Source organism: Gouania willdenowi, chromosome 9 (assembly GCF_900634775.1).
Source record: "Gouania willdenowi chromosome 9, fGouWil2.1, whole genome shotgun sequence".
NCBI classification, from domain to species: Eukaryota; Metazoa; Chordata; class Actinopteri; order Blenniiformes; family Gobiesocidae; genus Gouania; species Gouania willdenowi.
In genome coordinates, this window is record NC_041052.1 from 28111114 (window position 1) to 28183202 (window position 72089).

At 40.9% G+C, this 72089-nt stretch overlaps 2 protein-coding genes across 6 annotated transcripts; one reads left to right on the forward strand and one right to left on the reverse strand.

The window, feature by feature from the left end:
- The first annotated feature begins 5943 nt into the window (after positions 1-5943).
- On the forward strand, positions 5944-45834 carry trmt1l (tRNA methyltransferase 1-like). 5 transcript variants are annotated; one of them, XM_028456790.1, is made up of 16 exons: positions 5944-6054; positions 7982-8080; positions 8163-8228; positions 11832-11945; positions 14895-14959; positions 17467-17623; positions 21436-21556; positions 21629-21708; positions 21891-22155; positions 22703-22915; positions 22984-23174; positions 23857-23923; positions 32610-32767; positions 35506-35571; positions 45114-45240; positions 45464-45834. In XM_028456790.1, exons 1-16 carry the CDS (start codon positions 5994-5996, stop codon positions 45648-45650), a joined length of 2037 nt encoding a protein of 678 aa, XP_028312591.1. In that variant the 5' UTR covers positions 5944-5993; the 3' UTR covers positions 45651-45834. The 5 variants fall into 5 exon arrangements, with proteins under 5 accessions (XP_028312591.1, XP_028312592.1, XP_028312593.1 ...); XM_028456791.1 differs by having other exon boundaries at positions 8166-8228; XM_028456792.1 differs by having other exon boundaries at positions 7985-8080.
- A 4621-nt stretch (positions 45835-50455) lies between these two features.
- LOC114470336 (zinc finger BED domain-containing protein 1-like) lies at positions 50456-51670 on the reverse strand. The gene is made up of 2 exons (XM_028458492.1): positions 51257-51670; positions 50456-51063 (listed from the first exon to the last, which is right to left on the reverse strand). Exons 1-2 carry the CDS (start codon positions 51356-51358, stop codon positions 50644-50646), a joined length of 522 nt encoding a protein of 173 aa, XP_028314293.1. The 5' UTR covers positions 51359-51670; the 3' UTR covers positions 50456-50643.
- Between the last annotated feature and the right edge of the window lie 20419 nt (positions 51671-72089).

Genomic DNA, 72089 nt, shown 5'->3' on the forward strand with positions numbered 1-72089 from the left:
CCTAATTTAGAGAAAACAAATTGTGGAATAAAATTCCAAATCGTAGATGGGTTCTTGATGTGTCAATTTATTTTGAATGTTTGTAAAAGTCTGAAGCATCCTTTACCAAAGGAGACGAGATAATGCTGACCCACAATTCCTTGAGGCGACAACATTTAAAGGGTCACGCACACTGACAAGTAATGGAGATCATGCAATGCAATAATATATCTTGAACAACTTTAAATGATCTAAAACCCAAATCTCATTATATGTAAGACATATCAGATCATAACTGACATAAAGCAGACAGTCTGTGGTTCAAGAATAATTATGTTTTATTTAACATAATTCATATTAGTGAGTGTGAGCAACCAATCTCAATGTGACGTTCTTTAGTTTCACTTTTGTTCCTCCTAGCCTGGTAGCCTCTTTTCCTTTGATTTACATTCAAACCGTGTAATTTTTTTTTTGATTATATCAGCGGAAAGTGTTATAAATGTGCTTTTAGTCCATTTTCGGAAATTTGTAGATTTTCACCACGGCAGATGTCACTAACCTTCGCGGCCGTCAGATTATTACGTCACCGTGTGTGCGTCTGATTGTCAAAGCAAACGTGATGGCCTTTTCCTATGAAGGTAGATATGTTGCAAAATGTGAGAGCTTGTAAAATGTGATGTGAGCTTGTGTATAAAAAATCCACACACGTGAAATAAATTTAATGTCACAAATGTTGGAAAAAAAATGTATAGACTGATGTTTACATAAAATTTCAGCTGCAAACTTGTAATCCAACATTTATTCACGTGTTTTTTAATTACTTGCGTAAATGATCGTTTACAACCACAACTCTCCGGTTACAACTTCTCCAATCTACCGCTACAGATGCACAAACTACTTTTCTCGTGTGAATCTGCGGTGCTTGAGTTTTTCAACACATTTTGCGAGACGTCAGTAGCAAAAGTGATTCATGCTCGTAGAAATGACCCCTCCCACCCTGCTCCCCCATGTGTGGGATTGACCAATCAGAAGCGAGGATTTGGAGACAGTGGGCTGTGTCTTTTTAGCACAGCAGCCAGTGATTTGACTGAAACAAAGTCATTTTTCTTCACTAGTAAACCATTGATCCCTGAGAGGAAATTGACATTAATACAGTTCTCATACATCTTTATATGACATATAAATAATTAAAAAGGAGCACTCAGAATAATCCACGTCACTACAATTTATATCTACCTTTTAATTGTGTTTTACTATTTTTTTGACGTGCATTTTTGTTTAATTATGGTTTTTTTTTTTTTTTTTTTTTTTTTTTTTAATTTATTTTGTTTCCTCACAGGAGTTAAAAACTAATACTTTCTTTAAAAAATGATAAATATTTCTTAAAAAAACGTAATTTAAAAAATGAAAGTGGAAAAAACGGAATTTGGGAAAAAATAAAACGGAATTAGGGGGAAAAAAAATAAAACGGATTTTATAGGGCCCTACTTAAATTGTAGTGTGGAATGTTAGAAAAGGCTTGATCAAGTGATGTTACTCAAACAGAGAACAATAGTCAGCAATAATAGGTTACTTTGTTGGAGTGGGAACCACAGTCATCTATGGATAGAACTGCTGGAGTGGAACATTTTATCGGAGAGCTTGTATTGGTGATTTTAGATGCAGTTCGATAAAATCAAATATTAATTTTTTGGCTGATATTGGACCGATTTCCAATATCAATATCGGATCAGGACACCTCTAATGTTTATAAAGGATATTGCTTTTTTATTAGTAGAATGTTTGGCAGAGATTATATAATTGTTTATTTCGGATAAGAAGACTTTTGTTATGGCATTGACTTTGAGAATTTTGCTTTACGGTATTTTCTGATCAGAATGAACATGTTGGTTAGTATTTCTATTTTTCTATTTTGATGAGTGAAATAAGTGATGATGTTTTCAATTTTTAGCTCTATTATATTGTGATTTTTTTGTGTAAGACATTGCTCTATTGAATTCCAGAATGTGACTTATTTGACATTGAAAAAACAGGTGAGTAATATTTTCAGGATGTATATGACCGAATGTACAGTTTATGTCAATTTCCAAAAATCTTGGGGGCTTGAGGTGCTGTCATTTACTTCCATGAACAATTCATTCAAAATCAAGTGGAATTGGTTGCTGAAGGAAGGAGGTAGCATATGGAACATCTCCCCTAACTATATTATTGATTCTGTGGGTGGAATTAATTTCTTACTAAGATGCAATTACAGTGTGGAAAAAATACCATTGAAATTGGCAGTTTCACAAACAAGCTTTAACCGCCTGGAAGTTCACTTACAAACATAACTTTTTTCCAACAACTTGCACAATATGGAATAACACTTGGATTTTGTATAAAAAGAAGATATTGTTTTTCTCAAGATGAGTGAAGCATGGTATAATATTAGTGAAACAACTGTTAAATGATCAAGGATGTTTGTTAAACTATGAAAAATTCCAAGGTCGGTTTAAGTTTCCGATTCCACTAAAAGAATTTGCTATATTTTAGATGCCATACCAAATGAAGTGCTTCAGCTGCTGAATGGGGGAGGTAATATACATAGACCATTATTCCATAAAAGTGCTGGAATTTTCATTGGCAACATTAATGCAACCACTACAACATCCCTAAGAAATATATCCGGACACTGACCCAAGAAAACCTACCCCCTGCCGCTCAGTCCTTTTTGAACAAGGCATTAACTGGAAAAAAGCCTGGACATTTCAGAATTTTTTGTGTAAGAAATAAAGTTAAAAATTTAAAAATCATTCATAATATTTACCCAAAAAAAAAAAAAAACAAAACTAAAAAAAACACTCCAACGGTTTGGCATTAAAGAAGAACCCAATTGTACATCATTCTGTGACAATGAAATAGAATTGATTACTCATATCAATCAATCAATCAATCAATCTTTTATTTGTATAGCGCCAAATCATAACCAATGGTATCTCAAGACACTTTACAGTAGAGCAGTCTTAAGGACGGACTCTTCATTTTATGGATACACACATATGCATATATACGTAAATACACATACATATGTATCCCACACCCAACATGAATTCATCATGGCGGCAAGGAAAACCTTCTGTTAAGCAGCAGGAACCTTGTGTGGATCCCATTCCTGCTGTGTTGGGTGTGTGCAGAGGAAAGGGTGGAGACAGAGTTGTTGATACTCTGTAACTCCACACTGAGGATCCCACGGACCTGCAAGACAAAAGCCAGAAGGAGTACAGGAGCAAACACACAAGGGAAGAAGCAGACATAGAGGGAGTGTTCGAAAGAGGAATGGGACCCTCTCCGGTCCCTCTCTAACCTATATGACCTCTCTCTTAACGCCCTCTCCAACCTCTCTCCAACCGAGCATGCCAGACCCCCCCGGCAGTCTATGCCTATTGCATCTTAATTATGAGCTATGAGCTGGTTCCTAACTAAAAGCTTTATCAAAGAGGAATGTTTTGAGCCTAACCTTAAAGGTAGAGAGGGTGTCTGCCCCCCGAACCGTGGTTGGTAGATGGTTCCAGAGAAGTGGGGCCTGATAACTGAAAGCTCTTCCTCCTATACTACTTCTAGAGACAAATGGATAAGCGAGTAGGCCAGCATTTTGAGAGCGTAGAGTTCTGGGGGGATTGTATGGCACTACAAGCTCCTTGAGTTAGACTGGTGCCTGTCCATTTAGGGCTTTATAAGTGAGAAGAAGAATCTTGAATTCTATTCTATGTTTTATGGGAAGCCAATGCAGAGAGGCTAATTTAGGAGTAATGTGATCTCTTCTCCTAGTTTTAGTCAGTACACGTGCTGCATCATTTTGAACCAGCTGAAGTGTCTTAAGCGACTTGCTCGGGCAGCCTACTAAAAGAGAATTACAATAATCCAGTCGAGAGGTAACAAAAGCATGGACTAGCTTTCCGGCGTCGCTCTGAGACAGGATAGGTCGGATTTTAGCAATGTTACGGAGATGAAAGAAGGCAGTTCTTGAAGTTTGTTTTATGTGAGAGTTGAAGGATAAATCCTGATCAAATAGAACCCCAAGGTTTTTAACAGTTGTGCTTCGTGCCAGAGTAATGCCATCGAGGGCAGTTAGGCTAGCATAAGTTTCTCTAAGGTGTCGTGGGCCCAGTACAATGACCTCAGTCTTGTCTGAGTTAAGAAGAAGAAAATTTTGGTCCATCCAGGCCCTAATGTCCTTTAGACAGGCCTCAAGTTTAGATAGCTGATTTGTCTCACCTGGCTTCATTGATACATACAGTTGGGTATCATCAGCATAGCAGTGAAAGTTAACAGGGGGATCATATAGATACAGAAGAGGATTGGACCTAGCACAGAGCCCTGAGGAACTGTTTGACTGCTCATTTTTTAACACTTTTTGGAAGGATATTCCAAAAAATATATCAATGAAAATTAATAAATCCATAATTATCCATGGTAAAGATATTTTTTATATGTGGTCCTAGTTTAAAAAAAAAAACACAACAAAAAAAAAAAACATTTATTATTCCGTTAAACATCATTCTGGCCAAATTCCATATTCATTGTATGGACTGAAAAAAACCCAACCTTTAATTGTTTTAAGAATAAACTGCACCGTTACCTAGACACTATAAAATACATCAACAGCAAGAAAGCTGCAAGGATTATTTCTATTTATGAAGAACTGAATATAACCCTCTGAACTTCAACCTTGAAATTATGTTTTTCTTTTTTTTGCAAGTATATGTATATATGTTGTGACGTGTTACAACTGAAAAAAAAAAAAGAAAAAAAGTGTGCTAAAACTGTGGTGGGGAGTATAGCTTAGCATTTCGTGGATGTGAAGAAAGTACCCAGATAGCACACAAAAAGTGAAACAGACGGAGGATTTAAACTACGCTGAAGCCGTAAAAAGGGTGCCAAGACACAATGTAGAAAGTTCAAAGGTGGATATAATCAGTAAAGTTAATACTTGTGAAGGAGTTTTTTTTTTTAAAGACACTTTGATTATGGATTAGAAAAGCTTTGTACTAATTATGGTAGATGTTATAAACTGCTGTGGGCAAACTGTCAAGAAAACAGAAAAGATAAATATAATTGTGAAATTGGGTGAAAAATTCCTGGGGATGACAGGTGTCACGGTCTGAGTTCACATCGGTCTGAGATCGGTTATGAGCATGCACAATACCGGAAAATGAATTTATGCTACTTCCGCTTAGTTTTTTTCTACTTCCGCCGTGCTGAGATTAAAAAATAATAATTTCAAAGCTAAGGTTCAAAGCAAATGTTATTTGACAAGTGCTGAATGGCTCCTTTTCTTGTACAAAAATGTACAACTGCTCAATATACAAGGCAGGAGAGGTTCAAACGCCACAAAGAAATGATAGATAAGTTAATCTTCTTCATGGTGAAGGGCACGCCATCACCAGACACCGACAAGAAGGAGGTCTGGAAAACTCCATACGAAAATAAATAATTCCAAAAACATGATTATAATATACATTGCAGTAAAAAACAGTTAACCTAATGTCACTTTATTTTTTAAAATCAGTATAACCCAGTACGGGTACATCTCAGTACGTAGCAGTCACGTATTGAGATTTTAAGAGGAACTCAGTACGATGTGAACTCAGACTGTGACACCTGTCCTGGGTTGGGAAGAGGTTGGACAGTTGTTACATAAAGAATTTGTGAGTGGCCAGTCTCAGTCAAAGGCTGGAGAACACTCCGGTCGGTCGTAATAGTTTAATAGATTATTATTAATAATAATAATTTTATTTTTCGGTCCGAGGACACTGTGTAGTAGTAACTTTTAGGTATGAGAAAATACAAATGTTGAAGGTCCCATCACAATCACAATCAGTTTTGTATCCAGTGGATGGCGGTAATGCACCTATCATTGAGTGCAAACTGCCACTAAACTCGAAGAAGAAGTAGAAGAAGAAGATTGCACATGCGCAGAACGGATTCTGTTTCTGGAACGTTGTGTGATACTTATCGTCCAGCGACAATCCATAATGGAGGAGCTTAAAGAAGCTTCCGCTACTAAGCTTCACGAAGAGGACGTCGATATTAAACGTAAGTAAAACACAACTGTTTCACTGTTATTCTCTCTCTCTCTTTTTTTTTTTAATACATTATGGCGATTTGTTAATTCTTCATGCAGTTCCTGTCAGCGGTGTACATTAAATTAATGCACAATCCGAGTTTAAAATAGCGGAACTCAACGAGGGCCTCACCGCGGAGCTCCACCATGGGACCTAAACATTCCACAAGCAGAAGTGCAGCAACTAAAGGTGGTGGATGTCTGCACTATATAGACGTTCAGTGCAGCTTTCAGCTCTTTATATGTGAAAGTGCAGTCTGTGGATCAGTGTGGTGAAGCACTTTTTGTGTAACAAGTTCGGAGGGATTTATTCTTGTCTTATCACAAAGTAGCACTACATAAATGCTAAGTGTTTAGTTTAACAACGAAGTCCATATATCTTACCACCTCAACCCCCAGGGAAAGTATTCAAAGATATGTCAAGCTTTTGTCGTTGATGTGGACCTAGAGAATATTGTTCAATGGTTATGTTAATTTCAAGCCTGTGTTAGTCTTTTGTGGATACAATACGACATACTAATGAATACTACTACTTTTTATGATTTATATTGTCATTATTATTTTCATTTACGCCAGTCACACCAGTGGTGGTAAGCTATTTTGTAGCCACAGCTGCCCTGGGGTAGACTGACACTTTTCGCTGAAACAATGTCGCTCACGGGGCTGTTTACACACTTCTTGAAGGGACAACGTCCTGAATGTGATTTACTTTAAAAACTACTTTCAGCAACTCAGAGCTGCCCTCAAATAAGCCACACGACATAATTTAATCACACGTTTCAGCCTTAATGAAGGAACTAGTTAAAAGTGGCACAAAATGTTGATATTGTGCTGTTAGTGATTAATAAAATGGTCTTTGTGGCATTTTTTAAAACTGGTTTTGACCCATTATTGTTTTTCTTGTAAAACTGTAAAGAAAAAAATAAAGGTAAATGGAGTTTATATCGCCTATTGCCATTTTGAGGAAAAACATTTAGTTATGCAGGGTTCTTGCCAGCGCAGTTGAATGTAGGGGCCCTTGTAATTTTGCTCCCCTACGGAGTAATGTCACCCCTACGTTCATTTTTCAGCAACGTTGGGGGAATATTATATTGTTTTTTCCTTTTTTAATCGGTAGCGTCATAATAATTTTTGTACACTTGTACACAAAAGGGACTTCCAGGCGCACAAGGGTTGTTTAAACTCTTTTTAATCTGTATAACCGAGAAATAGTCACACCGTCTATTAAATACAGGTGATTTGCTCAGATGCACCCGAGGACCTCTGCCGCCACTTAGCTGCCCCCGATGTTGCCTGTGTGATCCTCCGCGTGGTAACCATAATTGCTGTCCAATATAAACAGTGCTCTTTAACCAGAAGTAGTGTGTAGTATCACATGAAGCTGCTCGTTATATTTATAATGGATCATTCTACATGCGCGCGCACGGATGTGAATACGGACAGATTCGGGCCATGTTCTCTCGTTTGCCATCAACTGCCGCAACGAGTTGGGTGTGGTTGCCAGTGAAACCCCTTTCTCTCTGCGATGCCCGCGTTATGCGTGCGCCAAGGGTCTTTGAGTTGCGTGAACTTGGTCCGCTCTTGGAGTATTTTCTCTTTGGCGGTGCGCCTCGACAGGCTCCTGGTTGGCCTGGAAGGGCCCGGCGGCTCGGGAGCCACAAGCTTTACAGTGCCACCTTGCTCCGAACTCGTCGCTTCCTGGAGCCGTGGACAGGTTGCAATTCAAATTGCAAACTGTGGGTTTACTTTATTCATAAATTAATGTGAACATGTAGATGTTTTACTCTTACTACATGTGAGACTTCAGGTGAAGGCTATTTTTATACAGGATACTTGTCATGACACAGTACTGTTGATATTTATCACTTCTAGTAGCTGAGGTTACGTTTGTCTGTGCAGCAGCTGTTAGAGTTGAAGATACACCTCCAACTGCAGATGAAAAAACTGAAAGTGAATCTGCCTGCCGCATGGACATCAAACCTTCTACCACATCTGCAGGCAAGTGAATAGATCTGTTGTAGTTTTTTAACCTTAATGGGACTAAAGTATGCCAAAAAGAATTGCTCCCCTTTTGTCTTAGCAGAAAGACACATCTCCATCCAGACCAAACTGGAGGGTCTTGAAACACTTGTTGACCTTGATGGAGGTGAGTGGCTTTTTCCTGATTTTAATAAAATCCTTTGAGGTTTTACTGATACGTTGTTTCCTATCAATTCAACATCAACACATAGGTAATCAAACCAGCAGTTAAAACTAATAAAGGCTTTTTAGTTGGTAAAAGGAGTGTTCATTAAGACACACTATTGCACACCAGAAACCCACCACATCTGCATGGAAACTCAACCGCAACGAGACACAAATGGTGATTACATCAACAAAAGCAAAAAACACACTTAGGCTTCTAGACATACACACTTAAAAAGACACATCATTTCTGAACTGTTACACCAGGGCTATACAGTGTGAAAAAATTCAATTGCATTTGCCCCTAAAAACTGTATCTGCAAATTGTGAAATTAATTTAGTTGCACATAGTTCAGCCGAAGCTTAGTCTGTTTACCAACCTATATCCTCCAACAATGTTTGCTTGATTGACATCCAACTTGCTACATCGCATCTTCAGGCTGTCCTAAACAAACGATCCACTCAGATTTTTGATTTTTCACAAAAACTGAACCTGAGTTTTCCTGCATAATACATTTTTATTGTTAACTGAAAAAACAACTTCGTAGTCATAGTAGATGATGTTAGGAAAATATCAGTTTTTCTGTAAAACAGAATACTTAACTTTCCTGCATTTTGAATTTTTCTCACATGTGAACAATTGGAGTCAATGCTAAAATGACATTTTTAAATATCAGTTTTTGACTTATGGAGCCAATAAACCATTGTTAAAAATATACACATATAGCTGACATTCCATGCTGTCTAGATGCAATACATCTAGATGTATTGGATTTTTGTCTCAATAACTGAATTTTTGACAGCCATTTGAAGTCTGCCTTTTCACGCTTACAGCTGCTGTCTTGTGCCTAAGATTGCCTGGCGCTGACCATTGCTGCACAACAGCTATAACCCTAACAACACCATTTCTAAATGCACTAACACAATCAAGGTAATGAACCAGGATGCGCTGTCATATAGGGACGAGGAACATAGTTGGGTAGTAATTCCAGCAAGTTCATTTAGTCTTTTTTTTTTTTAAATGATATGTTAAGAATTAATTTATGCAGACAATTTTTTTTCAGTAAATTGCCAACTGTCAGTCTTCCTCAGAGGCATCTAGTGATTTGATGTATCCCTACGAGTTCTTTCATAAGGAAAGCTTCAAAGCATCCACTTATCGCTTTTTAATAGGGATGTCCTGATACAACTTTTTCACTTCTGATATGATACTGATATTGCAGCCTTGACTATTGACCGATACCGATATCGAACCGATGCAATATCAGCACGAATCACACACATACTTTTATTACTTATTTTGTAGTGTGGAATGTTCAAGTGATGTTACTCAAACAGAGAACAATAGTCAGCAACAGTAGGTATGAGAAAAACTGACCCATTTATTATGAACCATTTGGTTACATAAATTTCAACCTTCATTGTAATATCTACAGTATTCTACAAATTGATAAATATTATATATATCGGAGATTTTAGATGCAGTCCGATAAAATCCGATGTTCGATTTCTGGCTGATTTTGGACCGATGTTCAATATCAATATCCCCTACTTTTTATGTCCTTATGAGTTCTTTCTGGGCGTGACCAACCTGAATCTCTTAGGGCACCAATGACCATTTAGTACCCACAGCAAACATTACACCTCGAATTTATGGAACACCGAAAATGCATAAAAAGGACTAATTACTCCGCCCCATTGTCGACAGCATAGGATCAGTTGCATACAATTGATCAAAAACACTTGTCAAACATTATCAAACCCACACTCAGACTAACAGATCACCACTGCAAAAATTCCAAACAACTGGCACTGGAAATAAAAAATATGATGAGATGAGATGCTCATTTTCCACGATGTAATATCCCTATTCACAAAAACCCCAGTTAACGTCACAGTACACATCGTACAGGAACGCCTCAGGAATGACAGGTCACTCAAAAACGCACAAACCTCACAGTTAATAATAGGGATGTTGAAAAAAATTGATTCAGCGATATACTGCAATATTGCGTTGCGCGATTCTCGGATCGATTCTAAATGCATCCATATTTATTTTTTTGTTTTTTTGTTTAACCAGGAAAGTCTTTTCCACTGCAGGAGACATTGTAACTACACAAAGAAGTACACTGAAACCTGGGCATGTTGACCAGCTTGTGTTTTTTCAATAAAATCTAAAAAGAAAATACTAACTTTCTGCATTTATTTGTTGTTCGAGGCATATACCTCAGTTAAGTGGCACTAAAATCATGTTGCACTAAAGTCAAAGTTGGTTTAAAAGCCACAGGCAGATTGTTCGTTGTTGGCACATGGCAAAATATGTTTCATACATAATGTTCTCATGAAGGTGTACACGTTTACATATTAGTTGTCATATATATTAAAAAAATTGCAATAATCGATTTATACTTTAATATTGGAATATATCGTATCATATCGTGACCTACGTATCGGGATAGGAATCGTATTGCCAGATGCCAGGCAATACACACCCCTTGTTAATAACATCTCTGAACTCCTCAAATTCATTTCAAAATCCACATACTTGCAATTCAAACAGACAATATTCAGACAAAAAGGATTCGCCATGGGAGACATATTATCAGCGATCATGAGCAATTTTTTCAAGGAGGATCTAGAAACCAAGACCATAATCACAGCACCCACGCAATGTAGACTCACACTTTGGAAAATGTACGTAGATGACATCCTGGAAAAAATCAAACATGAACTCACACAAGAACTCACAGACCACGTAAACACTATAGACGCTATTGGAAACATTCAATTCACCCATGAAGAGGAAATGAACAAGATAATAGCTTTTTTGGAAACGAAAATCCACCACAAAGAGGACGGCAGCATTGAAATAACAGTTTACAAGAAACCTGCACACACTAATCAATATCGACACATACCCCCCTCACTAAATTGGCCATATCTCAAAAAGTATTCATCCGATTCAACTAAAAATGTACAGTGTGCCTATCGAGTAACATTTTTTTAAGACGAAGTGCGTTGGCCATTTGTTGAAATTTCATGAAATGACCCTAAAGACAATTGATCTTTGGTTCGTGTAAACCGTGCATATTGACATTTAAAAGATGCTTTTGTTTAAACTGTAGAGGAGAGTTAAGAGGCCAAAATGTAAACAAAACAAGAGGTACTAAATTGGAGTGACTACTAGGTACTCTTAATTTGTTAGTGTTTTGGGGTACACAAGATGGCAAAGGTTAGGAAACACTGCTCCTCTTTTGGATTAAGGTAATACCTTGTGTATAATGGACTCTGAACTACATTAAAAACTGACGTGGAAATAAGCATCGCTTTCAATGTAATGACTTTTATTATTGTCTTCGTCTGCTGTTGTAAATGTATGTCTGTCCTGGTGGACTGCAAAACTGAATTGCCTTTTGGGATAAATAAAGTTATCTAAATAATGTTCAACTAAATGTGCTATACCTTTACGAGTTTCTTTTATTGAACAATATGATGTTTTGTGATTCACAAACAGATCTATTTTTTGTAGTTTAAGAAGGTTCATTGTTTTTATTTCTTTAACCAGCTGGTCGAAAAATGTGCCCTCTGTGTCCCGAGGAGAAATTTAAAGCCTCTTACAGCCACAAACTGCGCAGACATCTGCAGAACCTCCATTGGAAGGTCTTTGTGGAGTTTGAAGGTATGAAATTAAAAACAATGAAATATTGGCAGTCATTGCAGTGTGTCTATTGGTTGATTGGTGCATCAATCTGTGGCATTTTGTACATAGTAGTAAGGGCTCTACAGTGCGAGCATTTCAGTCGCAGAGTCTCCTAGCTAGCTCACCACAATTATGTAGCATTTATGTCATGATAAGTGGCAGTTATATGCATGGAAAACAGGAAACTATGGATGCAATTGGACTAATTATACCGGAAGAGAAGTTCAGCTCAGGGAGGTGATGGTAAGTAAATAACAAAACAAGTTATGAATTACATATATGATATTTACAGGAAAAAGGAACAACAACAATCAACATAAATAACCCCAACATTTACAACTGCAGTATTAAGTGAACGTGAAAAAAACAGATTGAAACAGAATATTTGTGTTACCATTCAGGTACAAGTCACACTGTCGTGTTTCAAAACAAAATCCAACTTCATTGATTGGGCAGTCGTCTCTAATTGTCAGAGTTTTCAAATAGTGAGTTGATAGCCACATCTTTTTAAGGAGTGTCCAAAGTGGCCAGTAAGTGTGAGTAGCAAAAGGAGAAGGAAGAATGATCTGCAACAGCCTCTTACCAGACCAGTGGAGACGTTGACTAAGATTCACTTCCAGGCAATAATTCTACTGACCATCAGTTTTTACCCTTAACAGGGAAACCCGGCCTGTATAATAATCACAAACATGACCAAATAAGTATACTATTTAGTAGCTAGTTAGTTATTCTTTGTACACAATGCCATAAACACCAATAAATATTAAATAATTACATTATCATTAATAATGTCATAATTGCATAATCATCTCACAAGCATTGTTCATTGATTAAATTAATTAACATTCAACATAATAAAATCAGTCTGTTCCATACAATATGGTTATGGAAAAAATTAATTCTCTTTAGCCAACCCACACAAGTGAATGACAATATGGAGGATAGGTGGGGTGCACCCTGAGCATGGAACCAGTCTATTGAAGGATGACACACACACTGACAATCACTCAAACTCCCAATAACTTCGAGCAATCTCAAAAATTCCAATCAAGCGAACAGTCATGTTTTTTGATTGTGGGAAGAAATCGCAGTTCCCAGAGGAAACCTAGGCAAGCACGAAGAGAACATTCAAACTTTGCACAGAAACAACCTAATTTTTCCACCCCAGGGTTTCAAGGTTGGACTTTGTAGCTGTGATGCAAACGTGCTACGTTCTTCCATTTCTTCTTGTCACTGCACAAACACTCCACATCAGTCCAGTCAAACCTAGCCTCATTCATCATTCTCTTCCAATACAACACCGTTTTCTTGTCCCCTTCTTCTCGCAAACTTACTGTACCAACCTATCACCATCGCTTTCGTCAATTTATCATTCCCCATTCGCATCACATGACCCACTCGTTCTAGCACATGCTTCTCAATCTTCCACTTTATACACTTCACACCATTTGCTTCCTTACATCCCACATGTTCACCCCTCTCTCCTGCATTTGTTTCAATGGCTCACCATTCCTGTTACTCCATACATACCTGTAACATTTTTCCATCCATCCCTGCAACCTATTCATGTCTCTCACATACCTGACTCGCGCCTGACTATCATATAGCAAACTGCTCTCCGTGCACGCCTCCACCACTCTCGCCTGACACCTTTTCGACATTTGTGACTCTTTCAACCATCCTTTCACTCTTTATCACAAACCACCTGCTCGCCTAATCCTTTTACTCACATCCACCACTGAACTCACCCAACTTCCTAATATTCTGATCTCTCCACTCTCATTCTTTTCAAACTCAAGCACCTTATCCTTATCTTCATTATTTCTTTCTTCCCATTTATTCATCACACTCTTCCCAGCTCTCACCACTTCATCTATCTCTCCTTCCAATCCCACAATCGTAGTGTCATCTGCAAACAGAGCCAGAGACACTTTCACACTCACTGCTTCTGAATTGCCTTTCTCTCCCACACACTCGCTTCAACCAACTCTCAATCAAACTTTCCTTCCCTTTCACTCTATACTCAGTCGTCTCGTGCAAATCCATAATCATTTTCAGACACCCCCCTTTCGTTCCATACCTTTCCAACAACTTCCACAGACCAGGCGTACTCACTCTCGGATACGCTTTTCTAAAATTTAGCAACCTAGCAACCGGCTATTCATCCTCATTCATCCCTCCATTTTCTCACCTTTCCATCCATCTCTTGTAGTCCTCCACATCCTCCTGCATCTGTACCATGATTTGCACCACATCCGCCGTCGACCTACCTTTCCTGAACCCCGCTTGCTCCTCATCCAGCAAATCCAGATGTTCCGCCCATCATGCAACCCTCTTTGCTATCACTCTCGCTAATTTCCTGCTTCCCATACTCAACAGACACACTCCCCTATAGTGGTTTTTATCATTCCTTTCTCCTTTCTTAAACAAAGGTACCATCAACCCCACTTTCAAAGATTCATCCCATCTGCCCGCTCTCTTCTCAAACATCTCTCTCACCATTTGTATCACCCCTTCTTTCACTTCACCATGTGCTGCCGATTTCTTCGAGTACACAACAGCCACTCTCTCCTCCATTAAGGGCTTAAATGGCAACTTGGGGACGTTATTTCATTATGTACATGTTAATGCACATGATGACAAATAAATATCCTTGAATTCTTTTCTGCTGCTTGTTTGACGGACTGCTGCCAATGAGATTCTGTTGTATTGTCTTACTAGTGCAATGACAATAAAGCTTATGAATAAATGATGTATGGAATACACATTATAACACATATGATTTTAGCAGAAAAAAGTTTACATTTTGGTACATAATGAATACACTTATTTGAAAATGAAACCTTTAAAAAAATAATTCCAATATCTAGCAGTTTTTTTTATGTAAGAACAAAGTCACTAATTAATCTGACCTTTGTTCTTCGACAGGTCAGAAGATGTGTATTTGCCATTTGCCCTGCAGAACCTTGAAGTCCAGCATCAATGGAGACCAGGTGAGACACAAGTTGGGGGTAAAACTAAAACAGAATCAGCACCAACCCGGATAGAGTTAGTAGAAGACACCTTTCCCTGAAATACATGAATGATTTGTGCATATGAAGTAAAAGTATAATGCTTGATTAACCGATTAAACGAAAGTGTTCACTGGTCCCTGCTTCAAAATGTGTGGCCAACCCGGTCATGTCTGCCAACATGTACTTTACAAGCACTTTTCAGAAAAGGAAAAAAAAACATGAAGAAACTAGGAACAAACTAAATTTGATGATTTCAAATCTTGAATATCTCCATATTTTGTAAACTAGGTGTTAAATTATATTTTGTCAGGTCTTAAATTATGCATGTTAATTTACCACTTCCTTTGTCACCCCCATTTTTATTTAATTCCTTGTTTAACTAAAACTAAAACAAACAAACAAAAAACAAAATCTGAAAAACAAAATAAAAAAAACAAAACAAATTACATTTCAAGAAGTATAACAACCCTGACACACACTTTCTCACTCCATTGTATATACTACATTTGCTCTTGCTTGTTTATGGATTCTGTGGCAATACATTTGGTTAGTTTGAAAGCAGTTCTGTGACTGGAGGACGAGGAGAAAGAAAAAGAGGGACAATTTTTTTGTTTTTGTGTTTTGTGGTGCCGATTTGCTTTTAAACACAGACCATTTATGATATGAACCTTAGTCAAGCTTTGACCAGAACCCGACAAAGCAAAAGTGAAACCTGTCTGAGGACAGTGCACTGCGCAGTGACCGCTGAAGTGCAACATTTTTTTTTTTTTTTTTTTGCAGCGCAGTTCGTACTCACACACAGCTGTTGCTGGACATAGAATCATTTTTAGGCATTAAATACATTATATTGATATTTAATCCTGATCACCTATATGAGTGCATTGCATTTTTTTTTTCACGGTATTGAAACTGATACCATCTCTGGTCGACTAATGAAAATCTTGGTTGACCACGACGGCATCGACCAATTAGTCGACTAAACGACCAAAGTTGGCAGCCCTGGTGATTTCCTTATCTCCTCACAAAAATAAACCTGCCTTCATTATTATTTTCTTTGTAGATTGTTTCAAAGGTAATTTTATTGGAAATTAAGCCTTGTTAGCATTTAGCTTTGTATGATAAAAAAGACATGTTTGTGAAGCCCATTTTTGCAATATTTCCAGGCTCTTTATCACTCAAGTGAGTCTCTTATACAATATCTGCTATTTCTTTTTTCATTTTGGAGAGAATTTAGTTTCATTTCACAGGGTTAGGAATAGTGTTGACATTGAAGGAAATTATTTTAATCGTATCCTAATTCATACTTCCTGCCAGAAAGATCAAACTGTCACTTGCAATCTGCTCACAACAAAATCTCTGGTAGGACATGAAAACAATAAACACAAATAAAAAAGAATAAACCTGACATTTGTCAAACTTCAAGTTCCACAGAAAAGGTATCTGTAAAAAGATCCTTTGCTTTGTTGGGGGGCATCCCCGACCAGGACGGGGCATGCCTCTACAAACATGAGCTGAAGCAGGGCCCTCAAAGCAGCACTGCCCATTTTATCTCCATGTCAAATAACAAAAAGTGAGAAACTGTTCTCTGACATGCAGTCAAAACATCAACTTAAGGGAGGTGTGCGTATGCGTGCATATCATGGATTATCTGATGACTTTAGGTTTCAGCCCTGCGCTTGGCCCATGCTTCATGCTACTGTTCACCATGCCTTGCAATTGAGCTGCTGAGCCGGGCCAAGTTTTTCCACGAAACTTGTCACTGTGCGTCCTTCTTCATTCTCCGGCACGTTGTACTGTCGGATATTGTCTCTCCTTGATCTTCCCTTTTGGTCAGCTAGCTTGACCTAATGCGCCTGTACCTTTAGCATGTTTGTCATCTCCTGCTTCATGGATAATTGCCTAGCTTCCACCTCTACGATCCGATTCTCTGCGTCAGCTAACCTCTCATTTGGTGCAATTTTTTACTTCTTTCTCTCGCGCTTCCATCTTAATCCTACGTTTACCCCTAGATTGTTTGATATCTTTGCATTAAACTCGTTTGCAGGGTAAAAATTTAAATATGTCGGAGAGCACTGCAGATTATGCTGCCATCTCTGGAGGTGGTGGAACCGAAAGCCCCTAGGCATGTTTTTAAAAACTTTTGTTTGTGTTATCCAGACTTGAGCTGTAGAAAGTTCTCTGGAATATATGATCTCAGATTTACTAGAAAGATAAGTGTTTTTAGGAAGAGTAAAGTAGTTTGTAATCAGTGCAGGTGTGAAGTTAAAAGTTGCTTGGCTTCATTTTTGAATAATAAATATTGATGGATAACAGGTCCTACAACATAACAGGGCTACCTGTTATGTGTGGTCAAATTGAAGTACACATTCAGATGTTTGTGTAGTCTGTAACCCTGTTCACCCAACTATATTTTCATCATAACACTTCACCCTTTCTATTCACACATGATTAAACTGTGACATTGAATGTTTGGCCATTATTTGCAGGTTTCTGGTAGACATGTAGCCCACTACCACTGCATAGTCTGCTCAGTCACCATTGCTCGTAAAACCGACATGATCAGCCACCTGAAACGCCATGTCAACAAAGGTGAGACAGAGGCCAGCTATTCGGGGAGTATTGGCACACCACAAGAAGAGCCAGGTAAGAATCTGCATGATTTGACTGTCCTTGAAATGGAAAAATGTGTTTGACTGCGATGCTGTCTAATTCATTATAACGCAAACAGTCTCACTTTTTTACTTTTCACAATGTGGGTCATCTAACCCTGATGTCACCTCAGTCATAGGCGATCACTTAATTTACTTCACTTCAGCAAAGCAAAAGCAAAGGCAGCCAGATGAAATAAAGACAATATTTGACCCCTCTTCAAGTTATTTCTTGATCTCTAATGCTCCGCAACTAGTTTTAACATCTTGCATTCTAAAAAATTTAGATTATAATTTTGAACATTTTTTTTTTATTGATTCATGTCAAACTGACAACAAAAACATTCCTGGCTTAGGGAGAGAGAGCACACAGTTGCATAGTGGCAATACCAGCCTGTCATTGGCCGATCTCGTCAGATCACGGAAGCTAAGCAGGGCTTGGCCTGGTTAGTAGTTGGATGGGAGACCACTGAGAATTCCAGGTGTCCAGTGGCGTCATTGTGTCCTTTGGCAAGACACGCTACCCACATTGCCTAGTACGAATGTGTTGTGTGTTGGTGGTGGTCGGAGGGGCCGATGGCTCACTATGGCAGCCTCGCTTCTGTCAATACAATAGTACTATTGTAGTAATACTACAATAGTAGCTTACCACCACTAAGTGTGGAGTGAAAGAATAGTGCCATGTAGAGCGCTTTGAGAAATAAGGCGCTATATAAATCCAATGTTTACGTTAGCTTTTAACAAAGGGAAAAAGACTGCATCACATACATTTCAGGTTAGCTGACTATCATTTTCCAACAAAAGCCACTTTACTCATTTCAATGTGCATTGTTACTGCAGTCAGTCTCTTGCAGACTGAGTGCAGAGAGCTTTGCCATTCAGTCATAAAACCTGAACCTGCAGATCGGACAAATTCATGTCTCTGAACCTGCAGATCAGATCAATTCCCATCTCTTACATTGTAGATCGGACACTTATATACAGTCCTAGTTTTGGAAGATAGCCTCTATAGGGAATCCATTCATGCCAATTCACATTAATGTAATCTAGGACAGTCATAGACATATTGCCTAATGCAATGTGTCTATGTGATTAAAAGTTTACGTGTCACTTTCACAATCAATCATAAAATACTTAAAATTCTGAATTTAGGAAAGTTCAAGAGTTTTAGCAATCAGTGAACATCATTAAGCAGACAATTTTATATTTAGTCAGGCCAAAGTTTGCAGAAATTTGTTAGGAAAAAGATCTTCTGCTTACCTTTCAAATGCTGGGAATTAGAATTGTTTGAAGAAAGATTTCTCCGATCATCTCCCGACGGTCATCTCCCGACGGTCTCCCGATGGCTGTCCTCAAAAGTCAGCCAATCTGTTGTTGATGTCGTTCTCTCCAAATATCTAGCTATTTAAGGTCTTTCATAAATCGTTTATAGTCAATCTACTATGGTGATGAGTCTGATCTACACCAGTAGATCTATCCCTACTCGGGTCTAAGGTACAGTTAAAGTCCCCACCAATGCTGTCCTGACAGTGTTGAAAGCAAAAGAAACAGGTCCTCATCCAACACAGTCCTATATATTAGGACCATATACTTTAACTAAATGTAACTTCTCTAGCAATAGTGAACCTTGAATTATTAAAAACCTGCTCTTTTGGTCCTTGATAACTTTATTTACATGGAAAGGAACAGATCGATGAATAATAATAGTCATAACTCCCCTCGTTCGAGATGAAAATGCTGATGTAAATACACTACCTGGGCATCTTCTTCTAACCCTCTTTTCATCTTCCTCCAGAAGATGTGTTTCCTGTAAAAATATTATTTTGGAGTTCATGTTTTTATTCTAGTCATGACTTGTTTGATATTTTTAAACCGCTGTAGACCCCTGCTATTCCAAGTAATACAATTAAGTTCTATTTTTTGTGCCATTTTAATGTTATCAAATCAAGCAAGTAACAGTGTTAATGACTATTTGTTAGCAAAGTCATTTTCATGTCCAATATGTTTATCTGAAGACACATGAAAGCTTAACACACTGTAACATACCAAAAACAAAACCAACCGGAACAGCTCCCCAAAATCCACTTTAGTAAGTCACACTCCCCCTGTTATAGCTCTCCACTATCCAAAAAAAACAGAACAAAAAATGCTGCTGTTCGTGCTTAAAAATAAAATAAATCAAAAGTCAAAAAAGGGTGACCTGGGGCGCTTTGGGGGGCTGTGTCGTCCTCGGGCGTGCTGCTCCCGGTGCTGCTTCTATTCCGGGTCCTTCTGGCCTGGGGCCCGGTCCCTGCTGGCTCTGGGCCCACTGACGGGTGCCCGCCGGGTGCCCGTTCGTCGCGGCTCTGGCCGTCTGCTGGGCTTGGGCCTTGGCCCCTCTGCTGGGGTCTCGGGCGGGGGGCTCTCTGGGCCCTCCCCTCGGGGGATTGGGTGCGGTGGTGGGGTGGATGTCGGTGGGGGGCCTTGGGGTTGGGGGGTTGGGGGCGGTGGTGGAGTGCACCGGCTCCTCGGCTTCTAGGTGCTTTCTCGGGTGTGTATGTGGGGGGTGGTGGCTGCCTCTCGGCATGGTGTCTTGGGGGCGTATGGGGGGCTGCTCGGCCGGGGGGGTTGCCTGGGCTTCCTGGCACCCGCTCTTTCTGCTATTCTGGCTGCGTCCTCGAGTCTGGGTCAGCGCTTGGGTTTACAGTGGCAGTATCTTGCACATACATCGGTCTACGATGCACTAGCATGCCTTGGACTGTGGGATAAAACTTGTAGTGGGCTTAACTTCAGACACGTTGATCATAAATACATGTTTCAGGTATTACCACTCACTCCTTCCTTCTGTCCACAGCCACCACCATTATAGTTAAACCTCACGCCTACAACTTCACATCTCACTCTCACTTTACAGTAATCAACTCCTCCCCACCCTTCCATTTCTCTACCTTGAATCGCTCCTCCCTGCTCTCTTCCCCCTCCACCTCCCCCCACCCCCTCACCTAGGTGTAACACTGCCCTCTCTTTTTATATTCTCCCTTTAATAAAGTGTTTCTTACCCTTCCTTAGGGAGGGCTGGTGATGGTCACAATTATGCAATTTCCTATCTGTTAGTATATTGTGTCATTAATTATTGAGTAGTGAGAAGTACTAATTACTGGCATCATTGGACAAGTAGGCTTGAAATAATAATAATAAAAAATATGAATAAATATTAACAATACAATAATATACTAAATACATAAAAATAATTATAATACAAAAAATAATTATATTAATTGAATTTCAAATTTAATTTTGGTACCTATTTGCTGGGCCATCTTTTGAAAATTAAAACTTAACTGCAATTTTTTTTTAAATCATTTTAATTAAGTTACAAAATGAGAAACTTTGAAGAAGAAAATGGAAATGCAGTTTGGATTATTTATAAATAATTTTATTTTTGAGTTAAAAAATGCAGCCATATTCTGAAAATGAAAAAGCATTTCTTTTAATCCATTTTAAATAGATTTATGGTACAGATACGCTTCCATACTCACACAGGCGCCATAACCGGAAATTTGTGTACTTTTCATTGTGTTCACTCCCTGGTCCATCTCAACCACTTTGCTTAGAAGACACTTTAGTGCTCAGATATATTGAAGTGTGTGCACACCACAGTTAGTTGGGCCATATCCAGAGAAGCACTTTTGCTTGCATTATCAAAACGTCCTGTTTTGACCTTTTTGTGTCAGTGTTAAAAAGAATCTTTTTCGGCCAAGTTTTCAGTGCATCACTACTTACTTCTTATCCTTATGTCTGTTCTCTCACCCGTCTCTGTTGTTTCAGCTCTTTCAGGTCAGGCATATGAGATCATGAAAGAACTGGGGACAAATGTGCAGCTCCTTCCAAACCATACTACTCCACAAAAGAGTGACACCTACTTTAACAGAAAGATGAAGACCAACAGGTAAAGCAAAAGCAAAGTCAGTTGCAGATAAAGTGAGGTTCTCAAAGTGGAATTTTTGTATGTTTCTTTCAGACAGCTGGTATTCTGTTCACTGGCAGTTTTGGCAGGAGAGCGAAATCCACTTGAGTGTCTGGATGCCTTTGGAGCAACAGGTATGACTTAGTTGTCTTCTTCAGACGGAAAACTCATAAAATTATTTCCTTTAGAATTTTAAAATTTTGTGTATATTCGATCAGTTTGATTTCTTAGTTAAGTATGTTTTAATGAATTGATGTTAATGTCCTAAGTTTAATGAATCTTTTCAAACATTTGTAACAAATGTTTTTAATCTCAGGTATCATGGGTCTCCAGTGGGCCAAGCACCTTCGTTCTGCTGTCAGAGTAACCATCACGGACATAAACGAAGCCTGTGTGAAAATGATTAAAGAGAACTCTGAACTCAATTTAATCCGGGTGGAAGGAGGCAGCTCCAGAAGCCTCTTAGGGTCTGATGTAGCCACCAGTTGCCTTGAGGAAGAAGCAAAAGCTCCTATTGCTTCAATAGAGGTTACAAAGATGGATGCCAACGTCATCATGCACCTTCGGCCATTTGACTACATGTAAGTATGCAAAAGTTCATCAAAGAACAAAGTGCTAATTCATCCTCTATACCTGCTTCATCAGTTCAGGGTCATTATGTCATGTGCCTATCCTTACTTACTCAGGCTTTACCCAGAATACAGTGTAGATAGGTTGCTGCCTCATACCGGGACAAAGATAGACATTAGTATTTCAACAACACATCAACAGTAGGGTAAAACAACTCTGTCTCATGACGGTCCAAACCCAGCTCATATTTTACATTAGTGGGTGAAACAAATCCACATACACTCCAATGGTTGTCTCTTGCAGTATTAGGAAAAACCTACAACTTCTGAGGGTGAAGATATACGTTGTGTGGAGATTAGCAATTCTATCCCAGAAGTTGTTTTCCTCCACCAGTATGACTGCTGTGTGAATGAGATGTGGTTTCTGTAAATGGCATTGTTTTAAAAGGTGCTTCAATATGAATCTATCTGAAAACAATATTTTTTACAATGCTTTTTAAATGGTACAGTACCTATTTTTGCTGATAACTTTACTTTCTGTCTCCCTTTAAAATTTCAGTCACTTGGATCCGTTTGGTTCTGCAGTGAATTATCTTGATGCTGCCTTCAGGAATGTCCGTAACCTGGGCATCATCTCTGTAACATCCACGGACACAAGCTCGTTATTCGCCAAATCACCCAATGTCACCCTGCGGCACTATGGCTGTCACATAGTACGAACGGAGTACTACAAGGAGCTAGCTGCACGCATGGTGGTTGCAGCTGTGGCCAGGTAGAACTTTATTTCTAAAATTAAATAAGTTGAATTCTGTTCTTATTCTGTCCTCCGGCTTCACGCAGAGCGGCAGCACGCTGCAACAAAGGCATTGAAGTGCTCATGGCGGTGGCATTGGAACATTTTGTGCTGGTGGTGGTCAGAGTCCTCCGGGGTCCTACACAGGCTGATGAGTCAGCCAGGAAACTCCGCAAGCTAGTCCATTGCCAGTGGTGTGAGGAGAGGATCTTCCTCAAACAGGGAAGCATGGTTGACGGTGAGCTACTGGCACTTTTATTCTCACTGAAACTTTGAAAATTAAACGATTGACAGAGTTTGACAAAATGGCTTCTCCTCATTTGCATTTAGGACCAGTGACACATTGAGCAAATATCAATGATATCCCTCTATTAAAAATGTCAAAAAAAACTTCTATGACAGTTTTACAAACTTGAAACAGATTCAAAATCAAATCTTCTGAGAGTCTAATTTACGAATGGCTAATATTAAATTTTTATAAATAGAGACACATTTACATACAACTAAAAACTTTTACAAGTCTCAATACACGAGACCAACTTCTGATAGATATATGTCAGAAAGTACACACTGTGTTTTATAGTTTGTGGCTACTTAACCTTAACTTACAGGTCTTAAAGCCTTGCTAACAGTGGCTTAGTGTACAAATACCACTGCACATTTGTTGAGGTGTTTTGAAGTCCATTGCTTCAAAGAGTCGAGGTGTTTTTGCAGCAAAAGGGAAATCCACACAAAATTGAGCACATAGTAATGATTTCATGAATATAAGAGTGTGTATGGTCGGAAAAAAGAAAACAATTGGCTATATTGTGTACATTGGATTACCTTGTTTATGAAATGCATTGCACACATACAGTAAATATGACTTGACTTGTGTTATTTGTGTAGACTAATTGACACTTTGTGCCTTTGTCATTCAGAAACACTGCCTTGTAGCTGTCATGGCAGTCTTCCAGGAAAAACTACAGTGCAGCTGGGACCACTGTGGTAAATCTTGAAATATTTGTTGTATTGACGTTAACGATAATTATGGGTATTATCCCATACCTAGGATGCCAAATATCAAATGTTGTATATTTGTGAACCTTTCACTCGCTTTCATTGTGCGTACAATATGATTGATGTGACAAATTGACAGCTAAGCTACAAGTTATTCTACATTAAATGAAGTTTCACTCCACTGAAACAGAGAAATGTAGCAATCTAAGCTACAATAAAATCACAATCACAGTAGCTTAAATACTTTAACTGCACCGAGTCATATATGTATGACTGTCTCTTATGATGATTTCTAAAAATGGAGGTGTAAATAACCTTAAAACCCAGTGACTTCGTCTAAACCACAAGAGCAAAATTATAAAGTCCAGGGGCCTCATTTATAAAATTGTGCCTAGGTAAGATCACTTCAGCTGGCGTACGCTAAAAACCAGGAAATGCCTATGCTAAAAAACTGTCAGACTTATAAACGAGGGCGCACGCTCGTCCCACGCCAGTTTTTTTTTTTTATAAATTACAATCAACTTGAAAGTTGTTGCATGTGAGGAAACACCCTGGGGCCTCATTTATAAAACATTGAGCAGAATCTACACTAAAAGTAAGTTCCCCAAAATGTGCTCCACCATAAAGAATTCCAATTTATAAAACCGCGAGGAGCTCACCTGCACGCACATTTTCCTTTATAAACTACAGCTCAGCCTCAAACAAATGAAAAGGTTAAATATACAATAAGTACCAAGTAATTATTCATAAATATAAACATGTGATAAGTGGAAATGAGTAACAGTGTGAGCGGAAAGACCGAAAACAACATGTTCAGGTTGTGATGCTGTTGTTCAGTCTGATGTACAGTTGGAATAAACCACCTGTTTATTGTAGACATGTATTTAAGCCTCCTGCTCATTGCACTGATGATTGGAACCTTCTTAAAGCAATAGAGTGGCTAGGTTATTAACTCACTCAGTGCCATTGATGAGATAACTCGTCATTTGCATTTTTTCACAGGGATTACTAGAAAACACACTGGCGGAGGTCCCTCATCAATATATAAGCTGTGGGGTGTTGTAGTGACCAACTGTGTCCTGAAGATGGCAGCAGTGCACCTTTAGATGCGAGATTAGCCACTGATGCTACCCAGCAAAGCAGGAAAAAGGGAGATTATGGCGCTACAGAGTGATGTTGTGACGTATCCAGCAGCTCACACCACCACATACTAACACAGATCATGTGTGGACCTGAGTAGATTATTGATAATGTTGTGATCGTGAGATAAAACCATCAACTAACCAGGCCAGACGGGTCATCCCTGCGTGTCGGGAGGAGGGGGAGGAGGGGGAGGAGGGGGTGTGTGGAGGTAGGGCTGCTCGATTATGGCAAAAATCATAATCCCGATTATTTTGATTGATATTGTAATCACGATTATTAAAGACGATTATTCATTGATTTGAGAAAAAGCATTTATTGATCTTTTAACTCTGGTATTTCTTTTAACACCATAAGCTTGAAGTGAAAAACAAGAAAAATGCAAATAATTAAGATAAAAAATATATTGATAAAATGAATTAAATAATATGTAAAAAATAAAAAATAAACACTATCCCAGACTTAAAGTATTATACACTGAAACAAAATTACTTTACCATAAAAAAAATTCCAACTCCAACTATGGTGTAATGCACTTGCTACAACAACCTTACCTAGTACTGCAAAAGACACTGTCGTATTAATCAGTATATTAACGATATAACAGTTAACAAATTAAAACTATATTTGAGGTAAAGGCACACCCTTTTGGCCAAAATTAGTCTTAACAAGAATAAACGGACTGAATCGTACTCACAAGAAAAATCAGCTGCCAAAACTTATTTTTAAACTCTTTTTAAAAACAAAACAACAGTAGTTGACACCTAGTCCCATACTCCCTCATCCAGGCTCCCTGCAATCTGACACCTACAACCTCTTAAAGGTTTTTAGCCAGGAACACCAGTCTGTTAACTTGGTCTGGTTTCAGGGATGAGCGCAGGCAGGTGACGACATTACCACCTGTACTGAAAACCCTCTCTGACGAGGCACTTGTGGCTGGAATACAAAGATATTTCCTTGCCAGGTTGGAGAGCCGTGGGTAGAACTTCTGGGATACCTTCCACCACTCTAGTGGGTCCGCCTCAGTGTCCAGTGTCCCTGCCTGAAGGTAGGACTGTAGCTCAAAAGCTATGGCCTTGTCCTGGTCCTGGTCCGGTTGCAAAGCAGCGGATCTTGGAGCTGTGCCTTCAATGACCGGCTTGAAGAAGCTGCCCAGGGCTTTCTTCTTTCGTGCACCACCAGCAGCGGTGGCGTCAGTGTCATCAGCAGGAGTCACTGCTCTCTCAGGGGCCTTCTCCTGGGAAAAGGAGGAGGAGAATATTGTGAAGAGAAATGATTAAAATGTTTAATCTGACTAAATGGTTATGTCTATTCACAACTAGAAATAATAAAGTATAACTTAAACGACTTTTGTTTACATTAAATTACATTGTATTTACTGGTTGTTATTAGTACCATAGCATTGTTATTATTATAATAATTATAATTACCATGACAGCCTTCATCTCAGATGACAGTCTTTCTTCAATTGACCCATGCTTGTCTTCACTCACATATGTGAGCTTGAACCTTGGGTCCAGGGCTGAAGCCATGTCCAACAGCTCTTGTGTTGGTGCATCATCATATTTCTCATTGAGATAGCCCACGATCTCTTCTTGATACACTTTGCAAGGTCTGTGTCGTCCTCCTGCACAGCCAATATGGATGTGTTGAAAAGGTGGAGAGTTGGCTTGACAAAAGACACACTCACATATTGCTCCCCAGAAAGTGCATCGGTAAATTCAACGAGAGGGCTTAGTGACTTGTTGATGGCCTCCAGTACATCGATGTCCTGCCATGAGGGGGTGAGGTGTCTGTTTCTTGTGTCGTTGTAGAGGACTTCTGCAATGGCCTTCTGCTGCTCTAGGACCCTGCCAATCATAGCCTGCCGAGACCCCCACCTCGTTGGACACTCCGTCGTAAGAGAGTGTTCAGGCAAATTCAGCCTCTTCTGTACATCTGTCAGCTCCCTTTTTTTTTTCCAACTGTAGGAGAAGGCACTGACCAGTTTTTTGCAGACCCCCATTGCACGGCCAATCCTGTGGTCCTTCATTGCATTCTCTAAAAGTACAATAAATATAAACATTTATCATCATTACCATCATCATAATCTTCATCAATGTATCAATAGGCTGGGAAATATGAATTATTATTAGGAATTAAATACATTATCGTGTGTGTGATAGATGGATAGATAGATAGCTAACATGATATATTCTACATCCTAGGTTCCCAAAGTGGGGAACGCAAATTGTCATAGAGGGTATGTGAATACAAAAAAATAAAAAATGGAAACTAGAATATAAATCGACCAGCAGTCAGGAGCCTCCATGCTTTGCCACAAATTACACATTAGCTGATGTAAGACAACCCATGGTTACAGAATATTATTATTATTTAATTTATTATTATTATTATTATATATTATTCAGAGACACATTTCACTGTAGGGCTACATTGTTTATTACATCAGTGGTTCCCAACTTTTTTGGGTTGTGACCCCATTTTAATCTCCAGAGACTTTTTTCTTTCTTTCTAGAATTAGCTTTTGATAATGTTTATTGTTTGTTTTTTATTCTGCAATTTATTTTGAACTAGATTTATATTTGAGAAAGTGAAAGTATACAATACAGTTTAAGATTGTTGTGTGATGTTAAAATTTGAAAAATAATAATTACAACATTTTTAAAAATACATTGATATTCAGCTTTGTTTTTTTTTTTTTATCATTATAAACTATTAGACTTTTCAGGGGACCCCATTTGAATTCCAGGCGACCCCACATGGGGTCCTGACCCCAAAGTTGGAAAAAAACTGCATTTCATTATTATAATTTTTAAGTGTGCAGAAGTAGGGGCTACATGGCTTAAGATTACATGTCTGAAGGGGTACGGGACTGTGAAAAGTTTGAGAACCACTGTTGTACATGATTTGTTTAGTTATTAATAAATTGCATCACACAATCAGGAGAAGGAAACCTACTACTCACCTATGGCCAAGTGGAGTCTGTGCCCGAAGCACTGCAGCCTCATCCAGCCATTGAGTTCAGCTGCCAGCTTCATATTTGAGGCATTGTCTGTTGTGATACAGACGAGTTTCTCTTCGTTCAAGTCCCATGCAGCCATCGCTTGCCTCAGGCCATCGGCTATATTTTGCCCTGTGTGGTCTTCGGGGAAAAAAGCCGTTTGGAGACAATTCGTCTTTATGGTGAAATCCGCGTCGATGTAATGAAGTGTGAGGCTAATATATGGCTCCATGGTGCGGCTCGACCATAGGTCCGTTGTGGTGGCAAAATATACTGCTGTTGACACTTCTTTTGCAACTTTTCCACGACATTCGTCATAAAGTGCAGGCAGCGCAATTCTGCTAAAATGGTGACGTGATGGTAACACATACCGCTTGTCCATTGTGTTCATCAGTTTAATGAACCCCGGGTCGTTAACGGTGTTGATAGGGCTCATGTCTTTGGCAATCATGTATGTGACTGCATCAGTTATTTCTTTATGCCTGCGGGAGCTGGGTGGATATGCGGTGGCATTATAAAGCGTGTCCTTAATTGAGGACTGCGTGGCGGTGGCAGGAGTCGAGGAGCTTTTAATTTTGAGTTTTGTTCCTTCACTGCTTGGTCATATATTATTCTGTGTGTGGACTTTAAATGCTTAAATAAATTGGTTGTGTTTCCTTGAGGTGCAGACACGGTCGCGTGACATATCTTGCACAATATCTTAGTTTGTTCCGAGTCAGACTCCTCAAAACCGAAGTGTTTCCACACCACAGAATTCACTTTTCCTTTCTTCACGACCAAAGGCTCCCTTTCTGCCATCTTCTACCGTCTCCTTCCACAAGATTTTTCTAAACACTCACTTGCACCGGGGACTGGGAAGGGGCGGGGCGGAGTGCACAGTTGGAAGGGTCGCTGCATTTACCACACAAGACGCGCCGTGCGGGCGGCAGAATGATCGTTTTATAACGATTATCTTGTTTTTGTAATCGAGGGCAGCCAAAATCGAAATCGAAATCGAAATTCAATTAATCGCCCAGCCATATGTGGAGGTGGGTACAAAATACCTCTAGCCTGTGAGCCAGATAGCAAAATAATAGGTGACACGTAGGAGGTAGCAGTGCACCTTTGGATGAGAGATCATCCATGCTCAGCAGAGCTCAGAGGGAGAGAGGAAAGGCATTTATGAGACAGAAAATGGCGCTACGTACAGGGTTGACGTTCCCAGCAGCGGATACTCGACCAGAGCATGTTTGGAACTCATGGATAATGTGGCGATGGTGAGATAAAACAATAAAACAAACGGGGCAAACAGTGAGACTCTGTATGTCGGGGAGGAAGTTGCGTGTGTGCAGACTGACGGAAGAGAAAGTTGGAGGAACGCCAAAATACAGTAAGGAATCAATTCAACTCTGACCCAGATAGCAAAATAATAATAGTTTTGCCATCAAAAGCCCTGTCTGTGTTTTTTTTAAAATGTTTTATTAAAGGAAACAATGTTCATATGTTAGAGTTGTCACTAAAGCAAAAAAAAAAAAATAGCTTTAAAGTCGCTTACGGCTTTTTTTTTTACAAAAAGGCTTTTTTCTCTTTTTGCACTGAAACTGAAGATTTGTGTAAAACTTGCTCTATTCAACGGCTTATTACAAAAGAACGAAACGAGCCAGAAATAAATGTTTTCTTTTTGATGAAAGTAGAGGCTTCAATCTTTCAAAATCTGGTGTCAGAAAATATTCTGTGGGTCTTTAAAATCAGTCAAAATGCTCAAAAACGGCTGGCACTGAAGGCGGTAGAAAATCTGAAAATGGCCGGCACTGAATGAGTTAAGTAACACTCTATTAGCTGATGAAGGTGCCATTCAAGCAACTCGGCCAATCCGAACCTGCAGGTAGGCGAGCTGCTACTCCTGTTTGGATTAACAGAGATTCTCGTGTTTTCTGATGGGTTTCTTTTTTTTCAGTTTCAATGCAGGGAATTGTGTTCCTATAGAATAGTAAAGTCATTTAGTTACCAATTGTCATGACCTGGCTTGAAAGGTCACAACAACAAGAAAGGGAGACAAGACCATGGCAAACATTTCATAGAATCTTTATTATTTAACTAAGCAAAAATCAAACGTTCAAGTTAAATAAATAAAATAAACCAATTTGGATGAAATTATCTCCAATTCCACCAAAATAAACCAAAATTAAACCAAATTTCATCAAAGTAATCTTAATTAAGCCAAATTAGACATTTACATCATGGAGTGTGTATATCAGTAGAATCAGTATTGTAAATATGCATGAGTGAAGATGGTGTTGTATGGTGTAAACCAGGCTAAAACCTAATCTAACCTAACATAACCAGATCAAAAACCAAGGTGGGTGTGTACCTGTGTGGAGGCTGAAGCAGAGAGTGAGTGAAGGAGTCTGGGAGCTTAAAGCTGCTATCCGGAGTTTCTGAAAGAATGTCTCGACTTCCTCCCCTGCCTCTGCCAATGTAACAGAAGCCACGCCTTGCCTTTACGTTTATGCACGCGCATTGCAAAACATAACAAAGTCGCATAACTACAAAAACTACACATTTATTGTTAGAGTGCCATAACTTTTCATTAAAACATGTTTATTACTTGTCAATTAGTGATACCGGTTTGCTGTTGTGACGGTGCATGTGCATTCACTTTGATTGACAGTGGCTCGCTTCAGGAAGTCGTAGCCTATTGGCTGGGCGAAGTCGGCGCTCTCTTGCATTTGTATAGGGGTCTATAGGTTGAAGGCGGGACTTTTATACATTCATGTATATGAATGACCACTGTTCATCCATCCATCCATCTTCTTCCGCTTAGCCGTTTCCGGGTCGCGGGGGCAGCATCCTCAGTAGGGAGGCCCAGACTTCCCTCTCCCCGGCCACTTCCTCCAGCTCTTCCGGGGGGACCCCGAGACGTTCCCAGGCCAGCCAAGAGACATAGTCTCTCCAGCGTGTCCTGGGTCTTCCTCCTTCCAAAGGGACGTGCCCTGAACGCCTCACTAGGGAGGCATCCTAATTAGGTGCCCGAGCCACCTCATCTGGCTCTTCTCGATGCGGAGGAGCAGCGACTCTACTTTGAGCCCCTCCCGAATGACTGAGCTTCTCACCCTATCTCTAAGGGAGAGCCCAGCCACCCTACGAAGGAAACTTATTTCGGCCGCTTGTACCCGCGATCTTGTTCTTTCGGTCATGACCCAAAGCTCATGACCATAGGTGAGGGTTGGAACGTAGACCGACCTGTAAATCGAGAGCTTTGCTGTTTGGCTCAGCTCCCTTTTTACAATGACGGACCAGTGCAGACTCCGCATCACTGCAGACGCCGCACCAATCCGGAGGTGCTGATTCTCATTCCGGCTGCTTCACACTCGGCTGCGAACCGATCCAGTGAGAGTTGAAGGTCACGGTATGTTGGAGCCAACAGGACCACATCATCTGCAAAAAGCAGTGATGCAATACTGAGGCCCCTGAACCAGACCCCCTCAACGCCCTGACTGCGCCTAGAAATTCTGTCCATAAAAGTTATGAACAGAATCGGTGACAAAGGGCAGCCCTGGCGGAGTCGAACCCTCACCGGAAATGATTTCGACTTACTGCCGGCAATGCGGACCAGACTCTGACTCCGGTCATACAGGGAACGAACAGCTCCTATCAGGAGGTTCGATACCCCATACTCCCGGAGGACCCCCCACAGGAATCCCCGAAGGACACGGTCAAATGCCTTTTCCAGGTCCACAAAACACATGTGGACTGGTTGGGCAAATTCCCATGACCCCTCAAGGACCCTGCTGAGGGTGTAGAGCTGGTCCACAGTTCCACGGCCAGGACGAAAACCACATTGCTCCTCCTGGATCCGAGGTTCAACTATCCGGCGGACCCTCCTCTCCAGTACCCCTGAATAGACCTTACCGGGTAGGCTGAGGAGTGTGATCCCTCTATAATTGGAACACATCCTCCTGTCCCCCTTCTTAAAAAGGGGGACCACTACCCCGGTCTGCCAATCCAGAGGCACTGCCCCCGAAGTCCACGCGATGTTGCAGAGTCGTGTCAGCCATGACAGCCCCACAACATCCAGGGCCTTGAGGAACTCCGGGCGGATCTCATCCACCCCCGGGGCCCTGCCACCGAGGAGCTTTTTTACCATGCCCCTCCAGGTCTTACTGTCGCTGCCAACGTGAGCGTTGAAGTCCCCAGAACGAGGGAATCCCCAGAAGGAGCACTCTCCAGTACTCCCTCTAAGGAATCCAAAAAGGGTGGATACTCCGAGCTGCTGTTTGGCCCATAGGCACAAACAACAGTCAAGATCCATCCCCCCAGTTTATTTTTCAATTGCATTGTACAGGTTATAGGTCACATTAAAGGTGGAAAAAAGTTGTAAAAAATGACACCAAGATAAATAATTTCACATTACAAAAAACTGGCATTTGAACAGGGGTGTTGTAGACTTTTTATATCCACTGTATTTTCAGGCTTGTTAAAACCATAAAGTTGATGTCCCAATATATATCTTCCTTTCACAGGCAGTCATGAGATTTGTTGTTTGTGCAGGGCCGGTCCTCTGTTTAACACAGGCTTTCTTCGGAGGATGCTGTGCGCAGCTGTACAGCACAGCATGGAGGACATCCAGCCACTTGTCAAGACCCTTATCTGCGAGTCAGAATGCACAACATTTAAGTCAATGGTCCACGCTGCTTTCACAAATCAGGGTAACACTGCTGCTCACTGGCGCAGCACACATGTTCAAAGTGTAACTAAACCGCTAGGATTTTGTTGACCTGTCAGTTGGGGGTATATTCCAAAAAAATCTTGATTATGGACAGGGCTCCTGTAGCAGATAAGACACGCCCAGGCTGTGCTAAAAAATCTATGAACAATCTAAGAACAATCTATGCTATGCTAACTACCTACTCAATACTCACTATACTTATTTATTTACACTTCTCTATTCATCACAGATTGTAGAGTTGACAGGTGCTAGTTTTTAAAGGTGGGGTGGGCTAACAATGCTTGTTTGTGATGCAAGATGGTCCCAAAACGTCTCAAAATCTTGTTCTTTTCCAATAGAAAAATTAAATTGTAATAGCAGGCTTTAAAACATAGAGGGCAGTCACTTATACATTTTACAACAACATATGCCATATTGAAATACTAAAGGTTAAAATGTTAAGAGTTGGACCAGGATCAATCAACAGCACAACCAAATTCATATGTATTCAGCAGAAAAAACCTGTTTTGGTGTTTAGTTACTCTTTAAGATAAATGGTAATACTAAATCTTCAGTGTACAGGAATCAACTGTTTCACATACGCCAAACAAAAGAAGTTTGGAGGCACCACATTACTAATGGTTTAAAGCAGTGGTTCCCAACCTTTTTTTCCCCCTTTGCGTTTTCATCAAATCATGTTTGCCCCCTCTTCATGTCTTTAGTACCCCTCCATATTTTCATATTTTATTTGTATAACTTTGAGCTCTCCTAAACTCCTTCCTGTGTCTTAACATTGGTTATCCAAGGCCAAATATACAAACTAATAATAATGGGGCAGATTCACTAAAGGTTTCCTGGTATTATAATGTGTGCAAACGTCACTCCACGTGCTAATAAGAGGTAAAAACCCCAAGGAATCTGGACTGCACGTGTTCAGCGTGTCACAATGCGCCCACAATCCATTTAGTATGTTTCCCTCTGATGAATATGTAACTATGGCAGATCACATAAGGGCAGCAAAAAATGGGAAGGGGAAATGCAAATAAATTAATGCCGTGGGCGCAATTAAATTTATCAAAACTGGAACTATTTGCGGTGACTGTTTCTGTACCGGAAAATAGTACGCCTCACAGGCAGGTGCAAACTCATAGCTTTACACACAGAGATCAGAGCTGCAGTGAATGTTGACGCGCTACACAGTGGAGATTGAAAAAAACAAGGATACTGTGTACTTGAAACATACTTTGGCGTACACCAGCAAAGCGTACTTCGCGCTGCATCCTCGTAGAGTACGCAGAGCCAATTAAATGCAAAGCTCAGATTTTACTGCCATCCGGAAGTTGTCTACATACTTTGTGTCACACAAAACACTGCTCGGCATGTATCGACCCACATTAAATGTAACACCGTCCTATATTTAACCCATGTGGAGAAACAGAACAGGAGAGATGGAGATGGAAAGAGATTGCATCCACACTGGGGAAGGATGAGGCAGTCTTTAGTGTGTCTGACAAAGTGCTACTCTGGAGTTCAGACCTGCTGGGTGATGCTCAGTAGATCATTTTCAAGTGCTGCAGACTGATTTTTCTGTTGCTTGAGTAACTCGGATCAATGCGACATTTTCTGTCCAAAGCTGCCTGTTTTTCATGGACTGATAAGAGTTTTTTTTTTCTACAATATTGAATGATTGTGCAGCAGACAGAGAAGTCCACCTGCCTCCAATTTAACTTCTTCAAATGTCGTTTTGTGCTTCTATGCATTCACCTCTCCACAATAAACAAGCAATTAGCACCGCAATCTTAGTGAATTCCCCACGGCAGGTGAGGAAACAGCGCCACCAAAGGATTTCGGGAATCGCAAGGTTTACTACCCTTTATTTTAGATCGTAGTGAATCTGCCCCAAAGTGTATTGTGGTCATACCAGCCTGGTCATTGCCTGATCTCGTTAGATCTCGGAAGCTAAGCAGGTTAGTAGTTGGATGGGAGACCACTGAGAATTCCAGGTGCCACAGTGGGGGGGACAGTCGCCTCAGTGGTATCTGTCACTGTATCCTTGGGCAAGACACTTCACCCACATTGCCTAGTGTGAATGTAGTCTGTGAGTGAGTCTTGGTGGTGGTCAGAGGGGCCGATGGCACACTATGGCAGCCTCGCCTCCATCATCTGCCCCAGGACAGCTGTGGCTACAATAGTAGCTTACCACCACTGAGTGTGGTGTGATAGAATAATGCCTTAATTCTGTGAAGTGCTTTGAATGCCTATGATAAAGTGCTTTATAATATCCAATGCATTATTATTATTATTATTAACCCGCCCCCCAAAAAAATACAAAAAAACACACAATGCAACTTTCATATGACTACTTCAAAAATTACTTTTCCTTTGTAAAATATAGTAAATTAATTTTTGTCTCTAACGTCAGAAGTGTGAATAGCCTCTACAACATAAATGAATCCTGTTTCAATAAATCAAAAGAAAGGACAGTGTTTTATTGGGTAGTGCTACTGCTCACTACTTCTCCAAAAATAGCCAAAAAAGGAACTATGAATGTTTTTCCTATTATTTTAAAATTAATTGAGAACTGTTTCCTAGTACCCCCTGCAATGTGCTTCTGGTTGGGAATCACTGGTTTAAAGGACTACTCAAATTATTCATTACAGCCTTATTATTGCCTAACATTACAGTTTTCCAATATTGATTAGGATCTTTTTTCTAAGACCTTTTTCTTTATATTTGCAGTGGAGTGTGGAGTAGTCATTAAGACTCTTCAGAGTGGAGACAAGTCGGGCTTCACTGATCAAGCCGGTGAGTGAGGACATAAAAACACTTTATTTTATGGCTTTAGAGCTTGGAGTTGAAGTTTTAGTACATTTCAAAAACTGTACGACAGTACTATTGCAATTGTTTAGATTACATTGGAGTGATAATGCATAATTGTGATAAATCGTACATCATAGATATAAATGTCTGCTAAATTCTTGTGTATTCTTGCAACAGCCTCTTAAAAAAAAAAACTCTACAACAATGAGAGGTTTTGTGGCTTCCGTCACCATTAGGCTGCTGAAAGCCCTTGGGATACATGGTTCCCAAGGGCTCTGCGACAGAAAATTAAATCAACCTCTGATGTGCCCAAAAGAAGCACCCAGTGGATATGGATCAAGCGGAAGGAGCCTAACTGGGCTCTAAGACCATCATGACATGCTCTCAGGTCAAGGTATGCGGTCAGCTTTAGGCTTGACTCTGGAAAGAGGACACCCCTGCCTTACATAGTCCAATGAAACAACCAGGCTTCTCATGATTGGGCATGGGACAGGTGCGCACCTGTGGCTGTTAAAAAATAACATTCCATAGGGGGCTGAAAATCCACCAGGGAAAAAGAGGATGTTTGAGGGAGCAGAGACAAGGGAATTGCATTGACCAGTACTTCTTATGAAGCAACCAGTGAAATCAGTCCATTGAAGCACAGCGACGGGAACAAAACCACAGTTTGCAGAGCATCAGCACCCATGTCACTGAAGAAGTTGGTACAACCGCAGAAATGCCGGTAGAGGACTCCACCCAACCACAGAGAACTTCAAAGGACGAGATCAAAGTGCAGACACTTCCTAGGGAGAAACAGATAAATACTTCTTATCCAGATTGGGTCGCGGGGGCAGCATCCTCAGCAGCAAGGCCCAGACTTTCCTCTCCCCGGCCACTTCGTCCAGCTCTTCCTCGGGGTCACCTACCAGTGAGACGTGCCCTGAACACCTCACCAGGGAGGCGTCCGGAGAGGATTCTAATCAGGTGCTCAAGCCACCTTATCTGGCTCTTCTCAATGCAGAGGAGCAGCGACTCTACTCCGAGCCCCACCCTGTGGACGAAACTCATTTGAGTTTCAGTGATGTTTCCTTTTCCACATGAAGTCATCTCCTTGCTGGCCCACGTCTACATATCAGTCAGTTTACAGCTTTTTATGGTCACTTTTTACCGGAACCAGACAGATACACCACTTTGTCCATTCTTCTTACTGTGCATTATCACGGAGCGATCACATCGGGTCTGGACTCTGAGTCAGAATGTGCATGCGATTGCTGCTGAACAAACCCAAAGTGGTAATTTGTTTGTTTCCTTCTATTACAAACTGACTTACTTTATCCAGGTTGTTGCAGCGCTGCCTCTCCGCGTGACAACTTGAAAACTGCGTTGTATGCATTTCTCTGTCTTTGCCATGATGAGGGCATGTGCATGACAAAATAACTGATCACAATGGCCACAGTTACATTACATTACACTTTTTTTATTTCTGAATTATTTATTCCGAATTAAATCATTCGGAATTAAAGTGTTCTGTTTCGTGTTTACACGGAAATGGTAATTCCTGAACGAGATTTACATGGAAAACCGGTTTATTCGGCTTTAGTTAATTCCGCTTTAGGTCTGGGGGTTGGGAAGCCTCTGATTGGACAGGGGGAGAACGTGACATATCATGTCTATCAGGAAAAACACACAACAAACCTTTTATTGTTAGCTATAACACAGACGACCACACAAGAACTGTTTTCATCTTTATTTTGATTGTAGTTTTCAAGCAGCAGCTCGACAATAACATACTGTTTCAGTTTGGACTGCACAGCTGAAGGAAGATAGGAAATAATCACCGGTAAAAAGCCCAGTAAAACTCTGGAAAACAATCACCAGAAATAAACAGTTGCTCCCTGGTAAAAATAGTAGCTTTAACAGCTGGTAAAATGATAAACTGGTGATATTTCAGCCTGTGAATGCAGTACGGGGACGCATTTACTCTGCCTCCGGGTCCTGGTGCCAGCCGTCCGGTAAAGCCTGTTCCGTTTACCGTGTTTACCGAGGTGTGTTTAATAAGTCTGTGTGTGTCCGTGTGAAAGTCTGCATGTTTATGCCTCTGTCTATCCACTCTTTTCATTATATCCATGTCTTTTAAGGCTCTTATTAAATAGTCTAGGCTGGAGTTCGGGCTGCCGCCATCTTGGATTAGGTCGTCACCCGCGTGTCATCGCGCAAGCGCAAATTGATCCGAATTAGCTTAAAGCCGTTTTAACCAAGTGAAGTGTTTACAAGAAAGAGGAATTATTTAATTCGGAATTAAAAACTAGCCACCTAATTCGGAATTAACTTTAATTCGGAATTAAATTAGCATTAGGATTTGTGTTTACAAGGTCAAGTTAAAGAGGAATTAACTTTTTTGAAGCTCCCATGTAAACGTGGCCAGTCATTCAGTGGGAGTGCGTTCATTTTAATTTAAACAGTTTCATTGGTCCACCTTAACGGCAATTCCATTGGTCTAATGTGACTGAGCTCAATTTTTTGGCGGCATGAAACAGGTAAAACCGAAAAAAATCCACTAATTAGCCGCCTCATTGTTTCAGCCGCAGGATTCAAAGCGTGGGAAAAAGTAACGGCTTATAGTCCAGAAATGATGTTATATATATATGAGGGCAGTGTAACTCTGGCATTCTAGTGTAAGGGGGTTGACAAGGAGTGAAAATAATAATAGTATTAATTATTATTAATATTACAATAATTTAAAGGAGGTGCCACCTAAGATAGTTTAAAGTGTCTTAGGTCACTTTAGTAGTTATTAATACCTTATCATTCAGTGTGTGAATTTTTGTCAAACTGTCTACTCTTCAATAATAAATCATATTTGCATTATTGCATAAATAGTAAAAGTATAAACATTTATTAATCAAACAAGTGAAACCTATCTATACTATAATTCAAGGGAGGTCTGTGTGTGTGGATGGAGGTGTGGATGGATGTGTGTGTGGAGCAAATATCTCCCCGACGCGGTGCCAGTTCGACCTGAAACTCGGTCAACGGGTTCCAAATACCCTGAGTGTGTGTATCTGTTATTTTGGAGTAATTTGGTCATTTTAAAATGTTTATTTTAATTTTATTTCACTTCTGGACGGCCCCGAAATGAAACCTATTCAGCTTTTGACCTCAGGGTGTGAGGGGGCGCTAGCGCACCATCTATATTTATTTCACTGCACAGCTCCTCACACCAGAAAGTCACGTGTGCAGCCAGAGCCAATCGCTGCAGACACGGACTGTAAACACACTAGTGAGAGAGAAGAAAATAGTTTTATACCGGAGAGGGGAGAGGAGCGTTTAAGCAGCCGTGCTTGCACTGATAAACTAGCAAAGCTCTAAAGTCTCACTTATTGGGCCTGATGTTAGTCACTGATGTTCGTGTGTGTGAGCCACTGCCGACTCTACTTCCTCCTGTGCCATGCTATCGTTAGCGTCTCAAACACGGGAGCTCTCTGAAAAGATCATTTGAAACAATCAGCCACTGGTGAGTCTTTTGCAGACACGTTTCCCATTGTTTAAACCATATAACTGTTGTTCAATAACGCGCTGTTTCACTAGAGTCGGTTTTGACCTCAACCTGTTCAATACTCCATCTGGAAAACTGCAGATTCTGTGTCATGCCGTGCATGAAAGCTAAGCTCTGACCACTCGGTTCGAAGGCAAAAAATTGTTTTTGTTTTTTTTAAAAAGGCAGCCGAATTGTAGGTAATACTTTAATTTACTTACTCATGTAGTTTGGAGCTTTACGTTTTGTTTTGCTCAGTTTTGTTACTTTTCTGATTGGCGCTACAATGTCTATGGAGTTTGGTTATCAGCGTCTCAAACATTTCACAGACGGTATTTATTTATTTAAATATACTAAATGAGTAAAATAAAACACAAAAAGACAACTGAAAGAATAAAAAATACACATGACTCCAAAAAACATACATTACAGAAAAATACAACAAAAATATGAAAATGACTCAAATACGCAAAACTAAATATTTATACAAAAAATGACAACAGATACACAAATACACATATTGACTCCAAAAAAACCAACATTACAGAAAAATACACCAAACAAAAAAATATAAAAGTGAGTAAAAACACATTTATCATGTTCATGTCCCATAGAATTAAACCGGGGAAATTGCACACGCTGTTTTATTTTGCACCCGCAAATAAACCCCTTTATAATAATAATAATACATTTAATTTAAAAGCGCTTTTCGAGACACTCAAAGACACTTTACAGCATAAAAACAACAAGAAAATATGACGGAGAAAAGAAGTGAGTGAGTGGGTGGGTGGTTTAAATGTTGAAGGCTGAGTGAAACAGGTGAGTTTTGAGAGATGATTTGAAGGATGGGAGGTTGGTGCAGTTTCGGATGTGGCTTGGTAGGGAATTCCATAGGGTGGGGGCAGCTACAGAGAAAGCTCTGTCACCCCAGGTTTTGTGCTTGGTCCTGGGGACAGTGAGGAGGTTTGCATCTGAGGAGCGGAGGCTGCGGGAGGGAGTATAGGGGTGGAGCAGATCAGTGAGGTAGGAGGGGCTTTTAAGGGGCTATTAAGGGCTTTATAGGTGAGAAGGAGGAGTTTGAATTCAATGCGCTGAGGAACGGGGAGCCAGTGGAGGTTTTGGAGCACAGGGGTGATGTGGTCACGGGAGCGGGTGTGGGTGAGGAGGCGGGCAGCTGCGTTTTGAATGTATTGGAGTTTATTTAGGAGTGTGGAGGTTGTACCAAAGAGGATGCTATTGCAGTAGTCAAGGCGGGATGTGATAAAGGCGTGAATTAGGGTTTCAGCGGCGGGGAAGGAAAGTGTAGGACGGAGACGAGAGATGTTTTTGAGGTGGAAAAAAGCAGTTTTTTTTTATGTGGTGGTCGAAGGAAAGGTTATCAAAAATGATACCAAGGTTACGGCACTCAGAGGCAGGACACAGGGTAGAGTTATCAATGGTGAGGTGAAAGTCAGAGGCTGTTTGGGTGAGGGAGTTTGGACCAATGAGGAGTATGTCTGATTTGTTACTGTTTAAGATAAGGAAGTTTTCTTGGAGCCATGTTTTGATATCAGAAAGACAGTTTGAGAGTGTGGAGTGGGTTTCATGGGTGATAGACTTGGTGGAGATGTATAATTGGACGTCGTCGGCGTAACAGTGAAAACGGAGAACATGGCGACGAATGATTTGACCGAGGGGGAGGAGGTAGATGGTGAAGAGGAGAGGGCCAAGCACAGAGCCCTGGGAGACTCCTTGGGACAGGGGGGCAGTGGAGGAGGAGCAGTTGTTGATGAAGATAAATTGTTTTCTGTTAGTGAGGTAGGATTGTAACCAGGTGAGGGCATCGCCAGTGATATTTAGGAGGGATTTTAAGCGGGAAAGTAGGATGGAGTGGTTGATGGTGTCGAAAGCAGCAGTGAGATCAAGAAGAACAAGAATTGAGAGTAGGCCGGAGTCAGGTGAGAGGAGGAGGTCGTTGGTCACTTTGAGAAGGGCTGTTTCAGTGCTGTGTTTGGTGCGGAATCCAGATTGGAATTGTTCGAAAAGGTGATTATTGTTGAGATGGGATGTGATTTGTGAGGCAACAACGCATTCCAGGACTTTTGACAGGAAGGGAAGGTTGGAGATGGGTCGGAAGTTGCTCATGATGTCAGGGTTGAGACCAGGTTTTTTGATGACGGGGGTTACGGCAGCCAGTTTCAGTGATGAAGGGACGGAGGGAAAGGTGAGGGAGGAGTTGATGATTTTGGAGATGAGATGGGAGATGGTGGGGAAACAGTGCTTAACAAAGGTGGATGGGACAGGGTCAAGTACGCACGTAGAAGTTTTCATGGTGGAGAGGATTTTTAACAGTTCAACTGGGTGGACAGGTGTGAATTTGGAAAGAGAACGAGTGGTGAGAGGGGCGGAGGCAGGTAAGGAGTGGGCGGTGGTGAGAGAAATATTTAAGGAATTGTAGAGGGTGTTAATTTTTGATTGGAAGAATGATAGGAAGGAGTTGCATTTGTCTGTGTTAAAAGAGTGGGAAATGATGTCACAGGGTTTGAGGAGTTTGTTGACGGTGGAGAAGAGAGCCTTTTGGTTATTGGAACTGTTGTGGATAAGGTGCCGACAGAAGGTTAAGAAGAGAAGTGGAAAAATCATGAGGAGAGATGGATTTCAGGTTTCTAAAACAAATGGTTCGCTTGTCCTTGGGGTGGAGGGTGGGGAGGTGGAGGCCCCATGGTGATAGCCAGATGATCTGAGATGTAGAGGTCAGTACTGGAGAGTTTCGGGATGGTGAGACCGGTGGAGCAGACTAGATCTAGGGTGTGGCCATGGGTGTGTGTGGGGAAGTTGACTTGCTGAGTGAAGTTGTGGCAGTCCAGTAGAGCAAGAAATTCAGAGGCATGGGGGTAGTTGATGTTATCCAGATGGAAGTTGAAATCGCCGAGGAGGAGAATGGAAGGTAAGATGGGTGAGAGCTATGTGTTGGGTTTAGGAGGGCGGTAAATGACTGTGATGACGAGGGGGGAAGGACCGGGGAGTTTGAAGGTGATGTGTTCGAATGACTGAAAGGATGTTGTGGATATGGTGCTGATGTGGAGGGCTTTTTTGTGGACTGAGGCTACGCCACCGCCCCGGCCAGTGAGACGGGGCTGTTCAATGTAAGTGTAACCAGGGGGGGTGGCTTGGTTTAATGATAAATAGTCTAGAGGTTTATGCCAGGTTTCAGTGATGCAGAGAAAGTCCAGGTTATTGTCAGTTTTGAATTCATGTAGGATGAGTGCTTTATTGTTAAGTGAACAGGTGTTAAGGAGAGCCAGTTTCAGTGTTTTCAGCGTTGAGGGTGGCTGTGAGGAACGAGGGAGTGGATGGAGGATGGAATTGGGCCGTTTGATACGTTTAGTGTCATTTTTGTAGGGTTTAGGGGGCCTGGCTGTGATTATGGACTGAATGGGAAAGGTGTGAGCAGATGGATGTAGTAACGGCTGGAGCCTGTAGGGGGAGCTGTGACAGGAGGAGGTGCTTTGGTGGGGCACAGTAGAGTATGGTGAAGGAGACGGTGTGTGTTTTGTCAATCATGTGGGAAATGCAGGACGGCGTGCTGAAGATTGGCTGTTAAAATACTACTGCCCAGTTTATTAGGGTGAAAACCATCGGGATTAAAAAATGATTTTCGACCCCAGAAGACATTAAAGTTGTCGATGTAGCCCACATGTTATAACACCACAGAGCACATATGTACACCTCTTTGTACATCCAACCTTGAAACACAGTCATTTGGCCATAATTAACTGTATTTAAGCTCCCACATGAATGCATACTTCCGACGGGCACTGTATCTATTTCACTGCACAGCTCTCTTCCGGTGCGTGCCAGCTGAGTTTGGCCCTAATCTCGCTCCTGTGGACTTCTCTTTTGAGGAAAAATATTTTTTTACTGTTCCTTATTTGGCAATGATGTCGTTTCAAGACGTTAGTTTGACCGTACGCTATTTAGACCGGACAGACCTCACCCGGAAGTGATTGACGGCAATGGCTGCTTTGTTGAAAGCTACAAATTTCTCTGCAGCGTGTGTAAGAGAGAAAAAACATATAATACAGAAAAATACACTAAATACACTAAAATACTCAAAATTACTCCAGACTCACAGTACAGTGGCAACAAAAAACAATAATTATACAAAAAATTCACAAAAAGACAACAGAAAGATTAAAAAAAATAGACATAATGATGACTTAAAAAAACATACATTACAGAAAAATACAACAAAAATATGAAAATGGCTCAAAATACACAAAACTAAATATTTATACTGAAAATAAATAAAACTAAATATTTATACTAAAAATACATAAAACTAAATATTTACACAAAAAATACACAAAATGATTCCTGAATCACACTACAATGGCAACAAAACAATAATTATACAAAAACACAACAGAAAGATACAAAAATACACATGACCCCAAAAAACATACATTACAAAAAATATTTAAATTAAAAAAAAAACAGCAAACATTTATGCACAAAAAGACAAAAGAAAGATGCATAAATATACATGACTCCAAAAAACATATGTTACAGGATAATACACCAAACAAAAACATATAAAAGTGATGATGAAGTCATGCACATGTCCCATAGAATTAAACCATGAAAATTGCACCCGCAAATATACCCCTTATGCTCCCACATGAATGCATACTTCCGACGGGCACTGTACTAGTTTACACAATAACTAAGAGTGCTACACTCACTAAGCTAAGAAAAATGGTTGAGTATATACAATTTAAAAGTAAAAAGCTATAAGAAAGAGAGAAATTAAACAGTGTGTGGTTTTGTTGCGTGTGTGTATGTATGTATGTGCATGTGTAGGTGTGTGAGAGATAACTATGTGATCAATATGAAGATGAAACTGTGACTGTAAGTACTTTTAGGCCCAAATGGAATTGAGATCCAGAGTACCTCGCGTTTTGATGAAGGAGTCAGTAGTCCATCTCTGTGGCAGAAGGGGTCGGTGAGAAGAGCCTGAGGCAGCAAGGCGCGGTTCTGGACCACTGAGTGTGTCCGACGGGTCCTGGTTCTGGACTTGGTCAGCCTTCCGCTGGCTTTTCAGCTGGTTTCACGGCTGGTTCCGAAGCTGGTTCCACAGCTTGTTCAGATTCTGCAGGTTTCAACTGGTTCTGGCTTGTGAGAGGCCTGACGGGCCTGGTCCTTGATCAGCACGTGCAGGCTTTGTTCTCGTGTTGGTTCACAGCTCGGCTTCAGTAGCTGTGGGAACATAGGCATTTCTGTGGAACCTGCAAGCTTAATTAAAGTTTAATTAAAATAAAGCACTGTCATGGTACAAAGAAATAAAAATATAATACGTTAAATTGTAATTGGGTGTTCAGTGACCAGCACCAATTCGTTTCAATGATTTCAATTTTGTGCTTGTCTTATTGTCCTGGTTTAAGCGCTCCTATTGGTCAACATTTTTGCGGCAGCCAATCAGATCGCTTTTGGGTGATTCATGGGTTTTGGATGTGTGCTATGAGTGGATAAACTAAACTTTTTTGGAAAAAAATATGTAACTAACTCATAACACAGTTATATTATAACCTTCAAAGCAAGATGAGAACATAGATCATATTTTTCTGGACAGTTTGACACTTCATTCATTAAGAAAACGTTAAAATGTAACTTTACTGTATGTAACCTTATTCTAAGAATGTCCTTGTTTCCTGTGAATAAAGAGTTAGTGACAATGCAGAAAAATGAATGAACATTGTATCAAAGAATTGTGTCCACTTTTAGAGTGTTTTTGTTCATTCTTGGAGAGAAGCAGAACACTAAGGAGTTTTTGCCATGTACTTTAGTTCTTGAAAAACGATCCTGTAGACCCTTTCGTTCATTGATTGTGAGCGAAAGAAGGGGGGGAGGACATTGTCTCCTATACTAGTCTATATTTTGTACTGCTTAATTGTACTAACTACTCCTTTTTCTTCCTTCTAAGCTGTTGAGTTCGATGACAAAAAGTGTCTAATTCTGCTACCTCTTGCAGGGAAGAGGAAGAGTGTTGAAGAGTCTGGGAATGTAGTGAAGAAGCTAAAGGGTGACATGTCACTAGAACATCCTCCTTTCTACTACAGCATCCATCGCCACAGTATCAGAGGGATGAACATGCCCAAGTGAGTGTCACCATTACCTACCTCTTCTATATTCCATGCCCTGACTTTAAAGCCATTTTCAACAACTGTAGAACAAAATCATGAAGACATCGTTCATAATGAAAAATACTTAATGTGTGATTTTATGAGATTGCTTTATGACTTTTTTCATTTTCTTTCTAACACAGTGATTGCATAGTGTAAATTTGAGTTCACACAACCCCTGCACCTTGTGCTTTCTCAGGTTAAATAAGTTTCTGCAGTACCTGACAGAGGCAGGCTTCAGGGTAAGTAGGACTCATTTTGACCCGACCGGAGTCCGAACTGACGCCACACTACAGCAGTTCAAGTCTGTCCTCACCAAGTACAGTGCTCCGACCTACACCAATGAAGCCACTCAGACCAATGTGACTACAGGGGAAGCAGTGTGACGTGCCACAAGGCACAATAATCTTCTGACAGCACTGAATTTATTTTCATTGAAGTGTTAGTTTGTAGAATAACATTGAAAACATGGTGTTTATTTTCCCCACAAATGGTTGATCTACATTCATCCACGTACTTATGAATTACTTGTTTTTCCTGTTGGAAAAAATAAAATGCTGAATTCTTATACATTCAGTGGTCTGAACTTCTTTGCTCAGAGAAATCTTTTGAATGATTACTATATACAGTATATATATATATATATACACACACACACACACACACACACACCAATAATGTATAAATTGTGCCCATTTATTTAAACATGCCTTCTCCCTCTGATTGACAGCTCTTCCATTATTGTCCACCTTATTTTGTCTTTGTATTTTTTGTTATTCCATCCTTAAGTTTTAACCTGTTTTTTTCTGTACGGTGACCTTGGGTACCATGAAAGGCGCTTTTAAATAAAATGTATTATTATTAAAGAGTGGGTCCTTTCAGTAAAAAATAAATATATATTTGACAATATCATGCTTTTTAAATTTGTGCAAACCATTAATGGCCATCCATTAAAAAGACCTTGCTGTTGGATAAAATCATGAACAAGTGATATTAAATAACTTAAATAACTATGGACTGAAAAGACTTCCAACCTCTTTTGAACTACACCCTTTTTGAGTTCATTCGAGCACAAACTGCAAGCGAAGAATTTTGATCCGACATCAGTGCCTGACCTTAGAGATGCAAATAAGGGTTATTATTAACCAATGTTATTTATATTGCATTGAATACAACACTTCACCATTACTGCTGCAGTTAAATTTGCTTATATTACTGGTAAGTGTTAGTGGAGTCAATATTACCTACGGATGAACCTTAAGTAATTACAATTGTTATGTACACAGGTTTGTCAGCAGCTCTTCCCTCTCTTTGTATTCTTTATTTAAAAGCTTTTATAACGTATAACCATGTGAACTTCCGTGTTCACCCACGGACTATGAGCCACGCCCCCGACACCTTGGTGAAGAAGGGAAGCGGAGCAGCGGGAAACGATCCACTCACTGCACCGGGGAAACAAACCACCGGCAACACAACATGATTTGTGTTAAACCGTTCGGAGCGCACATTTTTATAAGTGCATATATGTTTTTCGTCACGGGATGCATTGCACAAAAGGTGAGTTGGACATTCACGCGCTGAAAAACACTCCAGTCGTGCTTGGCTGCACGAGGCAAGCTGTAGCCTAGAGGAACTCTGTTCGATGGATTTATTAAAAAGTTAGCTACTTTGTAAGTATTGTTGAAAACGCAATTGAAATACATTTAAGGAAACTCTGTACTTAGGCATTTATTTTGAACTGACACAAATTTTTGTGATAAAGTTGATCTATTACTAGTAATGTATCTATTTGAAAATTTCCTGAAATGCCAAACAATTAAATTGACAGCTGAAATTAGCTTTGCATGTTATGAATATTACTGTAATGTTCCTAGTTATCACCCTTTAAAGTTGATAAATAACAATAAATGCGCGCACGTTGTGAATTTTAAAACAGATTTGGTATGCTACGAGTCCTGTCAGATAGTGATTATTACAAACTGTTTGCTGTTGTGTTTTTACAGTACAAAGTGTGATGTTTTCCTTGCAACAAACATTCTTCTATATGAGGTTATGCCTCGATCATAATATAAATCATTGTAGCCCATACCCGTTTTACTTAGAGTGCAATGCAGCTGCATCGTGATCCAGTCCATTAGCACAGTGATACTGCACATATACTCCAGTTAATCTAGCATACATGCATTTGGACTAAAGAGAGGAAACTGTCAAATTGTGTATTTATCCTGTGTGAAATCAGACCTCCTTTCTCTAGCTGAGAGGCAGCATTGCTGTCCTTTTTTGGCTGAAATCTAAAGAAAAAACACTTTGAAATGACTAAAAGTACATGATTCACCATGTTTTGCAATTTGGATTAAAGCATGAAAATATGATGTTTCCATGATGGATCATCAGATAAAAAGAACAAGATGAACTCTTGATACTGATCTCCCAGAACATTGGTGGACATTTCAGCCCCTAGAAACCCAGTGGTCTCCACCTTTCAAGAGTTGTGCTCTTCCTCTGCTAGAGAATGACTTCTCAGAAGTTAGATTTTTAAAACTGGACAACAAAAGCCCTTGGCATATTGAATTGTCAGCATCTCCAGCTTTAGTGCCTGTGCATAGGGTGCTCACTAGCTTTGCAATTATCTGCCTGAGAGGGCACAGTAAATGACTGCTTTGTCCTCTGCTCCGCTTTTTAAGTTGATTTTTGGAACTGCTAAACAAGTTTGGAATTTATTCTATCCCCCTTAGAGAAAAAATAGGAAGCATTCACATTTGTCAGTCTACATTCATCTAAGTGGGAAAGTGGCTGAATTTTAATGTTTGCTTTTGTGCTCAGCTCTATGTTAGAGAATGTTTTTGGAGGAAAATGTGTCACTAATTCAATCTAATGGTGGCATAGACAAGCATAAAGTAGTATTTTACAAAACTGTATTGTTGTAGTGGTAGAGACTAGTGTTAAAGGTGAGAAGAACCATTGAACAAACATTTAGTTATTAAAGCTGCAGTATGTAGAATCATGAGACTGGAAGGGAATTGACTATGCTCCCCCCTTCCCGTCCCTGTTTCAAATTCACCATTCAAATTACATTCTTGTGAACGTGTACAACTATGGATAAAGAGCCAAGAAAAGGTGCATAGGTCCAGTGTCCTCTCAGAACACCTTGAATTACAATATGCTAAAAGGTGATTATGGATTTTTGACCAAATGAAGCAAAAAACAACAATTAACATACTGCAGCTTTAAACTTTAGTAAGCATAACAGATCTAACTTTAGTTAGATCATGAGTTTTGTTTTGAATATTGTTAGATTAAAGTTGCAGTATGCAGAATCCTCTCTCTGCTCCATTTTTAAATAGAAACCGAAACTCAACCTCTCATACTGGTGTCTTTTGTGAATGCTCTTAGCAACTTTTTTTCTCAATATAGACTAATGACAAGTGTATGGACTTTATCTTGTGTTATTGGAGATTTTACTGATGTTTTAGAGACTCCATGAATGCATGTATCACTCTGTAGTTACTGCCTTGAGCAGCGGCTGCTGTTGTCGGCTCGTCCCCACCACAAGCACACACAGAGGGGCTGTGATCTCAGCTAACCGCCGCTCTAAGTGGACTGATAACCATCACTCCGCTTCCAGACTATAATTGTGCCTTTAAACTGTTGCTTCTCCACCTCGGTCTGCCTTTTTCTTCTTGATTTGCTGTGTTTACTGTTGCAAACATGGTTTTGTCTCTTTTGTGACAAAAGTTAGGGTGAGAAGCTCAGTCATTCGGGAGGGGCTCAAAGTAGAGTCGCTGCTCCTCCGCATTGAGAAGAGCCAGATGAGGTGGCTCGGGCACCTAATTAGGATGCCCCTGAACGCCTCCCTAGTGAGGTGTTCATGGCACGTCCCTCCGGAAGGAGGCCCCGGGGAAGATCCAGGACACGCTGGAGAGACTATGTCTCTCGGCTGGCCTGGGAACGTCTAGGGGTCCCCCCGGAAGAGCTGGAGGAAGTGGCCGGGGAGAGGGAAGTCTGGGCCTCCCTACTGAGGATGCTGCCCCCGCGACCCGGAAACGGCTAAGCGGGAGAAGATGGATGGATGGTAGATCTTAGCCATGTTTTTAAGCGTCGAATTGCGCTGAAGCTGCGCTCTGCTTAAGAGGGCGACACAGGTATGACCAGGACCAATCTCACCAAAATCTCGACTTCTGTGAAAAGACCTTGCACTTTAACAGCTTCTGCACTGGAGTTGTACATGTAACTGTGCCTGAACATTGGAAGCTGTATTGCAAGTAGCTCAGAGTTAAGCTCTGGGTAGGTGTTGTTATGGAAATTTTTATATTCATCATAATATCGTCAAATGTGTGTTCATGTGTACAATTTGTCATGTTTTAATACATGATGACTCCATTACTCTTTGCACTTTTAAACAGCTGAATCATGTTAGATTAAACAGTACAGATCGTATTGTACTCAGTGCAACACAGAGTCTCTGCTGAAGGCCAAAACTCAAACTCACGTGCAGATATGCACGCACACACACTATCAAGGATAGATAAGAGTGGCGCCCAATCTTCCTCATAATATTCATCATCCTCAAATGTTTCCACTGTTGGGCATCTGACTCCCTCCTTCTCCTCACCTCAGGGTGGAACTTTTTCTGTTATCTGTATAAAAGCTTAAGCTGTGAAACTGTTAGTTAGAGTGGGTCTTGCCTTTTTGCTCTGCCACGAGCCTTTTGCCTTTCATTCTTTCAGGATGGAGTCTCAGCGGCTCTGTCTCCACCCTCTCCTCTGCACACACTAGGGCTGCTCGATTATGGCAAAAATCATAATCACGATTATTTTGATTGATATTGTAATCACGATTATTAAAGACGATTATTCATTGATTTGAGAAAAAGCATTTATTGATCTTTTAACTCTGGTATTTCTTTTAACACCATAAGCTTGAAGTGAAAAACAAGAAAAATGCAAATAATTAAGATAAAAAATATATTGATAAAATGAATTAAATAATATGTAAAAAATAAAAAATAAACACTATCCCAGACTTAAAGTATTATACACTGAAACAAAATTACTTTACCATAAAAAAAAATTCCAACTCCAACTATGGTGTAATGCACTTGCTACAACAACCTTACCTAGTACTGCAAAAAACACTGTCGTATTAATCAGTATATTAACGATATAACAGTTAACAAATTAAAACTATATTTGAGGTAAAGGCACACCCTTTTGGCCAAAATTAGTCTTAACAAGAATAAACGGACTGAATCGTACTCACAAGAAAAATCAGCTGCCAAAACTTATTTTTAAACTCTTTTTAAAAACAAAACAACAGTAGTTGACACCTAGTCCCATACTCCCTCATCCAGGCTCCCTGCAATCTGACACCTACAACCTCTTAAAGGTTTTTAGCCAGGAACACCAGTCTGTTAACTTGGTCTGGTTTCAGGGATGAGCGCAGGCAGGTGACGACATTACCACCTGTACTGAAAACCCTCTCTGACGAGGCACTTGTGGCTGGAATACAAAGATATTTCCTTGCCAGGTTGGAGAGCCGTGGGTAGAACTTCTGGGATACCTTCCACCACTCTAGTGGGTCCGCCTCAGTGTCCAGTGTCCCTGCCTGAAGGTAGGACTGTAGCTCAAAAGCTATGGCCTTGTCCTGGTCCTGGTCCGGTTGCAAAGCAGCGGATCTTGGAGCTGTGCCTTCAATGACCGGCTTGAAGAAGCTGCCCAGGGCTTTCTTCTTTCGTGCACCACCAGCAGCGGTGGCGTCAGTGTCATCAGCAGGAGTCACTGCTCTCTCAGGGGCCTTCTCCTGGGAAAAGGAGGAGGAGAATATTGTGAAGAGAAATGATTAAAATGTTTAATCTGACTAAATGGTTATGTCTATTCACAACTAGAAATAATAAAGTATAACTTAAACGACTTTTGTTTACATTAAATTACATTGTATTTACTGGTTGTTATTAGTACCATAGCATTGTTATTATTATTATAATTATAATTACCATGACAGCCTTCATCTCAGATGACAGTCTTTCTTCAATTGACCCATGCTTGTCTTCACTCACATATGTGAGCTTGAACCTTGGGTCCAGGGCTGAAGCCATGTCCAACAGCTCTTGTGTTGGTGCATCATCATATTTCTCATTGAGATAGCCCACGATCTTCTTCTTGATACACTTTGCAAGGTCTGTGTCGTCCTCCTGCACAGCCAATATGGATGTGTTGAAAAGGTGGAGAGTTGGCTTGACAAAAGACACACTCACATATTGCTCCCCAGAAAGTGCATCGGTAAATTCAACGAGAGGGCTTAGTGACTTGTTGATGGCCTCCAGTACATCGATGTCCTGCCATGAGGGGGTGAGGTGTCTGTTTCTTGTGTCGTTGTAGAGGACCTCTGCAATGGCCTTCTGCTGCTCTAGGACCCTGCCAATCAAAGCCTGCCGAGACCCCCACCTCGTTGGACACTCCGTCGTAAGAGAGTGTTCAGGCAAATTCAGCCTCTTCTGTACATCTGTCAGCTCCCTTTTTTTTTTCCAACTGTAGGAGAAGGCACTGACCAGTTTTTTGCAGACCCCCATTGCATGGCCAATCCTGTGGTCCTTCATTGCATTCTCTAAAAGTACAATAAATATAAACATTTATCATCATTACCATCATCATAATCTTCATCAATGTATCAATAGGCTGGGAAATATGAATTATTATTAGGAATTAAATACATTATCGTGTGTGTGATAGATGGATAGATAGATAGCTAACATGATATATTCTACATCCTAGGTTCCCAAAGTGGGGAACGCAAATTGTCATAGAGGGTATGTGAATAAAAAAAAATAAAAAATGGAAACTAGAATATAAATCGACCAGCAGTCAGGAGCCTCCATGCTTTGCCACAAATTACACATTAGCTGATGTAAGACAACCCATGGTTACAGAATATTATTATTATTTAATTTATTATTATTATTATTATATATTATTCAGAGACACATTTCACTGTAGGGCTACATTGTTTATTACATCAGTGGTTCCCAACTTTTTTGGGTTGTGACCCCATTTTAATCTCCAGAGACTTTTTTCTTTCTTTCTAGAATTAGCTTTTGATAATGTTTATTGTTTGTTTTTTATTCTGCAATTTATTTTGAACTAGATTTATATTTGAGAAAGTGAAAGTATACAATACAGTTTAAGATTGTTGTGTGATGTTAAAATTTGAAAAATAATAATTACAACATTTTTAAAAATACATTGATATTCAGCTTTGTTTTTTTTTTTATCATTATAAACTATTAGACTTTTCAGGGGACCCCATTTGAATTCCAGGCGACCCCACATGGGGTCCTGACCCCAAAGTTGGAAAAAAACTGCATTTCATTATTATAATTTTTAAGTGTGCAGAAGTAGGGGCTACATGGCTTAAGATTACATGTCTGAAGGGGTACGGGACTGTGAAAAGTTTGAGAACCACTGTTGTACATGATTTGTTTAGTTATTAATAAATTGCATCACACAATCAGGAGAAGGAAACCTACTACTCACCTATGGCCAAGTGGAGTCTGTGCCCGAAGCACTGCAGCCTCATCCAGCCATTGAGTTCAGCTGCCAGCTTCATATTTGAGGCATTGTCTGTTGTGATACAGACGAGTTTCTCTTCGTTCAAGTCCCATGCAGCCATCGCTTGCCTCAGGCCATCGGCTATATTTTGCCCTGTGTGGTCTTCGGGGAAAAAAGCCGTTTGGAGACAATTCGTCTTTATGGTGAAATCCGCGTCGATGTAGTGAAGTGTGAGGCTAATATATGGCTCCATGGTGCGGCTCGACCATAGGTCCGTTGTGGTGGCAAAATATACTGCTGTTGACACTTCTTTTGCAACTTTTCCACGACATTCGTCATAAAGTACAGGCAGCGCAATTCTGCTAAAATGGTGACGTGATGGTAACACATACCGCTTGTCCATTGTGTTCATCAGTTTAATGAACCCCGGGTCGTTAACGGTGTTGATAGGGCTCATGTCTTTGGCAATCATGTATGTGACTGCATCAGTTATTTCTTTATGCCTGCGGGAGCTGGGTGGATATGCGGTGGCATTATAAAGCGTGTCCTTAATTGAGGACTGCGTGGCGGTGGCAGGAGTCGAGGAGCTTTTCATTTTTGAGTTTTGTTCCTTCACTGCTTGGTCATATATTATTCTGTGTGTGGACTTTAAATGCTTAAATAAATTGGTTGTGTTTCCTTGAGGTGCAGACACGGTCGCGTGACATATCTTGCACAATATCTTAGTTTGTTCCGAGTCAGACTCCTCAAAACCGAAGTGTTTCCACACCACAGAATTCACTTTTCCTTTCTTCACGACCAAAGGCTCCCTTTCTGCCATCTTCTACCGTCTCCTTCCACAAGATTTTTCTAAACACTCACTTGCACCGGGGACTGGGAAGGGGCGGGGCGGAGTGCACAGTTGGAAGGGTCGCTGCATTTACCACACAAGACGCGCCGTGCGGGCGGCAGAATGATCGTTTTATAACGATTATCTTGTTTTTGTAATCGAGGGCAGCCAAAATCGAAATCGAAATTCAATTAATCGCCCAGCCATAGCACACACCCAACACAGCATAACGTGGATGGCTGTTCATCATAGGAATGGGATCCACACAAGGTTCCTGCTGCTTAACAGAAGGTTTTCCTTGCCGCCATGATGAATTCATGTTGGGTGTGGGATACATATGTATGTGTATATACGTATATATGCATATGTGTGTATCCATAAAATGAAGAGTCCGTCCTTAAGACTGCTCTACTGTAAAGTGCCTTGAGATACCATTGGTTATGATTTGGCGCTATACAAATACAGATTGATTGATTGATTGATGATTGATTGAAGCTTCTTTTTTACTCCTTTTTTATTTAATTTTATAATAAATCTTTTTTATAAAATCATCAATGACTCGCCTGGACTCCATCATTCAACCAGAGCAATAAATCATGACTCCAAATGAGGTCAACCGCAAATTTGCCGTGACAGTGTCAATGATAGAATCCATCTTTCCTGAGAGAAGGACCTTTTAGAGTTTAGAGTCATTAAACCATCTTGTTGGAAACGCTGTGTTAGTTGTGCATCAACTGTCTCAAGCACCTTGAAAAACTCCATCCTGAAGTATTGTATGGGAGTCTGAGGTCTCTCCATATCCCTTTGTTCACTGAAGCGTTTGGGTGGTTGTCTGAGGTGTGGGGTTTTGATTGGCTCTAAATCTAAGGCATGCACCACAGCAGAGGCTTTGTCAATGAGTTGTTGGAATGTGTCCTCATTTTGTTTGTTTTTTATCATTGACTGAACCCTTGAGACTGCAGCCTGCATGCCAGAAATTGTTTCTTTCCTTCTTTGGAGAGAAATGTTGAACACTCAAGTTCACCAATGACACTTTCTGCAATAATGGAACCCATGACAGTGTTACCTTTTCTAAACTGGTGGTGCAAACCATTATCTGTGGCTGCAGTTGAGGAGGTATTCTCTGCCATTTCTTCCAAGAGGTGAAAACGCCACTGTGTTGTCTCAGTACAGACTGGACAGAGGTATGCCTAACAGTCCATCTGGTTTGACCGAGTGGTCTAAGGGCAGCAAGGGTACCATGATCAGGTTTGACCATCTGATGAAACATCTCTTTGCATTTTCCAGAATGTGAGCAGAGGACCCAATCAAGAACATTAAAGGGCTCATCATCTTCTGCCTTTAATTTTAGAAGCTCATGTAAATTACTATTATCATCCATGTGACCCCTGAGAGCTAAACCTTGACGTGCTAAATATTTGATGGAGCCAACTACTTTTAACATCACTTGTCTGGCTTGCTCTTGTTGTTTGGCAACAGCTTGGGAAAGTTGAGATGCAACATTTTTTTTGAGCAGAAATGTTGACGGCATGAATGTGAAAGTGGCTTTTTTCATTGAGCAGAGAATTTTTCTATAGTTTTTTCCAATTTCTAAATCCATTGGTGACAAATGCGGGGTCGATCTTGCTGGCAAATGGTAATGGCCTGTTTGAGTATATGCAGCTACAATAAAAATATAGCACACCTTTTAAATGAGATGAGTATTGCAACCAGGGAAAATGAGTGAACCATTTTTGTTGGAAAGTTAGGGCACAGTTAGTCCGTTTTTGCAACACAATAAATTTAGGAGCCGGTTGTGCAGGTTTTGTGAAGGTAGTGAGGTCATCAAGCTTAATGTTGTTGTCATCAGGGCTCTATTCATCATGCAGCTGTGCTCCCTAAAAAACAATAGTTTTATTAACTGAACAACTTTTATCCTAGTCATAAAATAGAACCTACACATGATTTTATTCAACTTGTAATACTGTATTATGCACACTTACCTGCAAGTCTGTTTGGCTGATGTTCTCAACCTGTCTGTTTCTGAGGGCCAACTAAAATGCTGTTCAGGGCAAGTACACAGTGTAGTAAGCATGGTGTAACACAACATTTTGGACTTACCTGATTATTTCTCCTGCCTCCCGTATCTCCTCTGTATCTGTCCTGTGCACTTCTGCCTGGGTGATGGTCAAACCACGTCTATTTCTATGAGTTGGGGCAAAAAAAGCTATGATAAATGACCTGGTAACATCTTGTGTTTTTTCCATCTCTGCTGCATCATTGCCGCGGACCTTCTCTCTGCCTTGAGTCTTCAATTCATTTCTTCTTTGCACCCGACTGATGCTCTCTGCCTGTCTATTTTTGCAGACCTAATGAAATAGTTTTTTGAAAACAGCACACACATAACACTAGGGCTGCACGATTTTGACTAAAAACCTAATTGAGATTTTTTCGGACCAATATTGCGATTCGATTTGCGATTTTTACATTTGACATGTTTAAAAGTGCACACTGCTAAAATGATGAGTGAAGGAAGTCTTGTTACTTGTAGACTGTCAAACAACATATTTTTGCTCAAATTTCTCCACATTATAACAAAACACATTCATTTGCTTTAAAAAATATTTGGTTTTATGTGGACAGCGCCATCTTCTGGACCAATCACAGAGTGTCTGTCTAAACACTTTAGGATTTGCTTTATGGAAACTCAGACCTTTTATCTGTTACAGCTGAATCTGAGATTGCAAGTTGCAAGGCTCCACCAGTCTGATTGGTGAACATCACTCAAACGCCAGAGAAAGAAGAAAAAAAACCTCAGCCTCTTGAGGTTACGTTATTGCAGTAGTCAAAACCTTGATTGCGATTCGATATCAATAAACCTTGCAGCCCTACATAACACAAATACAAACGAAGCATAAACAGTAAATGAGTATACTAATAGCATAAAAAAATGCTTGATTAATTACTTTATAACGTCTCCTGCCTTTTTCATCTCCTCTGCACCTCTTCTCTGCTCATCTACTTGGGGAATGCTTATGCCCTGTATTCTTGTATGAGCCAAATAAAATGCACCCCCCCCCCCCAATAACTTGCCATTTGATTTTTTTTTCAACCCTTGGGATGTCCTGATCACGTTATTGAGTGCTAACAGAAAAATAACTAATTCCCAGTTGTGGTATTTATGATTTCTATTATGACCCTAAAAATGTGGTTTATTGCTATTCGGATCACTAATCACAATAGCAATAAACGAGTATACAAATAGCATAAAAGAATGCTTGACAAATTACCTTATAACTTCTCCTGTCTCCTCTGCACCTCTTCTCTGCTCATCTGCTTGTGGAATGTTTGCATTCTGTGTTTTTCATTGGGGCAATTGAAATTTTCTCTCTGACTGTGTCTCTGGTCTCCTCTGTGACACTGCTTCTGGTCTGCTCTTCATTTCTCCTCTACACATTTGTTTGGCTGGTGGACCCATCCGGTCTGTTTTTGTGAGTTGAATAATGCAATTGAGGAAAAGTATACATCAAATGAGTAAACTAATGACTTAAATCACTGATTCTAGTGGTACACGGGCTCCATCTAGTGGTACTCCAAAGAGTCACTTAATTAAATAGAAATGACTTTTTAAAAAATGAAATGTTTTTTTTTCCTATATTTAAACACAGTTTTACTGTTCAAACTGTGTGTAATGTTGCAGTGGCCAACAATATTAAATATACTTTTTGAATAAAACCTCTTGTTTTTAATGAATACTTAGGCCTACTACGCTACTGTATTTTAATGTTGGTCATTATGGTGGTACTTGGAGAGCCAAGTATTTTGTGAGGTGGTACTTAGTGAAAAAAGTTTGAGAACCACTGACTTAAATAATACAATATGAATTACCCAATAACTTCTTCCGCTTCCTCCATCTCTGGTTCTATGCCCCTGCTTTTTTGTACGTCATCTGTACCTTTGCTTCTGGTCACCTCTGCATCCCGGAGTCCTGTCCCTTATATCTCATCTGCACCTCTACCTTTGACCTCTTGTTTCTCCTCTGTATCTCTTTCTCTGATAACTTGTATCTCCTCTGCATCTATCCCTGTAGTCACCTGCACTCAGGAAAAAAAAATCCAATATCTGCAATAGTAAAGAGAAAGCAATTAAAACATATATTACAAGTCAATCACAGCAATAATTTCTTACCTGCAGTCGACGAGAGTTTAATTACCACTATTTTTATCAGACAAGAGCACATCAGTTTATAAAGTATTTACTAACTGTTACTGACTGCATGGACATAAATGCTCTCAAAACAAGCAAAAAAATTAAAAATAACAATCTAATAGCAAACATCACTAAAATGTAACCTATGTGTAATTTATATTGCAATGTGAGGCCAAGTCCTTTCAAGAAATTTATTTGCAGTAGAAGTATGGGCTGTGGTACACATTTATGTAGCACCTGCACACCACTCTGTATGATGACTTAACCTGAAAATGGAGGGGTGCTAGGGTTCATTTAAATTTTAAATACCCAAAAAGGTGTATTTAACTAAGGGATTATCCCACCAAAATATACCAAATAATTCACCATACAACACTATTTAATAAAATTAAGATTCAGAGATGAAATGTTTTGAGACAACCTATTTTTTTCCCCCAACAACTTAGAATTGTTGGTTGCGATTTTGACGACCTCGTCATTTGAGCTGCAGCCGCAGCAAACTCTTGACTCCTTCATGCACCTGCGATTGAGTGAGGAGGATGAAAGGAGGGGGGGTGGGCGAACGCTTCGTGTGGGGATGGAAGCTACCAAGTGTGCAGCTGGGATGGGGTGCGGCATCTAAATGTTTCGTATTTTGTCATGAAATGGTTGTAAAATACATCACACATCAACGTAAGACATTTTAAAGTAAAAGTTTTGGAATTTATGTTCGGACAAAAATATTAGGGGGGTTAAATTAGTTAGGTTTGAATATTTTGGGGGAGGGGTGTAAACCCCCTATTCCCCCTGTATTTTCAGAATCAGAATCAGAATCATCTTTATTCGCCAAGTGTATGTTGTACACACTAGGAATTTGACTCGGTCAACTGTGCTCTCTCCAATAGTGAAAACATTCAATAATAAACAATCAACTAGAAAAGATGATAATAAGTATAAACATAAGTATAAATATAAACAGTCATTAGACTAGAATGTGCAAATAACAAGATGATGATAATAATAATAATAATAATAATAATAATAATAGTATAAAAAATAAATAAATACAAAATAAAAATTAAAAAAAATAAGATAAAAAGAAGGAAAATAATAGAAAAGAAAGATAATAATAAAATATAATAATAATAAAAGGAAAATAGTGCAGTAGAGCATTGATAAGTAGTGCAGGAGAACATTTAAATTAAAGGTATGTACATGAACATTCTCAGTGTCAGATTGATCCAGGGTTGTTATGTTTGGTTCCAGGGTTTTTTCACAGAAACAGGACTGACACTCTTTGACTGTTTAGTGTTGATCAGAGTGACAGCCTGGGGGAAGAAACTGTTTTTATGGCGGGTTGTTTTGGCGTACAGTGATCTGTAGCGTCTGCCAGAGGGGAGGAGTTTGAACAGATTGTGTGCAGGGTGAGAGGGGTCTGCAGTGATGCTACCTGCCCGTTTCCTGACCCTGGACAGGTATAAGTCTTGGATGGAGGGCAGATCGACACCAATGATCTTTTCTGCAGTCCTGACTATCCTTTGTAGTCTGTGTCTGTCTAGTTTGGTTGAAGATCCAAACCAGACAGTGATGGAGGTGCACAGAACAGATTGAATGATGGAGGTGTAGAACATGATCAGCAGCTCCTGGGGCAGGTTGAACTTCCTCAGCTGACGCAGGAAGTACATCCTCTGCTGTGCCTTTTTCCTGGTTGAGTCTATGTGGGAGGTCCACTTCAGGTCCTGTGAGATTGTGGATCCCAAGAACCTGAAGGAGTCCACGGTAGCCAATTCCCTATTTAAAATGGTAAGGGGGGGGAGTGGGGGGGGATTTCTTCTGAAGTCCACTGTCATCTCCACAGTCTTGAACGGGTTCAGTTCCAGATGGTTCTGACTGCACCAAAGAGCCAGCTGTTCCACCTCCCGTCTGAAGGCAGACTCGTCCCCGTCCCGGATGAGACCGATGACGGTGGTGTCATCTGCAAACTTCAGGAGTTTCACAGAGGGGTCCCCTGAGGTGCAGTCATTGGTGTAGAGGGAGAATAGCAGTGGGGAGAGAACACACCCCTGGGGGGCGCCAGTGCTGAGTGACCGGGTGCCAGATGTGATGCTTCCCAGCCTTACTTGCTGCTTCCTGTCAGTCAGGAAGTTGGTGATCCACTGACAGGTGGAGGCCGGCACTGTGAGCTGGGTGAGTTTCTGGTGAAGGATGTCCGGGATGATGGTGTTGAATGCAGAGCTGAAATCCACAAACAGGATCCTAGCGTAGGTCCCTGGGGAGTCGAGGTGGTGCAGGATGTAGTTCAGACCAATGTTGACTGCATCCTCGACAGACCTGTTTGCCCGATAGGCAAACTGCAGGGGGTCCAGCAGGGGTCCTGTGATCTTTTTCAGGTGGCTCAGAACCAGCCTCTCAAAGGACTTCATGACTACAGACGTCAGAGCAATGGGTCGATAGTCATTGAGTCCTGTGATGGCAGGTTTCTTGGGGACTGGGATGATGCTGGAACTTTTGAAGCAGGAAGGTACTTCACACAGCTCCAGTGATGTGTTGAAGATCCGTGTGAAGATGGGAGCCAGCTGCTCAGCACAGGCTTTCAGGCAGGAAGGAGACACTCCGTCTGGTCCTGGAGCCTTTTTGATCTTTTGTTTTTTGAAAAGCTGGCACACATCTCTTTCATTGATCTTCAGGGCAGGTGGGGGGACAGAGGGTGAGGTAGGGGGGGGAGTAGGGGGAGCAGGAAGGGCAGAGTTTAGGTGATGGGCTGATGCTAATGAGCTGGGGGGTGGGTGTGAAAACCTGCAGTAGAAGCTGTTCAGGTCTCTAGCTAGTCTTTTGTTACCAGTAGGGTGGGGGGAGGGTTTCCTGTAGTTGGTAACTTCATGCAGGCTTTTCCACACTGCAGAAGGATTTATGCCTGTGCATCTGTCAGCTGTTTCAAACACTCATCGAAGTGTTAAACTGCTAAGTCACTTTCTTCTCATCCTTAGCTCTTCTAACCACAGGAATAGTCAATTTAAGGTGATAGGCCATTGTTTTGTCTTACCGCTGCATCGCATTGGGTCACAAACACGTCAGATCATTTCAAAGGTGATATGAGGTGGTATAACGGCTGCTATAAATGAAACTGTGGGCGATCGCGCTGCGCTTCAGATTATCTACATACTGGATAATCTATATACTGAACGTATATACTGTATATATATTAACTGTGGATAAAGAGCAGTGGTGATTTTGTGCAGGGGTTCACAAACTTTTCAGCCCGCGACCCCCAAAATAACTGTTACAGAGACTGCCAACCCCCAATATACCAGGTGGTGACTGAAAACATAAGAAAAAACGTGCACACAGGACTCGTGCATTTATTACCTCAAACAAACACAGGCTTAACAGTAGCAGAAGAGAGAAGAACAACATGACATCCATGCAATGATTTACATGTTATCAGAACAATTAGTCAAAGGTAGGCTTAATAGCCACAAACCATTGCAGTTGCGTCAACATTTGAACACTATTGCAAAATTATATTATGATAATCACACCTAATGAGACAGATGGGTAATATGCATGGAGCACAGCAGTTCAATTTTGGTTTAGTTTTTTGAGACGGCAACTCCGAGATCATCCTCCACTTTAAAGGTGCAATAGGTAACTCTTATAAAAGTGACTTTTTGTCATATTTGCTAAAACTGCCACAATGTAAAGACAGCATTACATGAAACTAGTCATTTGTAAAAATAACAAAAAAACAGGCTCATTAAGTCCTGCCTACTACTCCTACTGCAGATCGCCTGAATCCATTGTGACCGAGCTAAAAGAACCAATCAGAGCCCGGATTGTGTTTGATGGACTGTCTGACAGCTGTCAATCACAGCGGTCAAACGCAGCTCCTTCCTCCTCATCTAGCTCATGCTTGCGCTCTGTCATGCTCACAACTCCGAGAACAGCTTCAGGAGCTTAGAGAAAGCAGGAAGTAAAAATAAAGAAAAGCTAAGAATAAAGAAAGATAGAGCCCGCGACAAGTCAAGAGTCAACATCGGAGTGGCTTTTCAGAGGTGGAGGGAACTCCGTGATCTGGAAAGAATCAAAACTGATTTAGAGTTGGCGACTTTTCTGCTTGACAGGTAAATACCCCTGCTTGATTTAAATTGTGTTTGATTTGTAATTGTTACACTCGTACCCTGGAGTGCATGTTATGTTACTGTGATGTTGCAGTCGGGCTAAAGTTAACTTGTTTCCGATGCTAGTGCTAACATTACTGGTTGGTGTTGTTTTATTAGAAAGTTGCAGACAATGTGTTTATGAAGTGACCTGACAGTCTTATCGTTTTGTGGTGTGGGTTACTGGTCATTTAGCAATATTTACGCACACCTCCTCTGGTGGAGGGACTTTGGAGGCAGGGCAGCGAAGAGGAAGGGGAAGGGATCTGAAAGTTGTACTTGTTCACTTTTAATAAAGTCCTCTCTCACCTCCAAGTTACCCACTGCACCTTTAAGACATGATCTGTTTTTATTTTTAATATATGTCAGTGCTGAGAAAGTCTTTGATGTAGAGCCAAACGGCCTCAGTGCGTTCAGCGCAACCCTGGATAGCGTTGGATATTCACTCTCCACTGAAATTTAGAACTCAGAAAGTGTCTTTGAATGAAAAACTGTTTTTACGGTGTAGTCACTGACAGTTGATCCAGTGCGTCTTGCATGTCGGCTGACAGGTGTGAATGGTGATTGTATCCAGTATCAGTAATAGCAGGGTGTTTACTTTTTAACTGTTTGAGCATTTTTACGGGCTTTAAACTCTCATGTGCAAGAACCCCTTTGCGGTCCTTTCCTCCACCTTCTCCCCCCACACCTGAAGTTGAGGGCATCCCACCCAGAGGCACGGAGGGGAGGGAGGATCAAGTGGAGAGGGACCAGTGCGGGACCTCAGGAAGGAGTTCGCCCACAGCCCTGGGGGCCGGACAAACACGCCCTTCCCCCGAAAGAGGAAAAGAGGCTTGCAGGGTACCCAAGGTGCGGGTCGGACGGGGTGATGGCCTGGGCGAGACCACCGCGCTCGCTGTCGCGAAGTCGGATTTTGGTTATGAACAAAGGAGGGCAAATGGGCCGCAGCCTGGCCAGGGACACCAGAGCTAGTCCACCCGTCGGCCCCCGAGACGCATCGCTTGACTGGGGAGACAGAGTACTCGATGGGCGCGAAACCATCTGCGGGGGGAAGAGGGTGAGACCCAGACCCACCCGGAGGAAGCAGGGCAGCCTGAGTCCCCTCGGTGAACATGGGGGGAAAGCAGCAGTTTGCAGCGGTATTTTTTTGCTCTCTATTGCCTTCACCACTGCCCTTTATGTTTTGTCTTTGGTAGGTATTAACCAACACTTCATTTTTAGCTTGATGCAGTGTATACTTTAGGTTGTGAGATCATTGTAAATTCTCGTGTGCATCTTTTCTTGGTCCGATGCAGTTTGCTCTTTCACTCCCTATAGGGCATCTAAGGGGAGTTAACTCCAGCACGAGTCAGGCCCCTCGGCACCCTCAGGAACCCTTTTTCACCCATCTTCATTTGTTCTAAGAACCTCAAAAACATAGTATTTGAGGTTTATTTTCCCAAACTCGCCCATTTTCCGGAGTTTTAGCCCTCTGAAAAGTCACTTTCATGATGTTTTTAAAAACAGGCTGTTTTGGGGCCTTCATGCATATGCATGAGAGGGCATGTCTGTAGACACACACTCTACACCACAGCTGATCACCATAACAATTTTCTTTTCATATCCACACTGTTGTTATTGTTTTCAGCCAAAAAACTGCACATTATAGTAAAACACATGGCTATTTAAGCGGCTATTGTGATTGTGAGTCCGACAAACATTGCTCCATGGTGTGTGTATATCGCATCAGCGGCGGAGCTTGTTTTAAACACTCAGTTGTTCAGCTGCTAAGACACTTTCTTGTCATCCTCTCCTCTTCTAACCACAGGAATAGTCAATTTAGGGTGATAGCCCCTTGTTTTATGATTGTAAGCACTTACATTATATACATACTGAATGATCATCTATATACTGAATGTAAAGATATTATCTGTGGATAAAGAGACTAGTGGTTAAGGGAGCAGGCTTGGAATTGTAGGCTCACTGGTTCAAGGCTCCCTGGTCCGTCACTGTGGGATGTTGATCACTCCCTAACCCTAGCTGCTCCCCGGGCGCTACACCGTGGCTGCCCACTGCTCCACAGGGTGGGGTTAAATGCAGAGAACACATTTCGTGTATGTAGCTTTACATATGACAACAAAGTACAATGTATATTCTATATTAAACGGCAGTGTTTGTTTTACCTGTGAGGTAGTTTGAGAGGGAAGAGCTCACATTCTTATGGAGGGTAGGAGGAGCTAGGATTGTCAGTAGGAGGAGTTTCCACCTTATGACTATTATTGGAGGGAAAATCCAACTCAGTGTTGCCAACTTGGCAACTTTCTCGCTAAATCTGCTTTTCAGATTTTCTTGGCGACTGTTTTTGTCAAAAGCTACTAGCCTCAAATCTAGCTATTTTTCCCGGTGTTACTTGAGACTTTTCTGATGTTTTTTCAGACTCTGACGTGACGTGAAAGCACGTATCGCTCTGAAGGTTATGTCTTCAACAAGCAGTGGGTGCTGCCGTTAGCCCCGCCCTGTTCCAAAGCACTCACAGGCTGTCAGTCTCACAGGTGCGTCACGCAGCACTTCCAGCTGCAGTCAGAGCAGAGGAGATCCTGACCCACACCACTCTACATCCAGCGCTGCTTTCTGTGAAGTGTCTTGTGATAACACGTGTGAATTGGCGCTATACAAATAAAGATCGATTGATTAGTGAGACAGTTGAGACATAATAGCCTCTTTCAAAATGAAAACATGAATCAACAGAAGAAAGTTCGTTTTTACTTCTAAACATATTTACAGTGTTTTTTTTAATTAACTTTTTGTCTCTTCCACAAGGTTATTCTTCTCCTGCAGCATCCATTACAATTACATGCAAATGGGAAATTATGCAAATTAAGTGACGTCATTTTGTGACTTTCCTTACTGAGGAGTTGGCAATACTGCCAACTCGCCCCTAAGAATGTGCAATATGTTATCATTGACAATATATTGTCAAAAACATTTTCACAGGTAAGAATATGTCATCCCACGTTAGAAACAATAAATGCCCATGTCGGAAATTAGTGAGGGCCACGGGCCATTTGTCCCTCAATTTAGCCAAGAATGCCCCTAAAAACCTTTTTCCACGGTCCAGAATTGCCCCCAAGTTTGTTGTCAACAACTTATTATTCTCTGGAGTGGAGCACTGTTTACGGGAGCTCCAAGCGAAGCCTCCGCGGTGTGTGCCACCGCCCCTCGCACACACAAAGCGGTGCTTGTCACGACTCATTACCCAAAGCTGCCGTGCAGTGATACATCATGGACCGCTACTTGGTTAAGACCAGACAACCATCCAACGAAGGGAACCAGTCCAAGTTCCTCCACCAGATCCACCCAAAGTTCCCACAAACACCGTGACAGAGATGTTTCTGCCAGCAACAATTATGAACTGGAAACTCAACTAACTACGCTAAGCTAACCCACTGACACACAGACTGGGCTATAAGCTAATGCTAGCCACTCCATATAAGGAGTAGACTAAGTAAAAAGTACAGGGCTTACTATCATCAAGCCAAATCAAGCCATTGATTTGTTCATGATAAGATTTAACACTTGTATGGTAGGATAAAAGCCAAAATGTCGCATGTTGTGTGAAATAAATTTTAGCATACAGTAAATACTAATGTCACTATTCAACCATCCCAACTTGTGAAATGCAGTATTTTTTAATTCAGGGTATGCCATAATATCAATATAATGATATATTGCAAAATTTTGTCTTGCCGTATGTTTTCGATATACTGGCGCCGAATATTGATATTATGTAAAAAAGAAAATTTTATTGCAACATACAAGACATGACAAAAACAATACATATATACAGGTAAAAGCCAGTAAATTAGAATATTTAGAAAAACCTGATTTATTTCAGTAATTGCATTCAAAAGGTGTAACTTGTACATTATATTTATTCATTGCACACAGACTGATGCATTCAAATGTTTATTTCATTTAATTTTGATGATTTGAAGTGGCAACAAATGAAAATCCAAAATTCCGTGTGTCACAAAATTAGAATATTACTTAAGGCTGATACAAAAAAGGGATTTTTAGAAATGTTGGCCAACTGAAAAGTATGAAAATGAAAAATATGAGCATGTACAATACTCAATACTTGGTTGGAGCTCCTTTTGCCTCAATTACTGCGTTAATGCGGCGTGGCATGGAGTCCATGAGTTTCTGGCACTGCTCGGGTGTTATGAGAGCCCAGGTTGCCCTGATAGTGGCCTTCAACTCTTCTGCGTTTTTGGGTCTGGCATTCTGCATCTTCCTTTTCACAATACCCCACAGATTTTCTATGGGGCTAAGGTCAGGGGAGTTGGCTGGCCAATTTAGAACAGAAATACCATGGTCCGTAAACCAGGCACGGGTAGATTTTGCGCTGTGTGCAGGCGCCAAGTCCTGTTGGAACTTGAAATCCCCATCTCCATAGAGCAGGTCAGCAGCAGGAAGCATGAAGTGCTCTAAAACTTGCTGGTATACGGCTGCGTTGACCCTGGATCTCAGGAAACAGAGTGGACCGACACCAGCAGATGACATGGCACCCCAAACCATCACTGATGGTGGAAACTTTACACTAGACTTCAGGCAACGTGGATCCTGTGCCTCTCCTGTCCTCCTCCAGACTCTGGGACCTCGATTTCCAAAGGAAATGCAAAATTTGCTTTCGTCAGAAAACATGACTTTGGACCACTCAGCAGCAGTCCAGCTCTTTTTTTCCTTAGCCCAGGTGAGACGCTTTTCGCGCTGTTTCTTGGTCAACAGTGGCTTGACACGAGGTATGCGGCAGTTGAAACCCATGTCTTTCAAGCGTCTCTTGGTGGTGGATCTTGAAGCACTGGCTCCAGCAGCTGTCCACTCCTTGTGAATCTCCCCCACATTCTTGAATGGGTTTTTTTCACAATCCTGACCAGGGCGCGGTGATCCCTATTGCTTGTACACTTCTTCTGACCACAGTTGTTCCTTCCCTTTGCCTCTCCATTAATGTGTTTGGACACAGAGCTCTGAGAACAGCCAGCCTCTTCAGCAATAACCTTTTGTGTCTTTCCCTCCTTGTGCAATGTGTCGATGGTCGCCTTTTGGACAGCTGTCAAATCTGAAGTCTTCCCCATGTTTGTGTAGGCTTCCGGACTGGACTGAGAGACCATTTAAAGCCCTTTGCAGGTGTTTTGAGTTAATCAGCTGATTAGTTTGTGGCACCAGGTATCTTCAAAATTTAACCCTAACACAATATTCTAATTTTGTGACACACGGAATTTTGGATTTTCATTTGTTGCCACTTCAAATCATCACAATTAAATGAAATAAACATTTGAATGCATCAGTCTGTGTGCAATGAATAAATATAATGTACAAGTTACACCTTTTGAATGCAATTACTGAAATAAATCAAGTTTTTCTAAATATTCTAATTTACTGGCTTTTACCTGTATATACAATACATAATACACTGCGATAATGCAGTGTGTGTGTGTGTGTGTGTGTGACCATTATGTCTTAGCTCCACTAATGCTGATTGAGGCTTTACGTAGTTCCCGTGTGGTCTGCTTCCGCAGTTTAATCTCCAACTCTCTTGTAGAGAACACAGCTGCTGTTCAGGGGCTAAATTAAATGGTTTTCAAGTGCTGTAGTAAAGCTCACATTTACATCTGCCATGTTTTTTGCAAGTGCTTGGCGTGCATCACATTTTAAAAAGCAAAGCCATGATGCTCTTGTGCATGCAATGTGTTAACCTTTCCTGTGTCTCGTCTTCAGACTATGGTCGGAAGAAGCAAGGGAGTCTAACTTCATTCCGGGGGACAAAGTTTTACAGACACGGAAAGTTAAGCGTGCACTGGTCTGCACTGATTTAGGAGTCAGTGATGATTTGCATAGCTTTTTGCCAGTTTAGACGGTGTTTTGTTTGAAGCGGCCAGGTTGAGAGTGGGGAGGACATTTCTGCATAAAAAAACGTCCTTTTCCTCACGGTGATGGCGTTTCAACTCGATTCTGTCCGTTTCCACCTTCAACAGTTAATTCCGTTTTCATTGGTTGATTTTATAGGGCCTTTGTGCAATTGTAGTTAGCGCACTCTGAGACTCGCTGCAGCGCATACAAGCTTGTGTCCTGTGACCATCACTGATTGGCCAGCAGCCCAGGAAGGCGGTTCTCTGCTATTTCGATTGGCGAACATATATATCACTCAAATGATGGAGCAGTAGTGAAAACCTCAATATTGATACGATTAAGGTTAATCGTTCAGCATGACTGTGAATATTGTTTATATACATTCTAAATAATTTTGGTCCAACTATCGAACCCTGTGGCACGCCACATGTAATGTCTGCTGCCTTGGACTTTACTTCACCCAACTGTACATATTGGCTTCTGTTTCTAATAAAGCTCTTCAGCCTTTCCAGTTCTACTCTTACTCTGAATCTTTCCATTTTCTCCAACATAATATCATGGTCAATAGTATCAGTCTAGCAAAACACCCATTGCAAACTTCTTTTCATCAACAGCACTGGTTAGCATTTCCATAATTTCTATCAAAGGTTCAAGGTTCAAGGTTCAAGGTTCTTTATTGTCAAATATGCCCCATGTTAAACATACAGCACAGATGAAATTGCAATCCCCCCCAACCCCCAGTGCAAACCTGCAGTGCATAAAAAGAGCACTTAAAACACACAACAAACACAAAAAAAAAAAAAAAAAACAACTAGCAATACTATACAACAAATAACTTAACTAAAGACATACGGACAACAAATAACAAATAACGAACAACAATGAGGTAGAATGTGGATAAATTACTATGAGGTAGAATATAAATAAATTACAGTATTAATAATATAAACAGAGTGCAGATGAAGTTAAAAAGTGAGGTAGTGTGCAAATAGCATAACAATACAATGACGGCTGTGCAGAGTTTAGGGTGCGTGAATTAGTGGAGCACGCAGGGGGTGGAGGTGGAGGGGGGTGATGCCAGGTCCTGTAGGGGCAGACTGTGGCAGGATGAAGGGGGGGGGGGTGGAGGGCAGAGGGGGCAGAGGGGTGAAGGAGGGTAGACAACTGAGGGCAGAGGGTGGAAGGAGGCGGAGGGGGGATGGAGGCAGGGGCAGGAAAGGGAAAGGGGATGAGTGGACGAATGGGAGGGAGAGCAGGGAGGGAGTTGAGTCTCCTGACAGCCTGGTGGAATAAACTGTTCTTGAGCCTGCTCGTTCGAGCACGGAGACTCTGCAGTCTCCTCCCAGATGGCAGCAGGCTGAAGAGGCTGTAGGACGGGTGGGTGGGGTCACCTGCAATCCTGGTGGCTTTGCGGGTGAGACGTGAATTGTAAATGTCCAGAAGGGGGGGAAGAGAGACACCAATGATCTTCTCAGCTGTTCTCACGATGTGCTGCAGAGACTTACGGCAGGACACGGTGCAAGCGCCGTACCACACGGTGATGCAGCTGGACATGATGCTCTCAATGGTGCCACTGTAGAATGTGTGCATGATGGAGGATGGGGCTCTTGCTCTCCTCAGTTTGCGGAGGAAGTAGAGGCGCTGATTAGCTTTTCAAAGCCATTGAAGTTGATCTTCTTTCTCGAAAACCTTATTGACAATCTGTTAACAAATTGTGTTCTTAGATATAATGTCCAGTCCAACAACAACAAAGTTTCTCAAATATTTTTGAAAATTGAGATAAGAGTGGGACTGAGCTATAATTTATATATATATTTTTTTATCTCCAGTTTTGAACAGTGGAATTACCTTAGCTATTTTCATTTTCTCTGGAAACAAAGTTGGAAAAAATTACATCAGCAACCTTACAATGGCCAAAATTAGTTCTTTAACTAAACACAACAATTCCATTCCAGTGTGTAGATTATTTGCTTTTGAAGTTATTTGCAAGTTCACTAACCTTCTCCTCAACTTTTTTCAGAAACCTTGTTGTTGAATTTCTACTTCTATAAACAAATTCTACACTGCCCTCTTTTGGCCGTATTTTATCCTCTACCTGTTTGGGCCATGCTGAGACAAATAATTTATTGAAGTAACTAGTACTGGTAGGTTTGGTTCTAATTATTTTCCTCAGTATGTCCCTTAATGTACTCTTCAGAATCAGAATCAGAATCAGAATCTTTTATTGACCAGGTACAGTTTAGAACAATACGAGGAATTTGACTAGGTAGTTGCAGTGAAAGGAGACACATCAACACACCGGAGCAGCCATTTGCGGCGCCCACATATTTAGGTGAAAAAGGGATCAATAACAGGAGGAGAGGAGGGGTGAGGGGAAAAAAAAAAAAAAAAAAAAAAAAATCAATCAATCAATCTTTTATTTGTATAGCGCCAAATCATAACCAATGGTATCTCAAGACACTTTACAGCAGAGCAGTCTTAAGGACGGACTCTTCATTTTATGGATACACACATTTGCATGTATTCGTATATACACATACATATGTATCCCACACCCAACATGAATTCATCATGGCAGCAAGGAAAACCTTCTGTTAAGCAGCAGGAACCTTGTGTGGATCCCATTCCTATGATGAACAGCCATCCACGTTATGCTGTGTTGGGTGTGTGCAGAGGAAAGGGTGGAGACAGAGTTGTTGAGACTCTGTAACTCCACACTAAGGATCCCACAGACCTGCAATACAAAAGCCAGAAGGAGTACAGGAGCAAACACACAAGGGAAGAAGCAGACATAGAGGGAGTGTTAGAGAGATGAATGGGACCCTCTCCGGTCCCTCTCTAACCTAAATGACCTCTCTCTTAACGCCCTCTCCAACCTCTCTCCAACCGAGCATGCCAGACCCCCCGGCAGTCTATGCCTATTGCATCTTAACTATGAGCTATGAGCTGGTTCCTAACTAAAAGCTTTACCAAAGAGGAATGTTTTTAGCCTAACCTTAAAGGTAGAGAGGGTGTCTGCCCCCCGAACCGTGGTTGGTAGATGGTTCCAGAGAAGTGGGGCCTGATAACTGAAAGCTCTTCCTCCTATACTACTTCTAGAGACAAATGGAACAACGAGTCGGCCAGCATTTTGAGAGCGTAGTGTTCTGGGGGGATTGTATGGCACTACAAGCTCCTTGAGATAGGCTGGTGCCTGTCCATTTAGGGCTTTATAAGTGAGAAGAAGAATCTTGAATTCTATTCTATATTTTATGGGAAGCCAATGCAGAGAGGCTAATACAGGAGTAATGTGATCTCTTCTCCTAGTTTTAGTCAGTACACGTGCTGCAGCATTTTGAACCAGCTGAAGTGTCTTAAGCGACTTGCTCGGGTAGCCTGCTAAAAGAGAATTACAATAATCCAGTCTAGAGGTAACAAAGGCATGGACTAGCTTTTTGGCGTCGCTCTGAGACAGGATAGGTCTGATTTTAGCAATGTTACGGAGATGAAAGAGGGCAGTTCTTGAAGTTTGTTTTATGTGAGGGTTGAAGGATAAATCCTGATCAAATAGAACCCCAAGGTTTCTAACAGTTGTGCTTCGTGCCAGAGTAATGCCATCTAGGGCAGTTAGGCTAGCATAGGTTTCTCTAAGGTGTCGTGGGCCCAGTCCAATGACCTCAGTCTTGTCTGAGTTAAGAAGAAGAAAATTTTGGTCCATCCAGGCCCTAATGTCCTTTAGACAGGCCTCAAGTTTAACCCACCTCTGGTGGGATGGAGGGTGAGGGAGTTTCCAGTTAAGCAAAATGAGACACCTGGCCAGCAGGGTTAAGAGAAGATCAGGCGTAATGACTGTATTGTATGCCGCACTAAGAGACATATAAATATCAGACCAAAATGTGGCAAGCCTGGGACAGAAAAAAAAACATGTGGGAGTGGTCAGCTGGAGATTGTTTGCACCTATTACAAGAGTCAGTTACATTGGGGTACATCCGAGACAGTTTCAGGTTAGTGTAATGGACTCTATGTACAACTTTACATTGCAAGAGGCCGTGCCTCGCGCAGATTGAGGAGGTGTGCACCAACTTCAAGACCCGTTGCCAATAATTCTCAGATAATGGGGTCCCTAGCTCCTTCTCCCAAGACTCCCTGGGGCCCAGAACTGGACTGTCACTGATAGAGCTGATCACACTACAAATGTTGGAGCTCAGACGTTTCTTTTCAAGGTCAGGAGCCAGTAATGAGTCTACAATGGTTTCAGAG

What these genes read in the sequence shown, in the direction of transcription:
- LOC114470336 (XM_028458492.1), bottom strand. Translation starts at nt 51,358, where the DNA reads ATGGCTTCAGCCCTGGACCCAAGGTTCAAGCTCACATATGTGAGTGAA. An exon ending in CTGAGATGAAGGCTGTCATG is followed by an intron (nt 51,064 to 51,256) that starts GTAATTATAATT and finishes TCCTTTTCCCAG; the next exon opens with GAGAAGGCCCCTGAGAGAGC.
- trmt1l (XM_028456790.1), top strand. Translation starts at nt 5,994, where the DNA reads ATGGAGGAGCTTAAAGAAGCTTCCGCTACTAAGCTTCACGAAGAGGAC. An exon ending in ACAGGGAAGCATGGTTGACG is followed by an intron (nt 23,175 to 23,856) that starts GTGAGCTACTGG and finishes TTTGTCATTCAG; the next exon opens with AAACACTGCCTTGTAGCTGT. An exon ending in AGAGGGATGAACATGCCCAA is followed by an intron (nt 45,241 to 45,463) that starts GTGAGTGTCACC and finishes GTGCTTTCTCAG; the next exon opens with GTTAAATAAGTTTCTGCAGT.